The sequence below is a fragment of the Oncorhynchus kisutch genome, linkage group LG26 (assembly GCF_002021735.2).
Source record: "Oncorhynchus kisutch isolate 150728-3 linkage group LG26, Okis_V2, whole genome shotgun sequence".
In the NCBI taxonomy this organism is placed as follows: domain Eukaryota; kingdom Metazoa; phylum Chordata; class Actinopteri; order Salmoniformes; family Salmonidae; genus Oncorhynchus; species Oncorhynchus kisutch.
The window spans coordinates 28,741,065-28,803,263 of NC_034199.2; the positions used below are offsets into that span (position 1 = coordinate 28,741,065).

A 62,199-nucleotide genomic window follows, 5' to 3' on the forward strand; every position below is an offset into this window, starting at 1 on the left:
GGAATGGCACAAAATTGCACGTCATGCAATGCACGTCTCACCATCCAACTCTGCACTCACGCACTGTACAAAATATATGAACACCCCCACCAGACACAGTAAGTTGCTAGCTAGTACTGGCGGGAATTCTTTACAACAAAATGCACAACAAATATTCTCCAAAAACCGCTGCATCTTATGTGTGATGTTCGAATAACATTTACAAACAATTTGATATAAATTGTACATTTAAATCATCACTTGAGAGTATAAAAATCACTTTTGATGTACAGTGCTTTGCAACCAACAACTTACCGCTGGTTTGGTGCTTGTTCACTGGGACGATTCTAACTGGAACATCCCCCCTCATAAGCAAGCTACGCAAACCAGCCAATAAGATGCCATGTTGAGTAGGTGAAGGCAAGACAAACTCAAACCAAAAACCCAATGGCTTAACAATAAAGTGGCAAGGGGAATCACCAATATAACCCTGTTACACCAAACAAGAAAATGGAAACCAAGTTGAGATACAGATGAAGTCGGAAGTTTACATACACCTTGGCCAAATACATTTAAAGTCAGTTTTTCACAATTCCTGATATATTAATCGTAGTAAAAATTCCCTGTCTTAGGTCAGTTAGGATCACCACTTTATTTTAAGAATGTGAAATGTCAGAATAATAGTAGAGAAAATTATTAATTTCTTTATCACATTCTTATTATCACATTCCCAGTGGGTCAGAAGTTTACATACACTCAATTAGTATTTGGTAGCATTGCCTTTAAATTGTTTAATTTGGGTCAAACGTTTCAGGTAACCTTCCACAAGCGTCCCACAATAAGTTGGGTGAATTTTGGCCCATTCCTCCTGACAGAGCTGGTGTAACTGAGTCAGGTTTGTAGGCCTCCTTGCTCACACACACTTTTTCAGTTCTGCCCACACATTTTCTATGGGATTGAGATCAGGGCTTTGTCATGGCCACTCCAATAACTTGACTTTGTTGTCCTTAAGCCATTTTGCCACAACTTTGGAAGTATGCTTGGGGTCATTGTCAATTTGGAAGACCCATTTGCGACCAAGCTTTAACTTCCTGACTGATGTCCTGAGATGTTGCTTCAATATATCCACATCATTTTCCTGCCTCATGATGTCATCTATTTTGTGAAGTACAAGTGTTCCCTCCAGCATCTTCACATGGTCCTCTGCTGTTGTTCTGGGATTGATTGTACTTTTTGCATCAAGGTACGTTCATCTCTAGGAGACAGACTGTGTCTCCTTCCTGAGCGTTATGATGGCTGCGTGGTCCCATGGTGTTTATACTTGTGTACTATTGTTTGTAGAGAGGAACGTGGTACCCTCAGGCATTTGGAAATTGCTCCCAAGGATGAAGCAGACTTGCGGAGGTCTACAATTGGCTGATTTCGCTTGATTTTCCCATGATGTCAAGCAATGAGGCACTGAGTTTGAAGGTAGGCCTTGAAATACATCCACAGGTACACCTCCAATTGACTCAAATTATGTCAATTAGCCTATCAGAAGCTTCTAAGGCCATGACATCATTTTCTGGAATTTCCCAAGCTGTTTAAAGGCACAGTCAATTTAGTGTATGTAAACTTCTGACCCACTGGAATTGTGATACAGTGAATTATCAGTGAAATAATCTGTCTGTAAACAATAGTTGGACAAATTACTTGTGCTATGCTCAAAGTAGATGTCCTAACTGACTTTCCAAAACTATAGTTTGTTAACAAGAAATTTGTGGAGTGGTTGAAAAACGAGTTTTAATGACTCCAAAGTGTATGTAAACTTCCGACTTCAACTGGAAGTGCAAGGCAAAATGATAATGGTGGCTAAATGCCCAAGGGGATGAATCATTAACATAAAGAGGAATGACTATATGTGTGACGTAAGGAGGAAAACTGCATAATAAGTATGTGCCGAGGCTGGAAAGGCAGTTGATCCATGGACCAGCTAGGCTTGTTACTTTGTAATAAAATATATTTGACAAGTTCATAAGTTCCGGTATCTGAGAAATATTATTGAGCGAATATTTCTACGACAGTACATTCATATTTTATTGTTTATTTAGCTAGCTAATATTTAGTAAAGTAGTTGTAGCCTGCCAGGATATTGAGCAAGATGGCCAGCTAGCCAGCTAGCAACAGTCATGAGCTCCATCTTTGAATCTAGCCTGTTGACAGAGATGGTGAGTCAAAAATGTACTTCAATAGCAGTGAGTCATTGGTGATACATTATATATTGTAATGTGTGTGTTTGTACTCAAAAAAGGGTGTGCTTTTGTTGGTTTGAGAATAACACCAGCTAGCTAACTAGCTTGCTAGCTCAGTGAGCGGGAGACTGACAACTCCTGAGTGCCCCCCTCCCCCACTGCACTGGGTCCCCAGGAATAAAATTTCAGACCTTCAGAGAATGCTACACAAAGAGCCTGCTTGTACAAGTTTGGCTACAGATGTTTGTTTCAGTGTATATAGGTAACTTTAATTACATTCATGTTTCTTTGGTTGACATTAAGGTAAAATGCCAGGCGACTGAGTTGTAATTGGATGAGAATATGATAGTGGATGTAGCTGAATATTGTAGCTATGAAGACTACTACCTAATATGAATGCCATTTTGAGTTCGGAATGATAGCTAGACCTCATAATTTTTAAAGTTGCCCCCTCCACATGCACTAAATCGATATATTACTACTGTAGGCTATACAAAGTATCGCTACTGCCTGTGTGTACATTTAGCAACAGATTCATTGTTAGAATAGCATGTGTTGTAAACAAAGTTGTGGCCATAATTGTCTAACATTGCGAGGTTCCGCTGCTGCTTCTAAAGCACTCAACCGGAATTTGCGTTTTTTTCTTTTGCACACATCCACTCAAGTCGCTACATCTAGATAGGCTCGAAGTGTTTTCAGTAGACTGCAGTGAATCATCCATATACTGTAAACATCTGATAACTTGTGTGCTTGCAAGGTTTTGACTGCAGAACTCAGTCCACCTAACTACTGGTCGCTTTGCTGTTTTAGACAAAACAGCTGAGTACAGTAATGTAACCATTATTAAAGTGACTGGTGTTCCATTATTAAAGTGGCCAGTAATTCCATGTCTATGTATATAGGGCAGCAGCCTCTAAATTGCAGGGTTAAGTAACCAGGTGGTAGCCCACTAGTGATTGCTATTTAACCTTCTGATGGCATTGAGATAGAAGCTGTTTTTGAGTCTCTCGGTCCCGGATTTGATGCACCTGTACTGACCTTCTGGATGGTAGCGGGGTGAACAGGCTGTGGCTCAGGTGGTTGATGTCCTTGAAGATCTTTTTGGCCTTCCTGTGACATTGGGTGCTGTAGGTGTCCTGGAGGACAGGCAGTGTGCCCCCGGTGATGCGTTGGGCAGACCGCACCACCATTTGGAGAGCCTTGCAGTTGTGGGCATTGCAGTTGCCGTACCAGGCGGTGATAGAGCCTGACAGGATGCTCGAACGGCAACGAGTAAAGAGTGTGATGCTTTATCGCTGACTAACTTGGTCCTGTCAGAGCTAACAAATGTTGGCCTTAGCACAGAGAAGATTCTTAGTCAATGTTATGATAGGGCCAGTGTGATGTGTGGTAAGCATGGGGGCATGCAAAAGGTAGTGGAGGAAAGGTAGTGCTGAATCAGGAAGTGCCTTATGTGCATTGCTTTAACCACCAGCTGCATTTAGTCATAGTGCACGCTATATTCTCTGAGCATTGATTGGATTACTTTTTTAATTTGTGTAATTCCCTTTACAAGTTCATCAGGAAACCAACTGTGGTTGCGCAATATATGGGAGAGAAACTGAAACGGCTGCTTGAGCAGTGATGGACTGGTCATCTGGCCATGGTGAGTGTCGTTATAAAATTATGGTACAGAGTTGTGACTTGAGGCTGTGGACCTATTGAAAGCTATTTGCGAGCAGAGCTTCAGATTCATTGCCTTCATGGTCCACAAAGTCCTCAGCCTGCTTGACCCCTCTAACAAGTTACTTCAGGTTGAAGCAACTGATCTGTACACTGGCATCTGAGTCGTGACAGTGAGTTTGATGAGTTATGGGAGAAATACAATCACACAGATACCCCACTCCAAGCAAACGGCAAAGAGCAGTAAGTAGTAATCTAAAAGAATATGTGGTCGAAACAACAACAATGGGTGAAACAATGAATCAACAATGAAACCTTTATGGAATGTGGAAAATGTGAAACCACTGCTGGACTTAATCTCATGAGACTTTGTGGAAGCTGAGTTTACTGTCACATGCTAGGTTCTACAGAATGAAATCGCCCGATCTGGAGAAGAAAAATGGAGTACACAGAGCATTTTGGACGGAACACCCATGGCAACATGCGAGAACTCTTTGTCAACATTGAAAAACGTATTCAGTGAGCACAGACCGAGCATGTTGTACAGGAGGAAAGCGGAGCTGATTCAACTGGTATTTGAGAGGGATCTTACAAGCAAATTCTGTGGGGAGTGGAAAGAGAGACTGCTGAGCAGGTTCAACACAGCATCAAGGTGCCTGCAACTCTTTTGAATCTGGGTAAGAACAGGTTGGCTGGACTGTGAAGGTGAACGGAAAGGCATTAGAGCCACAAACCGCCCTTGCTGTTTCTGGGTTGAGTCACTGGCGTGATCTTTCTGTCCGGGTTGGCGCTCCCCTTGGGTTGTACAGTTGGGGAGATCTTCGTGGTCGTACTCGGCCTTGTCTCAGGATGGTAAGTTGGTGGTTGGAGATATCCCTCTAGTGGAGTGGGGGCTGTGCTTTGGCAAAGTGGGTGGGGTTATATCCTGCCTGTTTGGCCCTTTCCTGGGGCATCGTAAGACGGGGCCACAGTGTCTCCTGACCCCTCCTGTCTCAGCCTCCAGTATTTATGCTGCAATAGTTTGGTCCGGGGGGCTAGGGTCAGTCTGTTATATCTGGAGAATGTATCCTGTCTTATCTGGTGTCCTGTGTGAATTTAAGTATGCTCTCTCTAATTCTCTCTCTCTCTGTCTCTCTCTCTCTCTCTCAGGGCCTGAGCCCTAGGACCATGCCTCAGGACTACCTGACATGATGTCTCCTTGCTGTCCACCTGGCCGTGCTGCTGCACCCTGACCTGTTCACCGGACGTGCTACCTGTCCCAGACCTGCTGTTTTCAACTCTCTAGAGACAGCAGGAGCGGTAGAGATACTCTCAATGATCATCTATGAAAAGCCAACTGACATTTACTCCTGAGGTGCTGTTGCACCCTCTACAACCACTGTGATTATTATTATTTTACCCTGCTGGTCATCTATGAATATTTGAACATCGTGGCCATGTTCTGTTATAATTTCCACCCGGCACAACCAGAAGAGGACTGGCCACCCCTCATAGCCTGGTTCCTCTCTAGGTTTCTTCCTAGGTTTTGGCCTTTCTAGGGAGTTTTTCTACACCTGTATTCCTTGCTGTTTGGGGTTTTAGGCTGGTGGCATCAGCTGATGTAAGAAGGGCTATATAAATACATTTGATTGTATTATTTTGTTATTTGCTTCTGGAAATGCATGGCAAGAAATAGAAATAGGCGTAGAAGTGATTCTTTATTGGCGTTGCTGCCAAGTATACTGCTTGATTTCTGTGATGTGATTGGAAATGTTTGGTTTATAATATAATCAGATTGTTTTGAATATTGTTTTATATGGTAGAAGAGGTGTTTTGAATTACATTGAGGGTGGGCAGACCTTGACCAATGGTTCAGTAACGATGTAGCTATAGTGTTTCCATAAACATATCGTTGCTATGGAATATAAATTTCTCTGTTATCATACCGCACTCTTGTGGGATGACAGCTTGGTAGCTGCATTGTACAGTTAAATCGTGATATTGCATTGTACATTATTATTTGCGTTCCGCGAATGGAAATGCATTGTATTGTCATGGGAACGTGTTATTACGGTAATTAGCAAATGTTTTGCATTCCATTGATGGGTATTGTGCATGTAGCTGTTTAGCATTGTCATAATTTGTCATTTCTCGAGCCAGTTATGAATTGTCCATGTCTGTAAAGCGGTGCAGTAGCCTGTATTCTTGCGGCAAGACAGCCGTGCGTGGCTGCAAATACATTGTATGTAATTGTACTAACGATTATTATCGATCATGTGTTATCAGCAAGCAAAAAATAGTTGTGCCCTCTTGCGGAGTTAATCCTGCCACAGGGCCTGGCTAGTATCGCATCTAACGGTGTGCTGTTGTGCCCATAGCATCATGTGCCATATGCTTGTGTGTTTTGTTTTATGTGGCCCATATTCACAAATATTATCCATAACTATTGGTGCTGAAAACAACTGAGGTTACCGATGAGAGTAACTATTTTCACAAGACTCAAATATATGCTCTGGAATGTAAAGATGGGTTGTACTAGGGTTGCACTCCATCTGCCTTTGTATTCCCATTTTTTTGGGGAGCGATTCACTTTATAACGTGTACTAAGTGTTATTCCTATTTACGGCCATACCAACTTGACTACGCCTGATCTCGGACGATCTTGAAAATTCTTCTGTCGATTCTTGTTTTTTTTTAATGTCACAATTCCAACCCTCCTCCTTTTTCCGGGCTTGGGACCGGCAAAAGTGACCCAAACGAGACACTGGCAGAGTTACTTCGTTTTTAAAAATGTTTATTTTTTAAATTTTATTTTCTTAATTTGTTTTTAACCTTATGGTCCACTTAGGAGCCGACAACAAGTCACAGTAAAACATTAACATTTTTAACCATAACATTTTTACATTTTGTTTGTATACAATGTACATTAACAATCTAAATGGACCAAAAAGAGACAATAGAAAAAAACTGTCAATGGCAATGTGAGAATTATGGTAATTAGTCTGGCCCTAATTCAGGTTAATTGTTTAAAAAGAAAAGTAAGCCAGGGCCGGATCAGCCAGGAGCGGCTTTCCGCATGCGCGATTCATTTGCAGTCTGGACACGGAGGGCTGAACATCTGCTCTGACTGCAGCGCGAGGACTGGGCCGCATGTGAGTGCTTTGGGACCGGGGTGGGGTCCCCGGCAGCACCCGTAAGAACTATATGTGCTTTCACGTCCGTCTCCAATAACACCAGAAAAAGTCGCTAGTCGCTTTTTTTGAAAATGTGTCACTAGAGGAGTCTGAATACTCGCTAAATATAGGGACGAAGTCGCTAAATTGGCAACACTGTCTGAGAATACTAGGTGCTGTAAGCATTTTGCTCCAGTAGAGAGCACTGTTCGTTGCATTAAGCAAATTAAAAATCTTTGAACTCGCAGCAAAAGGAAATCGGGCATAAAATGAACACCTGCCGCTTGCCAAATGCAGGTAGATTTAGGTATTGGCTTGTAATAATGTGTATTTCAGCAGCCACGTTGATGGGTGGTCAATTTGCAGGGCTCTACAGTGCGAGAATTACATTAGCATTTGCGAATAAAAATAGTCAAAAGTCGATCGTGAGCACATGTGGGATTTATAGCAGAAAAATGTGGCAGTAGCTGTTTTAAACGTTTTTCTGACATTTTGTTTCATAGCTGCAAATTGCACAAAGAAATACGAAACCTATATACCACCTTCTGGTTGGGGAGCTGAAAGCAAATGCAAAAGGTTTATGAGGCCTTGCACAGGGCCACACGTAACCTCAGCTGTGTATGTGTTTACTATAAACTGTTTTACTATTACACACTCCGGGGATTTTAATCAAGAAAAAATGAATGTTTGGTAATGTAACCAAAGGAGAATATTTACTCATCGCGATGCAAAACAGGTTCAGTTTACGGTAATGGGATATGTAGACCTTGTTACTTAGTCAGCCTGCAGCTGCTTGTGTTCCATGCGCGCGCTGACAGATTTGACAGCTGACAAAAGACTGTCAACTAACAGCAAACGCTATCAATCACTCAATGGTTTGCATTTGCATGCATACTATATTAGCTTAAATCTGTGCTTCTAATCCAGTTATATTAGCTTTGTAAACATAGCAGTGCTTGCTAGCATGTCTGTCAGCCGTCTAACAAATAGGATTAGTGGGCAAGCTCAGCTATGTTAGCCGGCAGCAGCAGGACCTGGCCTGGGGAAGTCTGTAGAAGGCCCAAGGCAAACTACCTGACAACAATGTAACCTTGTGACTGAGCTATTAATGTGGTTTCTATTCATTCTGTTTTATTGCAGGGGATGAAATGTTCTCTGACATTTACAAGATCAAAGAATCACCAAATGGGATGTTATTGGAAGTTGAGGGAAAGGTGCGTCTCCACTGCAGGTATAAGCTCTCTGAGTTGTGGTGGTGAGAGGTGAGGTGTATTAGGATTTGGAACCACTTATTGACTTGGGTATCATCTCAACTCATAGTTTTGCATTATGCCTGACTTTACATAGACAAGTCCTATCAGATGGTCCTGAAATAGAATAAGGTGTTTGACTAAGCTGGAGGAGAACAACCCAGACAGAGTGAAGCCCTTCATGGCTGGAGCTCAGGAGGAGATCAAGAAGATCATGGGCAACATGAAGAACTACCAGGTAACCACTAGTTACAGCTATACATCTACTACTGCCTACAGCAAATTCAGCTACACATACATTCCTCACATCACAACTATTTCTGCTCAGTCAAGCTGTGATGACACCTTTGGAGGAATGGAGTTCCAGGCCTACGAAATTCAACAGTTATGAGCTTGCTTTAAAAAAAAAAGTGTTAAAGGATTATAACAATTCCTATGTGTTCATTAACCAATTTAAATCACTGTCTGTTTCTAAGAATTTGTAAGATCCTTATTTGCATAAAATGGACAGAGACCAATCTACCAAAATTAGCCAATAGCATTTATTCTCGAGAGAGCTGATCATAGTACCATGTACATCAGTTTATATATTACATATTACGTCATAGGTTTTAAAATGTCCCTCCTCTCCAACCAGGACAAAGCAGCGTCAAAAGTTCATTCCAACTCCCTAGCGCACATACATGACACACAATATATCTAGATTATCTCCTGAAGTCTCACCACAGTTTATTACCACTTAGCAGACAGCTCCGGTCCCCCCCCCCCCAGATACGGAAAACCTGGAGGGGCTCTCGCTGTCTTATTCTCCACAGAGTTATAGCCGGGTCGGTTCAAACATAGGTTAAGGACCCTCTTTGCTTACTTTAGACACACACACATGCATTCCTCTCTTCCCCACTCCAACCTAGTTGGAGCAGTGTTTATTATTTTGAATTTCTCCTTGTTCATGCTACATAACCTCTAATCCCTAATGGTTAAGTTTCTGAGTAGAATTATTCAATCATTTATCTTAAACCTTGATAAAATATCTTAACAAGAAGTAACGTGTGGAGTTACAATGACCAAATGTCTTCATCCACTTACACCTAGTTCTTTACAGGTGTATGAACCCAGATGGTATGGTTGGTCTGCTGGACTTCCGTGAGGACGGCCAACCGAATTGTTTCTAGTCCAGCTTTGTGGAGTGTACGGCTTAAAGTGGTCCTACGGACAGATACTCCAATCTCCGCTGTGGACCTTTGCAGCTCCTTCAGGGTTGTCTTTGGTCTCTTTTTTTGCCTCTCTGATTAATGCCCCCTTTGCCTGGTCTGTGAGTTTTGGTGGGCGGCCCTCTCTTGGCAGGTTTGTTGTGGTGCCATATTCTTTCCATTTTTAAATAATGGATTTAATGGTGCTCTGTGGGATGTTCAAAGTTTTGGATATTTTTTTATAACCCAACCCTGATCTGTACTTCTCCACAACTTTGTCCCTGACCTGTTTGGAGAGCTCCATGGTGCCGCTTGCTTGGTGGTGCTGCAGACTCTGGGGCCTTTCAGAACAGGTGTATATATACTTAGATCATGTTACACTTAGATTGCACACAGGTGGACTTTATTTAACTAATTATGTGACTTCTGAAGGTAATTGGTTGCGCCAGATCTTATTTAGGGGCTTTGTGGCAAAGCGGGTGAATACATATGTGTAACAGTATAACTTTAGACCGTCCCCTCGCCCATACCCGGGCGCGAAGCAGGAACTCTCTGCACACATCAACAACAGTCACCCACGAAGCATCGTTAACCATCGCTCCACAAAAGCCGCGGCCCTTGCAGAGCAAGGGGAACTACTACTTCAAGGTCTCAGAGCAAGTGATGTCACCGATTGAAACGCTATTTAGTGCGCACCACCGCTAACTAGCTAGCTATTTCACATCCGTTACATATGCATGCACCACTTTTCCTGTAGTTCTTTAACAAGTTATTGTTTTTCACTTCACCAATTTGGACTATTTTGTGTATGTCCATTACATGAAATCCAAATAAAATTAATTTAATTTACAGGTTGTAATGCAACAAAATAGGAAAAATACCAAGGGGGGTGAATACTTTTGCAAGGCACTGTATGATGCCCAAACCATGTCATGTATATGGGGTTGACTGAAGGGGTGCTGTGACAGTATTTTGGTATTGATCCTGTAAATATATATATATATACACTACCTTTTTATTTTTATTGGTCAGACTGAGATGTGGCTCTTTCTTTGCAACTGCGTAGAAGGCCAGCATCCTGGAGTCACCTCTTCACTGTTGATATTCCGTTAAAAATCATCAGTTTCCAGCTACAATAGTCATTTACAACATTAAATGTCAACACTGTATTTCTGATCAATTCAATGTTATTTTAAATGGACAAATTGCTTTTCTTTCAAAAACAGCAATCACTGTTTCTAAGTGACCCCAAACGTTTGTACGGTAGTGTATATAGTAGAGCAGATATGCCTCTGTCATGCAGAATAAGGAATTGTGTCAGGTCTAATATGTTACATTTCTACCTGGGACATTCAATATGTCACAGTTTGCTGGGATGCTTTGTTAATCTCTGCAAAGACAATGCTTCAGTCCAGTGATTAATTAATGAATTGGTTATTTATTGTTGATTGATTAAATCTCAGACCTCCAGTAAGAACCTATGCTGGAGATGAGAAACAGGTACCTGGAGTTGAACATTTCATGAATGGCCAATGACCAGGACAGGACCAGCGTCAGAACAGGGGGAACAAAACGACATGACAATAAATGCTGAAGTGGGGAACAGCTGGTGACGGACAGATATAGGGGACGTAATGAGAGCAGGTGATTGAGTCCAGGTGAGTCCAATGAATCGCTGATGCACGTGAGGAGGGAAACAGGTGTGCTTAATGATGGTGGCAGGAGTGTGTAGTGCTGGGCAGCGAAGGAGAGCGGGAGCAGGTGTGACTCCTCCATTTGCTTGGTTTACAGTTACATTAGATGTGACACCCTTACTAAAAGTAGTGGGATAGCTTAGGACTTCCTGATTTGAGTTGTGAAAAATAAAACTAACACTGGGTAAAACATTTCCAGTTGTGGTGTTGATTTGTTTAAAAATGTAGATGATAGAATCATTGGATCCATGAAAGATATTTTATGTTAATACCAATGGCCTTTTTGTTGAAATGTTTTGTAAGTAGGCCTACATATTCAGTGAAAGAAAATGTCAAAAATGCAAATACCAATAGTTCCATTATTTTATAGGAGTTCTTTATAAATTATTTATTGCACAGTTGCAGCTTCTCTAAGTAAGGTAAAAAAATAAAATCAGAATAGCACATAAAAAATACCCAGTGTAGCTTTAAGGCAAATGGTTCATAGTTCAAGATCCCCACACCATCCTACCAACAGGTTGACAACAAGCAGACACTCTGGTCATGTAACTTTGGGTACCAGTCAAAGAACAGAAAGACTCTCCACCATGATGGGAGCATTTATATCCCAGGCAGGATGTTCCTTTCTGGGCTCGTCCCTCTTCATCTCCTCCCCGCTTCCCTGGTAGTGGTGGTACTTTGGCTTCAGTTCCCAGGTGCTCTTGTGGGTTCCTTTAGTATTGTACACGCCTATCTCCCTCAGGATCTCCTTCAAGTAGGTCTACAGGAAACACCTTTCTCTGGATCTCCTTTACATATGTCTATAGGAGAGAGGCAGTTCAGGGCTGGACTCTTTACAGTATCCATGTTCACACAGCTACTGCCTGCACCCTTATTCTGAAAACTAGAAGAAGCATTTGTCTACTTCTAGTGTCAAAAGCCATGTTCTCGTTGGCTGGCCCTCGCTTCATACTTGTCGCCAAACCCATTGGCTCCAGGTCATCTACAAGTCTTTGCTAGGTAAAACCCCTCCTTATCTTAGTTCACTGGACACCATATCAGCATTCACCCACAGCACGCGCTCCAGCAGGTGTATTTCACTGGTCACCCCCAAAGCCAATTCCTCCTTTGGCCGCCTTTCCTTCCAGTTCTCTGCTGCCAATGACTGGAACGAACTGCAAGAATCGCTGAAGCTGGAGATTCTTATCTCCATCACTAACTTCAAGCACCAGCTGTCAGAGCAGCTCACAGATCACTGCACCTGTACATAGCCCATCTGTAAATAGCCCATCCAACTACCTCATCCCCATACTGTATTTATTTTGCACCCCAGTATCTCTACTTGCACATTCAACTCCAGTGTTTAATTGCTATGTCGTAATTACCTCGCCACTACGGCCTATTTTTTTCCTTACCTCCTTAATCTTACCTAATTTGCACACACTGTATATATAGACTTTTCTTTCTACTGTATTATTGACTGTATGTTTGTTTATTCCATGTGTAACTCTGTGTTGTTGTATGTATCAAACTGCTTTGCTTTTATCTTGGCCAGGTCACAGTTGTAAATGAGAACTTGTTCTCAACTAGCCTCCCTAGTTAAATAAAGGTGAACAAAATAATAATAATGTTGTAGTTGATCATGTCCACTAGATGTCAGTAGTGGGTAACAGTTGACGCTTCTCCAAATATAATAGATCTGTGTTCGGATTCTGCCTTACTTATGTGTGACTAATCAGGCCTCAGGTAACTATAGTCCACTCGGACATGCTGGTCTCTTTGTGAAGCACCCTGGAGAATGAGGGTTACAGTGGTGGAGTGTAATCTATCCTTGAGAGCTGAGCAGAATAGCTCGCAGCTTACACTCACCTATGGTAATGCAATCATGCAGGAGAGCGGACAGGTTTCTGAATGTGTGTGTGTGTGACACTAACCGCAGGTTGCTTGGCGACCTCCAGCAGGTCTTTGATGTTGTAGTACTGGTGTTCCTCGAAGGCGGAGAAGAGCATGTCCATCACCTGCTGTCTGTATGCTCTCACCATCCTACCCTCAGCCTTCTTCCTCTTCTCATACTCCACCTACACACACAACACACAGCCCACAGAAAACCCACACGGGCAAGGAGGGAGCATGGTAGAAGTGCACATAACAGTTCCAGGTGTATGTTGATCCAACACTATAAAGATATGAATGTAACCTTCAGGAGCATGCAAGCAGGCAGTTACACATACACACTGAGAAATGAATGAAAATATAGGGTCTCATTGAGAGAAGCGCCCCAGTGGGCAGAGCAGTGGTACACACTATTTTGTACAATGGTTGAATAGTGAATATAGCCTACTAGTATAATGCACAGTATTGTCACTACTGTACATATACAGACAGCGGCAAGCTGTTGTTCTCAAGTACATTCATTTTCTTTGTTCCTTTTATAGATGAACGTGCGCAATACTGCCTTATCAAGACACAGAATGATAAAATAGTCAGGCTTAACATTGGTTTTTCCCCCATGGCGGAGATCTTTGTGGGCTATACTCGGCCTTGTCTCAGGGTGGTAGGTTGGTGGTTGGAGATATCCCTCTAGTGGTGTGGGGGCTGTGCTTTGGCAAAGTGGGTGGGGTTATATCCTGCCTGTTTGGCCCTGTCCGGGGGTATCATCGGATGGGGCCACAGTGTCTCCTGACCCCTCCTGTCTCAGCCTCCAGTATTTAGGCTGCAGTAGTTTATGTGTCGGGGGGCTGGGGTCAGTCTCTTATATTTGGAGTATTTATCCTACCTATCTCTCTGATTTGGTCCTGCCGTACATACCTACACGTACGCTGCGGTCACAAGACGCAGGCCTCCTAATTGTCACTAGAATTTCTAAGCAAACAGCTGGAGGCAGGGCTTTCTCCTATAGAGCTCCATTTTTATGGAACGGTCTGCCTACCCATGTCAGAGACGCAAACTCGGTCTCAACCTTTAAGTCTTTACTGAAGACTCATCTCTTCAGTGGGTCATATGATTGAGTGTAGTCTGGCCCAGGAGTGGGAAGGTGAACGGAAAGGCTCTGGAGAAACGAACCGCCCTTGCTGTCTCTGCCTGGCCGGTTTCCCTCTTTCCACTGGGATTCTCTGCCTCTAACCCTATTACAGGGGCTGAGTCACTGGCTTACTGGGGCCCTCTCATGCCGTCCCTGGAAGGGGTGCGTCACCTGAGTGGGTTGATTCACTGATGTGGTCATCCTGTCTGGGTTGGCGCCCCCCCTTGGGTTGTGCCATGGCGGAGATCTTTGTGGGCTATACTCGGCCCTGTCTCAGGGTGGTAAGTTGGTGGTTGAAGATATCCCTCTAGTGGTGTGGGGGCTGTGCTTTGGCAAAGTGGGTCCTGTTTGGCCCTGTCCGGGGGTGTCCTCGGATGGGTCCACAGTGTCTCCTGACCCCTCCTGTCTCAGCCTCCAGTATTTATGCTGCAGTAGTTTATGTGTCAGGGGGCTAGGGTCAGTTTGTTATATCTGGAGTACTTCTCCTGTCCTATTCGGTGTCCTATGTGAATCTAAGTGTGCGTTCTCTAATTCTCTCCTTCTCTCTCTCGGAGGACCTGAGACCTAGGACCATGCCCCAGGATTACCTGACATGATGACTCCTTGCTGTCCCCAGTCCACCTGGCCGTGCTGCTGCTCCAGTTTCAACTGTTCTGCCTTATTATTATACGACCATGCTGGTCATTTATGAACATTTGAACATCTTGGCCATGTTCTGTTTTAATCTCCACCCGGCACAGCCAGAAGAGGACTGGCCACCCCACATATGCTCTCTCTAATTCTCTCTTTTTTTTCTCTCTCTCTGAGGACCTGAGCCCTAGGACCATGCCCCAGGACTACCTGACATGATGACTCCTTGCTGTCCCCAGTCCATCTGACTGTGCTGCTGCTCCAGTTTCAACTGTTCTGCCTTATTATTATACGACCATGCTGGTCATTTATGAACATTTGAACATCTTGGCCATGTTCTGTTATCATCTCCACCCGGCACAGCCAGAAGATGACTGGCCACCCCACATAGCCTGGTTCCTCTCTAGGTTTCTTCCTAGGTTTTGGCCTTTCTAGGGAGTTTTTCCTAGCCACCGTGCTTCTACACCTGCATTGCTTGCTGTTTGGGGTTTTAGGCTGGGTTTCTGTACAGCACTTTGAGATATCAGCTGATGTACGAAGGGCTATATAAATAAATTTGATTTGATTTGATCTGGTGTCCTGTGTGAATTTAAGTATGCTCTCTCTAATTCTCTCTTTCTTTCTCTCTCTCGGAGGACCTGAGCCCTAGGACTATGCCTCAGGACTACCTGGCATGATGACTCCTTGCTGTCCCCAGTCCACCTGGCCGTGCTGCTGCTCCAGTTTAAACTGTTCTGCCTGCGGCTATGGAACCCTGACCTGTTCACCGGATGTGCTACCTGTCCCAGACCTGCTGTTTTCAAGTTTCTAGAGACACTAGGAGAGGTAGAGATACTCTCAATGATCGGCTATGAAAAGCCAACTGACTTTTACTCCTGAGGTGCTGACCTGTTGCACCCTCGACAACTACTGTGATTATTATTATTTGACCATGCTGGTCAATTATGAACATTTGAACACCTTGGCCATGTTCTGTTATAATTTCCACCTGGCACAGCCAGAAGAGGCCTGGTTCCTCTCTAGGTTTCTTCCTAGGTTTTGGCCTTTCTAGGGAGTTTTTCCTCGCCACCGTGCTTCTACACCTGCATTGCTTCCTTTTTGGGGTTTTAGGCTGGGTTTCTGTACAGCACTTTGAGATATCAGCTGATGTAAGAAGGGCTATATAAATACATTTGATTTGATTTAACATAGCAGTTAGACCAAACATTTTGTTGGATGAAAGCTGAATTGAGAATGTCATGATGTATTGGTTATGTTAACATGTATTTGTGGATCAACAGAACTGCTGTATTAGTGTGGGGAATCTGTAAGTATCCTGTCAAATCTCATGTTGGTGAAGCAAGGCAGGTTTATGGAGTCGGGTATACAATGGATTTAAACATGTCAGGCTCACAGGCATTTCTTTAGTGTTGTTGTTTTTCTGGGTGAATAAGGTTCTTAAAATTTCCTTGTGGTTGGGCGGTAATGCCTAAAGTATGGTAAGCATACGTGGTCTCATCTCATTAGGAACAATAGCAAGGTAAGTTTATCACAGTTGCAGAATGCAGTGTCCAGTGGACTAACTGGCATAGCCTGCACAGATGAGCAGCGACAATGGAATGCAGGGACTCGGAGGAACCTTGAGAATTGACTTCACACACCATAAGGCTAGTGACCAATATGCAGAAAAGCATCCAGAATGTTCACCCCTGCCTCCCACGCCTGCATTCCACTCACAGGAGGAATTGAATAGGATCCTGAAACACATGAATCTGCCTGTGGGGAATCTTCTCTATAAGTGTGTTAATGCTGAACCGACAATAATATCACAGCCAGTATCATCACAACGCAGGTTACACAGGGCAGCACAGATTCAAAGTATTTTGTAAAATGTGAATATTTATTTGTGGTTATACCATTTTAATATATTTGAACTGATGTGTGTCTCTTCTGTTCAATGCTTTCTAACTCCATATAATAATTCAAGGAAGCTTCATTTTACTGCAAGCTCAGCCAAGAAGATCCTTGTCATGGAATCCAACAACCCTGGTAAGTTTCTCCAGAAGCATCTGTATCCCAGGTTCCAATGGAATGCAGCCACACGCTATGGGAAAGATAATGAGCCAATGGCCTCCCAGTGGCTAGCAGACTGTGGATACTCTGTGGACCACAGAGGCACTGTTGTCAGTGTTGAAGAGCCATGGCTATCAGCAAGCCCCGACGGCTGAAGATCTGGAGATCAAGTGTCCTGTCATGGGGAAGGCCTGTGATTCTCTGGGTGAAGTCTTTAATGGGAAAGCCTGTGATGTGTAGGTAGTGGAGGGCACAGCCCAACTGCAACCACATGGGCCACATGGCTACTACATGCAGCTGCAAATTGGTATGTTTTGCACAGGATTGAAAGAAAGTAAGGTACTCATCTGGACTCTGTCCAAGCAAGTTGTCATCCCTGTTCCCTATGATAACAGTTCTGTGCAGAGGCTGTCCTGAGGTTGAAGGCATTCTACTTTACACTTTTTTTTGCTGACATTTATTGTTGAGGAGCATCAGGCAGGCAGACTGTCATTGAGTGATAAATAAACTCAGCAAAAAAATAAATGTCCTCTCACTGTCAACTGCGTTTATTTTCAGCAAACTTAACATGTGTAAATATTGGTATGAACATAAGATTCAACAACTGAGACATAAACTGAACAAGTTCCTCAGACATGTGACTGACAGAAATGGAATAATGTGTCCCTGAAAAATCAAAAGTAACAGTCAGTATCTGGTGTGGCCACCAGCTGCATTAAGTACTACAGTGCATCTCCTCCTCATGAACTGCACTAGATTTGCCAGTTCTTGCTGTGAGATGTTACCCCACTTTTCCACCAAGGCACCTGCAAGTTCCTGGACATTTCTGGGGGGAATGGCCCTTGCCCTAACCCTCCGATCCAACAGGTCCCAGATGTGCTCAATGGGATTGAGATCCGGGCTCTTTGCTGGCCATAGCAGAACACTGACATTCCTGTGACAATCACGCACAGAAAGAGCAGTATGGCTGGTGGCATTGTCATGCTGGAGGGTCATGTCAGGATGAGCCTACAGGAAGGGTACCACATGAGGGAGGAGGATGTCTTCCCTGTAATGCACAGCATTGAGATTGCCTGCAATGACAACAAGCTCAGTCACTGCCCCAGGCCATAACGGACCCTCCATCTCCAAATCGATCCCGCTCCAGAGTACAGGCCTCGGTGTAACGCTAATTTCTTCGACGATAAACGCGAATCCTACCATCACCCCTGATGAGACAAAACCGCAACTCGTCAGTGATGAGCACTTTTTGCCAGCCCTGTCTGGTCCAGCGACGGTGGGTTTGTGCCCATAGGCGACGTTGTTGCCGGTGATGTCTGGTGAGGACCTGCCTTACAACAGGCCTACAAGCCCTCAGTCTAGCCTCTCTCCGCCTATCGCGGACAGACTGAGCACTGATGGAGGGATTGTGCATTCCTGGTGTAACTCGGGCAGTTGTTGTTGCCATCCTGTACCTGTCCCGCAGGTGTGATGTTCAGATGTACCGATCCTGTACAGGTGTTGTTACATGTGGTCTGCCACTGCGAGGACGCTCAGCTGTCCGTCCTGTCTCCCTGTAGAGCTGTCTTAGGCGTCTCACTTGCAGTCCTCATGCATCCTTGCAGCATGCCTAAGGCACATTCACGCAGATGAGCAGGGTCCCTGGGCATCTTTCTTTTGGTGTATTTCAGAGTTAGTAGAAAGGCCTCTTTAGTGTCCTACGTTTTCAGAACTGTGACCTTAATTGCCTACCGTCTGTAAGCTGTTAGTGCCTTAACGACCGTTCCATGGGTGCATGTTCATTAATTGCTTATGGTTCATTGAACAAGCATGGGAAACAGTGTTTAAACCCTTTACAATGAAGATCTGTGAAGTTATTTGGATTTTTACTAATTATCTTTGACAGACAGGGTCCTGAAAAAGGGACGTTTCTTTTATTGCTGAGTTTATATGCAGCTCTTTAGTATGTAGTCTGATGCCTCGACAGAATCCTGTCTAGGAGCTCTACGGACAATCCCTTCGACAATCCCATGACTTGGTTTTTGCTCTGACATGCACTGTCAGCTGTGGGACCTTATATAAACAGGTGTGTGCCTTTCCAAATCATGTCCAATCAATTGAATTTACCACAGGTGGACTCCAATCAAGTTGTAGAAACATCTCAAGGATGATCAATGGAAACAGGATGCACCTGAGCTCAATTTCAAGTCTCATAGCAAATACTTTTGTAAATAATGTATTGTTTTTTTATTTGTAATACATTTGCAGAAATGTATAAAAACCTGTTTTTGCTTTGTCATTATAGAGTGGTGTGTGTAGATTAATGAGGAAAACATAATTTAATACATTTTAGAATAAGGCTGTAACGTAACAACATGTGGAAAAAGTCAAAGGGTCTGAATACTTTCCAAATGCTGCCAAAATTATAATATTTGGTTATTCTGTCTGTGCCACTTGACTAAATCAACACAGAAAGAGGTGAAATAGGTGTCACCACCCGAGCTGAGTACTCCACAGCCAACACTCCAAAACTCCACTCATCAACTGCCATTGGAATGCTCATCAACAGCTTGACATTTCAAACTGTAGTGATTCCTCTGTTTGGGTTTTTCTTTGTCATGAAGTGTGTGAGTGTGTGTGTGTGTGTGTGTGTGTGTGTGTGTGTGTGTGTAACAAGGGGGCGGGGATAGGTTCACAAGATGGTATGACACACTTTCATACAGAGATAAGGGGATGGATACACTCTGTCGAGACTTCGCCCAACAAACGTTCAAGAACAGCCAACAGCTACTGAAGTCCAGTTGGTGTCCGTTGGCGTTAGTTGGCTAAACTCATGTTTTGTTCTACTGAAACAAAATGTCCAGTTTTCGTTTGCTGGTGCAGTTAAAAATCTGCTACTTTTACCAGGTGGCTCCGGATAAATCACTTTACAGTCAAATGTCACAGATCTCACTCACTCACTAATATCTATTACTCACTGTTTTCACAAATGGACACAATTATGTGCAATTATTGCATGATAAGTGCTGGAACACTTGTCGGTGCATCTCTATAAACACGCCTACACACAAACGCATTTTTCAACTTCAGAGCAGCCTGCCTCCAACTATTTTGCTAGTTACCCACAGTGGCTAGTGTCACCTGGATCAGGGTCATATAGAAGAGAATAGTATAGATCTCTTCCCTCAAAGGTTTATGCTTATTTTCACTCTCTTCCCATCTTCTCCCTCTCTCAAGGCTCACCCTCTCCTTTTCCATCCTCTCTCTTTGTGTCTTTTGTCTCTAAATCTATCCCCTACACTATCCCCCCTCTCACTAGACTGCTCATGCCTCTTCTCCTGTAGGATTGTTCAAGACTGAGAGTGTTGCGGATTTATGTCCGTTTAACGTGGAAGGATATTGGTATGTAGGAGAGCAAAGCTGCACATGCATAGATGGAGAGAGGGATGAAGTGGAGCAGAAAGAAAGGAGATCAGAATGAGAGGAGGAGTAGGAGTAGGAAAACTCAGTGAGGTGGAATGGCCACAGCACTTGTTGCTACAGGCTGCCGAGCAAAGAGGGAGAGGAATGGGAGGAGAGAGAAAAGAGGGAGAGGAATGGGAGGAGAGAGAAAAGAGGGAGAGGAACGGGAGGAGAGAGAAAAGAGGGAGAGGAACGGGAGGAGAGAGAAAAGAGGGCGAGGGACGGGAGGAGAGAAAAGAGGGCGAGTGGAACGGGAGGAGAGAGAAAAGAGGGAGAGGAACGGGAGGAGAGAGAAAAGAGGGAGAGGAACGGGAGGAGAGAGAAAAGAGGGAGAGGAACGGGAGGAGAGAAAAGAGGGCGAGTGGAACGGGAGGAGAGAGAAAAGAACGAGAGGAACGGGAGGAGAGAGAAAAGAGGGAGAGGAACGGGAGGAGAGAGAAAAGAGGGAGAGGCACGGGAGGAGAGAGAAAAGAGGGAGAGGAACTGGAGGAGAAAAAAAGAGGGAGAGGAACTGGAGGAGAGAGAAAAGAGGGAGAGGAACGGGAGGAGAGAGAAAAGAGGGAGAGGAACGGGAGGAGAGAAAAGAGGGCGAGTGGAACGGGAGGAGAGAGAAAAGAGGGAGAGGAACGGGAGGAGAGAGAAAAGAGGGAGAGGAACGGGAGGAGAGAGAAAAGAGGGAGAGGAACGGGAGGAGAGAGAAAAGAGGGCGAGGAACGGGAGGAGAGAAAAGAGGGCGAGTGGAACGGGAGGAGAGAGAAAAGAGGGAGAGGAACAGGAGGAGAGAGAAAAGAGGGAGAGGAACAGGAGGAGAGAGAAAAGAGGGAGAGGAACAGGAGGAGAGAGAAAAGAGGGAGAGGAACAGGAGGAGAGAGAAGAGAGGGAGAGGAACAGGAGGAGAGAGAAGAGAGGGAGAGGAACAGGAGGAGAGAGAAAAGAGGGAGAGGAACAGGAGGAGAGAGAAAAGAGGGAGAGGAACAGGAGGAGAGAGAAGAGAGGGAAAGAGAAGAAGCTTCCGCTCCCTCCCTCATCTTCTCCCACAATGTCTAACCTCTCCGCTCCAAGGACCTTCCTTAAAGCACACACACACACACACACACACACACACACACACACACACACACACACACACACACACACACACACACACACACACACACACACACACACACACTGCCCCCACAACCTAATACTTATCCCCAGACACCTCCCTCTCTGTATCTGAATATTCCAGAAGAGAATGACATTGTGAGCCTTCAGATTTCTCAAGCAGATTTCTGAATCTCAGATAGACTACCAAAAACCATCAGATAGAAAAGTGTCTCAAAGGAATGTATTGAAAACTGGCAAAGGTGATAGTCAGATGATTGCGGTATTTATCCTTGAGGTGACAAGAAAAGAGAGAGAGAAAAAGAGGAAACCTGTTGACTAGATCGCCTACTACTATAAGCCTGGGTACAGGAATAAGAGACAGCCTTATGATCTCTCAGATTACACAGAAGTGTCTAACCTGAACACTATCTCATGCACCTGATCATAATTCATTTTAAATGTTGTTTTACTTAAACAGGGAATCCCATTGAGACCGAGTCTGCACACAATCATTCAAATTCCAAATATTTACAATTCCAACACAATAAAAACATTTCAAAAACAACTTAAGAAAAGTAACAAAACACCATCTTGAAGAGAAAAAAACATAAAAAATCGTCACCAAAACATCTGTGTTCTGGAGATCATTACACAAGGTGCAACCCCTCCCCCTCCCCGTAGATCAAGCTAACTCAGTGGAGATCATTACACAAGGTGCAACCCCCCCCCTCCCCGTAGATCAAGCTAACTCAGTGGAGATCATTACACAAGGTGCAACCCCCCCCCTCCCCGTAGATCAAGCTAACTCAGTGGAGATCATTACACAAGGTGCAACCCCCCCCCCCTCCCCGTAGATCAAGCTAACTCAGTGGAGATCATTACACAAGGTGCAACCCCCCCCCTCCCCGTAGATCAAGCTAACTCAGTGGAGATCATTACACAAGGTGCAACCCCCCCCCCTCCCCGTAGATCAAGCTAACTCAGTAGAGATCATTACACAAGGTGCAACCCCCCCCCCCTCCCCGTAGATCAAGCTAACTCAGTGGAGATCATTACACAAGGTGCAACCCCCCCCCCCTCCCCGTAGATCAAGCTAACTCAGTGGAGATCATTACACAAGGTGCAACCCCCCCCCCCCCCCTCCCCGTAGATCAAGCTAACTCAGTGGAGATCATTACACAAGGTGCAACCCCCCCCCCTCCCCGTAGATCAAGCTAACTCAGTGGAGATCATTACACAAGGTGCAACCCCCCCCCCCCCCCTCCCCGTAGATCAAGCTAACTCAGTGGAGATCATTACACAAGGTGCAACCCCCCCCCCCCTCCCCGTAGATCAAGCTAACTCAGTGGAGATCATTACACAAGGTGCAACCCCCCCCCCTCCCCGTAGATCAAGCTAACTCAGTGGAGATCATTACACAAGGTGCAACCCCCACCCCCCTCCCCGTAGATCAAGCTAACTCAGTGGGGATCATTACACAAGGTGCAACCCCCACCCCCCCCCGTAGATCTAGCTAACTCAGTGGGGATCATTACACAAGGTGCAACCCCCCCCCCCTCCCCGTAGATCAAGCTAACTCAGTGGAGATCATTACACAAGGTGCAACCCCCACCCCCCCGCAGATCTAGCTAACTCAGTGGGGATCATTACACAAGGTGCAACCCCCCCCCCCCCCCGTAGATCTAGCTAACTCAGTGGGGATCATTACACAAGGTGCAACCCCCCCCCCCCCCGTAGATCTAGCTAACTGGAGAGCAAAGGGAGTTAGCCATCCCTGTGATCTGGTCTTGTCTGGTGACTCGTCTGTAATTTAACAATGAAGTAAAGTATGGCAGAAGTTTGCACAAGAGGGATTTATAAACTAAAAGAGATAAGTGCACTGATCTATGACACTTAAGAGAGGGTCAGCCTACTTCCTGATAAAGAACGTAGTGATATGTACTGAGCCTATTGCCCATAATAAAGCAGAGTGTGCTCTTATAAACTGTGTCCAATTGCTTCAAAAGTGGCAGCTGCATTCATGCAGACAATGTCGCCATAGTCTAAAGCCGGAATGAATGTCGACTGAATTATTGGTTTTCTGCTATTTAACGAAAGGCATGTCCTATTTCTAAAGGAAACCCATCTTAATTCTTCATTTCTCAACTAACTCATCAATATGCTTTTTGAAAGATGGCTTTTCGTCAATTCGGATATTCATGAGCGGGGACATGATCAATGTGGGCACCATCCAATATACAGTACATATGCTTTTTGGAAAAGAACAGTTTTACCTGCATTAAGTACCAATTTCAGTTCAACAAAGATGTTAGCCATATTGCATTTTCTTGTTCTATTGACAACCCACACAACACTATCTTACTATCCTACACAACATTATCTTACTATCCTACACAACACTATCTTACTATCCTACACAACACTATCTTACTGTCCTACACAACACTATCTTACTATCCTACACAACACTATCTTACTGTCCTACACAACACTATCTTACTATCCTACACAACACTATCTTACTGTCCTACACAACACTATCTTACTGTCCTACACAACACTATCTTACTATCCTACACAACACTATCTTACTGTCCTACACAACACTATCTTACTATCCTACACAACACTATCTTACTGTCCTACACAACACTATCTTACTGTCCTACACAACACTATCTTACTGTCCTACACAACACTATCTTACTATCCTACACAACACTATCTTACTGTCCTTACACAACACTATCTTACTATCCTACACAACACTATCTTACTGTCCTACACAACACTATCTTACTATCCTACACAACACTATCTTACTGTCCTACACAACACTATCTTACTATCCTACACAACACTATCTTACTATCCTACACAACACTATCTTACTATCCTACACAACGCGATCTTACTATCCTACACAACACTATCTTACTGTCCTACACAACACTATCTTACTATCCTACACAACGCGATCTTACTATCCTACACAACACTATCTTACTATCCTACACAACACTATCTTACTATCCTACACAACACTATCTTACTATCCTACACAACACTATCTTACTATCCTACACAACACTATCTTACTATCCTACACAACGCGATCTTACTATCCTACACAACACTATCTTACTATCCTACACTTTCAAGAGCAGCACTATTCTTAAGGCTGTAATGTCTCTCAATAGTGAAAGAGATGTAAGGTGACTGCATGCCCAAAGCGATCTCTCTGTAAATACGCTATCTATAAATTATTTCACATGAAGGGGTTTAGCAAACATCAGAGCGTGTTTGAAATAGAGAGAACCCATGTGACTGAGAGTTTGAACCCAGGTTGTCTGTACATTACTAAACAGTGTTAGCCTGCTGAACTAAAGCCTAGTAGGCATTAGCTTGGGGAGATTAATGCAAGGCTACAGGTCTCAGGCAAGGCTACCTTACCACCTCTGCCTCACACACACACACCACATCTATGTTCCTCAAGTCTACAGGTCTCAGGCAAGGCTACCTTACCACCTCCGCTACACACACACACACACCTCATACACCACATCTATGTTCCTCAAGGCTACTGTTGCTATGCGAGCTTCACTGCAGTTTGTGTTACAGCTCTGTCTTGGCCAGTAACATTATGAATAATTCAATATCTTTAATGAAAAGAGACAAAGTGATTTTACTGATGGGAATAGACAATACCGTTCTCAGTACTTTCTGAGGGAAAAAAAGACAAATAAATGAAATAGATTCCGACATGAAGTTGAACAATTATCCAGAGTAACAATGGTGTGGAAGGGCTGGGAAGGAAAGCAGTTCATCCACCCACCCACCATCTCTTCTCTGCTGTTCTTTCATTCGCTGTTCCACTGTCTCATTTGCAATTCTAATACAAGGATGATTCCACTAATCATATTATGATTAAAAAGCACCACGGTACGGTAGCGCCGCCTCGTTGATCGCCGACGTGCCACTCAGACGTCACCATGGTGAGCTGTCGCACCGGAAATGAATTGAACGGAAAGGGTTGTCAGACTGTCACACTGATTGTCCACAGGTACGTTCATTGAAGGGGATGGGTGAATGGAAGTCGGGCCTCCACTTCTGGAGATAAGACATAGGGGATATTCTATTTGATAGGTTGTGTCACTGTCAAGGCTGTGTGGGAATGTTCTACACCTGGATTCTGGGGTGATTGCTTGGTTTAATTACAATTTTAACACCAGCATACACACACCAAAGCTTTCTGTATAACTGTGGACAACACCAGGCCAGCTCCATCAAACAGACTTCACACTGAGAGAAAAAACAACTTAATTACACATCTCACTGTTTACTATAATGACACTTCTGTATGCTAAATGTATGCTAAATGTATGCTAAAGGGAGAGAAGGGGGGGGGGGGGTTGAGAAACATCACTGTCTGTCTGTGACAGCCCATCACCTGCAGGACACTCTCTCACCTCTGGGAGCAAAACTGTCAAACACACACGTCACTATTTGTTACAATAAGTGTCAGGCGAAGACATCGTCCAGACAGTCTACATGGTCAGCCCATGTAGAAAGAAATATTGTGCTGTATTATACAGTATTGATTTAAGCTCCTTGCGCCATGTTCTGGAGGCTAACAATATGAGTCTATGACTCACCATAATAATACACAAGGCCTTTATACACATCACAAGCCTCTCTTCCTTATAGAGCAGTAAGAGACATTACCCTCAGTTTAGACCTAATTACCTTCCAGTCAACTCCCGAGGCTGTGGGTGGATACAGGAAGATGTGGACTAATCAAAGACCCTGCAGGCTCAGACCCTGCCTGCATTCACCAGTAGTTAGGCGCATACACACACACACGTCTCGGAGGGGTTTACTCTTAGGGAGATCTTAACCAACTGCATGCAATCTTTGAGAGAAATCAGGCATTTGTGTAAATACACTCTCATTTACATAAATACCCACAATCTGCCCACTTATCCCTATCTCTCTATCACACTGCCAGTGAATGTGCCTACCATGCTGCCAGTGAATGCCCACCAAGCTGCCAGTAAATGCCACCCTGGACAAAGCTGTAAACATGGTTTGAAGCACACTGCAGAAAGTCTCTACAGCAGAGATACTTACACAACTACAGTCTATCTACACCAACAGGTTCCTAGGATGGGGTTGGGGAGAGAGGTTCCCTGCCACGACAACCTCCTGTGTCTGTGTGTGTGCATATAGGGTGTGTGTGTGTGTGTGTGTGTGTGTGTGTGTGTGTGTGTGTGTGTGTGTGTGTGTGTGTGTTCAGGGTCCTCCTGTTGTCTCACGTGGGGAAGCACAGCTGGGGAGCTTTTTCATCAGCGAGAAAAGAGGGCTAATTACTAAGATTGGGAGAGAGAGAGAGATGGGTAGAGAGAGAAATAGAAGAAAGAGGGAGGCTGGAGGAGAATGAGAAAGGGGGAACGAGAGAAGATGACGAGAGAAAGGGGACAAGACAAAGGGGAAAGAAAAGAGGGGGTGTAGAAAGTAAGGAGAGAGCGGTAAAGGAGAGCACCTGCCACCCTTTCTACTCATCGCTTTCTCTCCCTCTCCAATGCACACACACTCCCTCTCCTCCCACCCTGTGACAGAGGGTGGCCCCCCTCTTCCTCCAGCAGAGATGCAGAGAGAGAGAGAAATAGAGAGAGGTAAAAGGGAGGGAGGGATGTAAGAGGGAGGAGAGAAAGGGAGAGGCAGACTCATTCTGCTACCAGTGCGCTCTGCGCTCCTCTCTATGCCAGTACCTCTCCGAGTGGCTCCCACACACACACTCACTTTTTACTGCACGCTACACACACTTATCCTGAGGACCGCAGACACAGACACAGACACTGTGAGGTTGTTGAGCGGGAGCGGCATGGAATGGAACCTCAGAAGGATGGACAGTGAACTGAGACAGATCAACTCGGACCTGCTGCAGCCCAGTAAGAGCATCAAGAAGCCCTCGTCAGGCACCATCACCCTCAACGTGGGGGGCTTTCTGTATGCCGCGCACCGCACCACCCTCAGCCGCCACCAGGGGTCGGTGTTGGAGGAGCTGGCCAGCGGCAAAAAGACCGTCCAGCACACTGACTCCATGGGCAACCCCTTCATCGACCGTGACGGCCCTGTGTTCCGACACATCCTCAACTTCTTGCGGACCGGAGACCTGCAGCTACCCGACGATTTCCGAGAGGCAGGCCTTCTGAGACGGGAAGCAGAGTTCTACCGCCTCAGTGGATTGGTGGAGGCAATTTTGGAGTGGGAGGAGCTGCGGGCGGTACAGCGGGAGCCCGCCTTCCTGGAGGTGACTGACGAGAGGTCACAGGGCTTCAAGGTGTACTGTAGTGACCCCAGTTTCATTGACAAGGTCAAAGGTCGCCTGGTTCAGATCTCAAAGAGCCGTCTGGACGGCTTCCCGGAGGAGTTTGAAGTGTCGTCCAACGTGATCCAGTTCCGCCACTTCATCAAGTCAGAACCGGGCTCCAGGCTGGTGCTGAAGCAGGACAGTACCTTCGTGTGTACTCTGGAGTGTCTGAAGCTAGAGACGGTGATGCTGGCTCTGAAGGCTGGCTTCTCTATCATCACCTCTCTGGACAGCAGCAAGGGATCTGTGGTGGCCGCAGAGGCACTGCACTTTGTCAAGTAAGAGAGGGAAGAGAGAGGGGAAGAGGGAAAGATGGGGGAGAGGGATCTGGGAGAGAATGGACAGGGAGGTGGAAAGAGAAGGGAAGAGAATGGGGCAGGTAACAGGCAGGTAGAGAGGGGAACTAGAGGGAGGAGAAAGGTGTCTGATTCCAGATTGACCCCTAGCCCCTGGGCTGGAACTGCTGCAGGACAGAACACACACTCTCAGAGGAAGAGTCTCCTACTGGATTGCATCAAGCTGCTTTTTCCATCCTGTCTGCTCCACCTTCAAACCAGCCTTTGTGTGCACAGTGAGGTATTACAGTGTGTGTGTTCAGTTGCTGTGGTCTAATATTTAGTTGTGTGACCAAGCCTTTTTCTGGATCCTGGGGGGAGTGGTAGAGTGGAAGAATGTACTGACTGACCTACTGACGGTTGCTGATTATTGGACGAAAACAATTGTTTAATTCCAGAAACTTCTCACACATAGCCTGACTGGATGAGAGGTGTGCTTTGCAGAAAATATACACGTAGGGTTTAGACCCAAGGGTTCAAATCTAGCATGATGCATGTGCAGTGAAGATTTTCAAATCAGAAACCAACTTTGTGATTGTTTGATCACCTGTGCTGTGAGTGAGTAAGTGACAATGTGTTCATTTGGATATGTGAATGTTTTGTTTTACACACAATAAAAGTAATGAATATTGTCAGTCATTACATGATTATCTTGTTAAATATTACAGACATATAGCATCTGGAAATTGGTTTGGAATATTTCTTCCACAACACATGGAATTTGTGTTTATTCTATTATATAGTACAAGGGACTTGGAAATCCAGTGCATTCAAAAAGTATTCAGACCCCTTCCTCTTTCCACATTGTGTTACGCTGCAGCCTTAATCTAAAATTGCTTAAATGAATTGTTTTCCTCATCAATCTACACATAACACACCATAATGACAAAGCGAAAACAGGCTTTTAGAAATGTTGTACAACTGAAATACCTTATTTACAAAAGTATTCAGATACTTTGCTATGATACTCAAAATTGAGCTCAGGTGCATCCTATTTCCATTGATCATCCTTGAGATGTTTCTACAACTGGTTGGAGTCCACCTGTGGTAAATTCAATTGATTGGATATGATTTGGAAAGGCACACACCTGTTTCTATAAGGTCTCACAGTTGACAGTGCATGTCAGAGCAAAAACCAAGCAATCGAAGGAATTGTCCGTAGAGCTCAGAGACAGGATTGTGTCGAGGCACAGATCTGGGGAAGGGTACCAAACAATGTTTGCAGCATTAAAGGTCCCCAGGAACACAGTGGCCTCCATCATTCTTAAATAAAGTAAGTTTGGAACCACCCTGACTCTTCCTAGAGCTGGCCCCCCTGTCACGTTCACTGTCTTCAAACTCCCTGTCATAAATGAGCCAAGGTGCAGCGTGAATATAGTTCCACATCTTTAATAAAGTGAAACCTTCACAAAAAACAGGTAAACAGAAACCGAACGTGACGCAACAGTGGCGCACACACAGAAAATAAATAATTACCCACAAACACAGGCGGGAAAAAGGCTGCCTAAGTATGATTCCCAATCAGAGACAACGATAGACAGCTGCCTCTGATTGGGTACCATATCCGGCCAACAAAGAAACAGACAAACTAGAATGCCCACTGAAATCACACCCTGACCTAACCAAATAGAGAAATAAAAAGGATCTAAGGTCAGGGCGTGACACCCCCTGCCAAACTGAGCAATCGGGGGAGAAGGGCCTTGGTCAGGGAGGTGACCAAGAACCCGATGGTCACTCTAATAGATCTCCAAAGTTCCTCTGTGGAGATGGGAGAACCTTCCAGAAGGACAACCATGTCTGCAGCACTCAGGCCTTTCTGGAGAGACCTAGTAATAGCTGTGCAGCGACTCTCCCCATCCAACCTGACAGAGTTTGAGAGGATCTGCAGAGAAGAATGGGAGAAACTCCTCAAATACAGGTGTACCAAGCTTGTAGCGTGATACCCCAGAAGACTCTAGGCTGTCATCGCTGCCACAGGCGCCACAGGCACATACTTACTGAATGTGAAATTTCCGTTTTTTTTAAATTAAATTTGCAAAAAATTCTAAAAACCTGTTTTTGCTTTGTCATTATGGGGCATTTTATGTAGATTGGTGAGGGAAAAAAACTATTTAAAATCAGTTTTAGAATAAGGCTGTAATGTAACAAAACGTGAAAAAAGTCAAGAGGTCTGAATACTTTCCGAATGGACTGTGTTTATTTGCATCAATATTATGACAGCTCATTAAGGCAGAAAGATTTTACCATATGGATTTAATAGAACAGACATATAACTAATGCTGTAGACTTAGAACTATAATAGAGTGAACTACTAACTGTAATGTAAGCTTACTGTATTGGAAAATGCATCAGCGCCCAACAACCCAGCGCAGTTACTTCCAGCCAAACCCTCAACAGACAGGTTATTACGTCATGTCAAAAACAATGCATTTTTGTAAGAATCTGAATTTAATCAGAATTCCTATATTAATCTCAGACTCTCGTATCCCATTTCATGATTTTTATAATCTAACATTTCTTATTGGAAGTGATCACTGGTGAGAAAGATCAGTGACTGACAGTTGTGCTGGTGTGTCTTCTACTCCCCAGAGTTTGGAGACTGGTGATATTTAAAGAAGTGGGTCAGAAAGGCAATTCAATAAATGCTGCTCTCTTCCCTCAAGGTGGACCTCTTTTTAAATTCATGTCTCAATGTTTTACATTTGTAGTACTATCAATTACTTCACTTTCAATTTGGGCCATGTCTACATTTGACAACAAGACTAAACATATTGAATATTTAATTGTATAATTTTCCAAAACTCTGCAAAAGGGGTTGTTGTTGATCAGTATGTACACACAGTATTCTATTACATTGTTGTACAGAGCACAAGTGGTAGAGTATAATATGGTGTGTCTCTGCCTAACCAGACACATTCCCTTTAGTTTGGACTTAGAGTTAGGCTACTTGGTATTCCCCTGCCTCCCAGTGCTAATTGCTTTACCATCTTGTAATTAATCTCTGCCAGAACCCTTCTGACACAAGGAAACAGATGGTGCGAGACTAGAACATTAGGAACTAAAATAAGTTAACTCAGTCTGTGCTTGAAAAACAGTAGCTGTAGTGTTTAACACATATGGAGTCGCCCACCTCGATTCAGCCTGTGTCTCAAACACCCCAAAAACCATCTGTTGCAGCCAGGGCTCGAAATTAACATGAGTCATTGGTAGCATTGGTGCTCCCAATTCTTTTAAAGTTAGAAGCACAAGAAAGTCTAGGAGCGCCAGATATATTATAGGATTCTAGCTTCTTTTGAAGCACATGTTGTGCTCTAGAATCTAATATTTAACCCTGTAAAAACATTTGTTTATTATAAAAAGCTAAAATATTGATACAAAAACAGTGGTTTCCACTAATGCAATGCTGCTGATTGTTGGGAACCACCAAGACTCTTCCTAGAGCTGGCCGCCCGGCCAAACTGAGCAATCAGGGGGGAAAGGGCCTTGGTCAGGGAGGTGACCAACAACCTGATGGTCACCCTGACAGAGCTCCAGACTTTCTCTGTGGAGTTGGGAGAACCTTCCAGAAGGACAACCATCTCTGCAGCACTCCACCAATCAGGCCTTTATGGTTGAGTGGCAAGACGGAAGCCACTCCTCAGTAAAAATGACAAATGATAGTCCGCTTGGAGTTTGCCAAAAGGCACCTAAAGGACTCTCAGACCAAACTCTGGTCTGATGAAATCAAGATCGAACTCTTTGGCCTGAATGCCAAGCATCACGTCTGGAGGAAACCTGGCACCAACCCTACGGTGAAGCATGGTGGTGGTAGAATCATGCTGTGGGGATGTTTGTCAGCGGCAGGGACTGGGAAACTAGTCAGGATTGAAAGAAAATGAACGGAGCAAAATACAGAGACATCCTTAAGGAAAACCTGCTCCAGAGCGCTCAGGACCTCAGACTGGGGTGAAGGTTCACCTTCCAACAGGACAACAACCATAAGCACACAGCCAAGACAATGCCGAATTGGCTTCGGGACAAGTCTCAATGTTGTTGATTGTCCCAGGCAGAGCTCGGACTTGAACCCGATCTAACATCTCTAGAGAGACCTGAAAATAGCTTTGCAGTGAAACTCCCCATCCAACCTGACAGAGCTTGAGAGGATCTGCAGAGAAGAATGGGAGAAACTCCCCAAATACAGGTTTGCCAAGCTTTCAGCGTCATACCCAAGAAGACTCAAGGATGTAATCAATGTCAAAGGTGCTCTAACAAAGTACTGAGTAAAAGGGTCTGAATACTTATGTGAATGTGAAATTGTTTAATCTTTAATACATTTGCAAAAATGTAATACATTTTAGAATAAGGCTGTAAAGTAACAGAATTAAGAAATAGTCAAGGGGTCTGAATACTTTCTGAATGCACTGTAGATCCACAAAATGACAGATCAGTCTATGAACTCTGTTTGTGGCCTCACTCTCCCTCCTCCTGTCTGTCCATGGATAGCAACATGGCTGCCTCTCTCTTGTATGAAGGTAATACATGCAATACATCATCTAGACCAGGGATGGGCGCTGAACACGGAACGAGAGAGTGATCAGAAACAAAAAAAAATATATATAAAAATATTAGCCTACCTGTTTAATTTGGATCCCGCGATGCAGTTGGCCTCAGTTGCTGGGACCACTACCATCTGTCCCGGGATACTGCCGAACCGCAAAGTCTGAAGAGCTGCTGCTTGGCAAAGCAGCTACCCTAGCTGCTCACTATCACACTAGCCAGGCTTCCATGATAGTTTGAACACTACATGTGAAGCAGTTAGCCCTTGTGACTGGCACTACATATAGTTCCAGGCTTCTGGCTGTTTAAAATCTTGCTGTTTATATCCCTGCAGTTTCAATCGACCCTTCGATTTGTGCTGGCTGGAACTGCATGGAGTACCAGCATTAGCCTATGTTGCTACCATCATGCTGCCCAAAGTTAAAGAAGGTTGGAGTAATGGGGATCACAGGTGCGTGATCTTTTAAATCAACAACAAGATGTCTACAAGCAATTGCTACAGCAATTGGAAAATAGCTTCAAGAGCTTTGTCCAAATACTTGTGGACTCAACTAACAAAATAATGGACGATCTGACCAGAGAGGTCCAGGACCTTAAGAACAGATTGCAGTTATCCCAGGGAGAGGTGGATGTCATGAAAGAGACTTCCAGCAAGATGACAACCAACTGTAAGTCCACGCGAGATGACATGAGCACTGTCTGTGAATTATTATTACAGATGACTGGAAAAACAGAATATCTAGGAGGGACAATCCAGGAGGAATAACATTGTTGTGGATGGCATACCAGAGAGTTTACATGAGACCTGGACGGAATCTGAGGAGAAAGTGAGAAAAATGTTCAAGGAAAAGCTCAAGGTCAGGGAAACCTGTAATGAGCCCAAGTGACAGACCCAGGGCAATAGTGGTCAAGTTCCTAAGGTTCAAGGACAAGATTGCTGTTCTGGAGAGAGCCATCTTCCTAAATGAGGACTTCTCTGAAGCTGTGCGCCTGAGGCGGAAAGAACTTAGCCCAGCAATGAAAACCTCCAGAGAGCGTGGGGACATTGCTTACATCCTCAACGACAAGCTCATTGCCCGCCTTCCCTCTCAAAACCCTAGGAGGAGTGAGAGAGCCGAGCTTTTGGGTCAGTATCTTCAGACCAACATCACACACACACACACACACACACACGCCAACCGACATTCACAAGCACCTGATTGATTGACTATAAGCTAAACATTTTTTTTTTTTTTTGTAATAGCCATATGTCTGTCCATCTCCAGTAAGCTACCCAGGAAAGGGCTAAGAATAGCCCATATTATAATACTGTATATAACCTTAGAAATAAGGTTAATGAAATCAATAACTTGCTAACATCGGATAACATTCATATACTGGCTATCTCTGTAACAATAGCATTACAAGGATATAACATTTACAGAAAAGACAGGAATGCCTATGGGGGAGGTGTTACGGTACTGTATATGTTCAGATATATAGTCATAGTCCTGTAAAGCTTAGAGAGGATCTTATGTCAAATGTTGTTGAAGTGTTGCAGTTTCAAGTTCACCTGCCTCATCTAAAGCCTCTTCTTCTGGGTTGCTGCTATAGGCCACCAAGTGCGAACGGTCAGCATTTGGATAATATGAGTGCAATGCTTGATAGTGTGTGTGTGTGATGTTAACCGAGGTCTATTCTCTGGGTGAACAAAACATTTATTGACTGCATAGCAACTAGCTGTCATCTCAAGAGGAAGTGTCTAACTGTGCCGAATACCTGTAATATGAACCAAATTATTACTCAACCAACTAGAGTGCATAGCAACAGTGTTGGATCTGTGACATTCACTTGTTTTGATTATATTGTGGCAAAGGGGGCTGAGTGATAAATGGCAGATATGTGAGGGCAGAACTAATAAACGGCTCCGTCCTCCCACTAAAATGTCCACCCTGACAAGAACTTACAGATCACAAAATGGTCGATCGCCGATCAACCGGGGGTTGAGCCCCCCCCCCAAACCCTATTATCTGTTACAATTGTAATAGACCAGGACATATTGCGGCATGCTGCCCTATTAAAGAAGAGCCAATGCAATGTAACCTCTGTGAAAAAGAAGAATGCGCATTCATGGGGATACCCGCCCATACCCCACAGCCTTAGTGAGCATACAAACGGAGGACGGGTTGCTGGATTATGATGTCGGCGTGGTCCCGAAGATGCCGTATGATGTAATACTGGGTAGATACTTTCATAACTTTGCGAGGTTAGGCAAGAAGAACGGTATGTTTGAAGAGTCAACACCCCTTACCAAGCAGGAAGTAGCATGTAGCCTTCAACCAAAGCGAAAAGAGGAGAAAAGAGGATTCCCAGGGGCCAACCTCACAGGTGCAAGTCAGGGAGGATGAGAAAGAAGGGGCAGACCACATCAATAACTAGCAGCCCGGTACTAGTGGGGACGGGGTCGATCGGGATCCAGAAGCCTCAGAGTGCGACTATCTAGAACCAACAGACTTGGCATGGTCCCTGACACATTTTGGGATGGCCCAGACCCAGGATCAAACCTTGCAGCAAGCCAGAGCAGATGTGCAGGTCATAGATGGTACCCCCATAATGATAGGACGATGCTTAATAGTTCCCTCCACTTAATCATGAAAAAAAGGTTTGGTGTACAGAGCCTCAAAAATAGGGGTTGACGTGGTGGAACAGTTGTTTGTCCCCACCCGGTATCGGAGAACAGTACTGGACCTAGCTCATGGGCATATTCTGGGGGGACACCTTGGTATCGATAAAACCTGACACTGGAGTGTGAGGAGGGTTTACTGGCCAGAAATTCAGAGTGAGGTGGCTTGACATTGTGGAGAGTGCCCCGACATTTTGGAGAGTGCCCCGAGTGCCAGTTAACGGCTCCCAGACCAGCTGTTAGAAACCTGTTAGTGCCACTTCCCATAATCAAAATGCCATTTGAGTGGATAGCAATGGATATAGTGGGCCCACTACCTAAATCCGCCAGAGGGCACCAATACATTCTGGTCATCCTAGATTATGCCACTCGCTACCCAGAAGCCATTCCCCTTTGGACGATGGCTTCCAAAAATATCGCCAAGGAATTAGTGCTCATGTTCACCAGGGTAGGGATTCCAAAGGAGATCCTTACTGACCAGGGGACCCCCTTCATGTCCCGCCTTAAGGCAGACCTTTGTAAGTTGTGGCAGGTGAAGCAGTTGATGACATCGGTTTAGCATCCTCAGACGGACGGCCTGGGTCAGAGATTCAATCACACCCTGAAGTCAATGCTCAGGAAGGTAATCGATAAGGATGGGAAAAACTGGGATTGCATGTTACCGTATCTGATGTCTGCCATTAGAGAGAGGTTCCCCAAGCCCCAAGGTTTTCACCCTTTGAGCTGGTATATGGGAGGCACCCCCGGGAAATCTTAGACGTCGCCCGGGAAACCTTGGAGAACCAATCCACCCCTTTAGTGTTATAGAGCATGTCATTGCAATGCAAGACAGGATAGCCACAGTCACGCCCATCGTCAGAGAGCACGAGGCAAGCACAAGAGCACCAGTTGCACACTTATAATCTGCAGGCTACCCTGAGGGAATTTCAACTGGGAGATAAGGTGTTAATTTACACTCTACCGTGGGGACCAGCACTACTAGCCACATGAAAAGGACGTATGAAGTACTGGAGAGAATAGGAGAGGTTAATTATCGAATCCGACAGCCAGGTCGTCAGCCCCCGGAACAGATCTATCACATTAACCTGTTAAAAGCATGGAGAGAGAACGAGAGAGACACTAATTGTCAAGTGCTCCACGCCCACTCAGGAGGCAGCCGAAGTGCATGTTTCACCTACTCTGTCCCCAGCACCAGTACAGGAAGTAAAGATGCAGAAAAACAGAGATGTGTTTTCAGGGATACCAGGCCAAATTGAGGTTACGGCTCATGATATTGTTTCCCTACCAGGGAGAAAAGTGAGCATGAGGCCATATTGAGTACCCGAGGCTCGACGAGCCGCGATTACAGCAGAGTCTGAGAAAATGTTGGCAGATGGAGTAGTCGAAGAGTCACATAGTGAGTGGTTCAGCCCAATTGTGATGGTCTCCAAACCCGATCGGTCTTTGCGGTTTTGTAAAGATTTTCGGAAAGGTAAATGAAATCTCCAAGTTTGATGCCTATCCCATGCCCCGAGTATATGAATAGTTGTAGAAAATTGGTAAAGCTCGGTACATTATGACCCTGGACCCAGCCAAACGTTACTGGCAAATTCCTCTGAGCCCCAGAGCCAACGAAAAGACAGCATTTGCAACCCCTGACGGTTTGCTTCAATACACTGTCATGCCATTGAGCTTACACGGGGGACCCAGCCACCTTTCAACGGCTAATGGACCAGGTCCTAAAACCGCAGCGAGCTTACTCCACAGACTATTTAAATGACGTGTGGTTCTACAGCCCAAATTGGGAATCCCACTTACCCCTGGTACAGGCAGTGCTAGACACCCTTAGGAAGGCAAGGCTCATGGCGAACCCTGCCAAGTGTTACGTGGGGTTAGAGGAAACCGATTATCTGGGATACACCGTGGGAAGAGGGTTAATCAAACCCCAATTTAAGAAGGTGGAGGCAATTAGAGGATGGCCGAAACCAGTAAATAAGAAGCAGGTTCGAGACTTCCTAGGGTTGACCGGTTACTACCGGAAGGTCATCCCAAGTTATAGCACAGTGGTCGCCTCACTCACCGACATGACTAGAGTCAGAGGGCCAAACATGGAAAAATGGGATGAAAAGGCCACCAAAACATTTAGAACATTACAGGAGGCTCTCTGCTGTAATCCAGTGCTGGTGGTACCAGATTTGAACGCAAGTCATTGTTCAGACGGATGCTTCAAAGGTTGGCTTGGGAGCCGAGATGTAGAAGGGGTGGAACACCCCATCCTGTTTTTTAAGCAGGTACCGAACAAGACCCACTACTCAGTCGTTGAGAAAGAGGCGTTGGCAGTAAAGTGGGCTCTAGAAAGCATGAAATACTCATCAGTGAGATGTGTGGCAAAGAAGGGGACCGAGTGATAAATGGAAGATATGTGAGGGCAAAACTAACAAATGGGCTCTGTCCTCTCACTAAAATGGCCACCCCGACAAGAACTACAGATCACAAAATGTCAGACTGCCAAACTACAATCCCCAGAGGCAAGGGGAACACTCGGAATGTGACCCACAGATAAGGGGCCAGGACAAACCAGGAAGAGAGAGAGAAAGGGGCTGGGGTCTGTGAACCATAGCGAAAGAGACAATATATATCGGCTGGATTTACAGTGTTACCTGTTGGTGTTTGGACCCGGACCTACCGAGAACCTGAGTCGTGTACCGAACCCTGCTATCCTTGATCATGACAGAGAAACCACCATACAGGTCCTGTTTGAAATAACTCTCATTCTGGGGTGATTTTGGTGACAGTCTCCAGATTAATTTGTGACAAACTCTCCTAACCTTGAAGAGGTCACAATATCTTCACTAATGCTGCAGAGAATCACTCCATTGTAGCAATAACAAGGAAAGCCAAAGTGCCAAAGGTTGGGCCTAAAGCAATTTAGAAGAGATCGTACAAAATGTTGTTTTCTCATGACTCTTTTGTTGAAGAATATGTGTGTTGATCTGATGTGTATGAGGATGTTAATCCAGATGCAGCATTGGTAGTATTTGTGAAATTATTAATGCCAATTGTTGAAAACTATGCACCTGTTTTGAAATTAACTGATAACTGTTCGGATTGATGATAAATTAACAAATGGTATGGTTCAAAGAAATTATGCAAAAGAGGTGCCAACAAGTCAGGCTGTTCAGCTGATTGGTTGACATACTGTACATTGAGAAATGTTGTGACTAAACTTAACAAAAAGAAGAAACGATTACCAAACCAAGAAAATACATATACTTAACAAAAATATAAATGCAACTTGTAAAGTGTTTGTCCCATGTTTCATGAGCTGAAATAAAAGATCCCATAAATCTTCCACATGCACAAAAAGCTTATTTCTCTCAAATTCTGTGTAAAAATTTGTTAACAACCCTGTTACTGAGCATTTCTCCTTTGCCAAGATAATCCCTCCACCTAACAGGTGTGGCATATTAAGAAGATTAAACAAGCATGATCTTTACACAGGTGCACCGTGTGCTGGGGACAATAAAAAGGTAACGGTAAAATGTGCAGTTTTGTCACACAATGCCACGGATGTCTCAAGTTGAGGGAGCTGTTGCCAGAGAATTGAATGTTAATTTCTCTACCATAAGCCGCCTCATGTCGTTTTAGAGAATTTAGCAGTACTTCCAAACGGCCTCACAACCGCAGACCATGTGGAACCACGACAGCCCAGGACCTCCACATCTGTTCTTCACCTGCGGTATGGTCTGAAACGAGCCACCCAGACAGCTGATGAAACTGTGGGTTTGCACAACTGATGAATTTCTGCACAAACTGTCTCAGGGAAACTCATCTGCATGCTCGTCATCCTCACCAGCGTCTTAACCGACTTCAGTGGGAAAATGCTCACCTTTGATGGCCACTGGCATGCTGGAGAATTGTGCTCTTCCCGGATGAATCCCGGTTTCAACTATACCAGGCAGATGGCAGAGAGCGTATGGCGTTATGTGGGCGAGCCATTTCTGATGTCAACGTTGTGAACAGTGCCATGTGGCGGTGGGGTTATGGTATGGGCAGGCATAAGCTACGGACAACAAACACAATTGCATTTTAGCGATCGCAATTTGAGATACCGTGACGAGATCCTGAGGCCCATTGTCGTGTCATTCATCCGCCGCCATCACCTCACATTTCTGCATGATTATGCACGGCCCCATGTACACAATTTCTGAAGCTGAAAATGTCCCAGTTCATCCATGCTCTGGATTGACGTGTATGATAGTGTGTTCCAGTTCCCGCCAATGTCCAGCAACTTCGCACAGCCATTAAAGAGTGGGACACCATTCCAGAGGCCAGATTCAACAGCCTGATCAACTATGTGATGGAGATGTGTCACGCTGCATGTGGCAAATGTTGGTCACACCAGATACTGACTAGTTTTCTGATCCACGCCCCCATTTTTTTTAAGGTATCTTTGAAATTGTTGCATGTTGCGTTTTATATTTTTGTACAGTGTAAAACAATGGAAAGACTTGAGTAGCTTAAATTATATCATTAATTCACTGCCAGCTTTCATTGAAGTTGATGGATCATTTATAACAAAACCTTTTTTGCCAAAAGGCACCTAAAGGACTCTCACAAGTGGGCTGCCATGTTCCTTTTACTGAGGAGTGGCTTCCATCTGGCCACTTTACCATAAAAGGCCTGATTGGTGGAGTGCAGCAGAGATGATTGTCCTTCTGGAAGGTTCTCCCAACTCTAGAGCTCTGTCAGAGTGACCATCGGGTTCTTGGTCACCTCCCTGACCAAGGCCTTTCTCCCCCGATTGCTCAGTTTGGCCGGGCAGCCAGCTCTAGGAGGAGTCTTTGTGGTTCCAAACTCAAGAATGATTGAGGCCACCGTGTTCTTGGGGACCTTCAATGCTGCAGACATTTTTGGGTACCCTTCTCCAGATGTGTGCCTCGAAACAATACTGTCTCGGAGCTCTACGGACAATTCCTTCGACCTCATGTCTTGCACTGTCAACTGTGGGACTTTATATAGACAACTGTGTCCCTTTCCAAATCATGTCCAATCAATTGAATTTACCACAGGTGGACTACAATCAAGGATGATCAATGGAAATAGGATGCACTTGAGCTCAATTTTGAGTCTCATAGCAAAAGGTCTGAATACTTATGTAAAATATATATATTTTTATCATACATTTGCAAGAATTTCAACAACTTTTTTTGCTTTGTCATTATGGGGTACTGTGTATAGATTTGAGAAAATCATTTTAATCCATTTTAGAATAATGCTGAAATGTAACAAAATGTGGAAAAAGTCAAGGGCTCTGAATACTTTCCGAATGCACGTTAGGTTCAAATCTACCAGCCACTCAGAATTCTTACAAGCCAATACACTGTCATAATAACACCCCCCAAAAAAGACCACTTGATTGATACAAATCATGATATCATATTCTGCCATGTAAGCCTACTTTGCAGGTACCATTTAAATTGGAAACTTTTATGGGAAAGCCTTTAGAAATGACTGTTTGGGCATCGCTAACGGGTACAAAGGCATCCCCATGCCGCTACGTCTTCAGAAAGTTGCAAGAAATATAAATAACTGAATTCTTTAATATTCTTTACATGTAGGCTTTGGATTGAGCCAATCTGTGCTCGCTTTCTTTCTCTACAGCCCCCTACTCATGACTCACACACACACACAATCCCTCATGCACACACACACACATTCTTCTGGCGCAGGGCAAACATGAAGGTCCCGAAGCCAGCAGTGTGCTGCGGGAGACATCAAACCTGAGAGCTTTTTAATTGCAGATCAGACCCATCCATATTTGATGATACCACTGTGCCTATTAGCTTTTGGCTCAGACTGATGAATATCTAACCCACAGGTGGCAGGGAGAGAGAGATTAAGGGAGATGGATGGAGAGAGGGAGAGGAAAAAGTGGTGGGAGGAGAGCGAGAGAGAGAGGTGGGGGGTTAATCCAGAAAGAGAGAAGAACAGAGACAGAACACACTTAGCTTATTCAAAACAGAGGCTACTAGGGCTGTGGCGTTCATGACATTTTGTCAGCCGGTGATTGTCAAGCAAATAACTGCCGGTCTCACGGTAATTGACCGTTAATTAACAAAAACGTTTAGCATTTCCTGGCTTCCACGCATAGCCTACAAGTCACTGATGCAGACCTTTGGAACATCTACATTTTAAAAAGTATAATAAATCCATATTAATAGATCAGTTATTTATTTCAGGTCTAAATAAACATGATATGAAGAAAATGTACTCTATTTCAAAATAACAGAATAGGCTACTCTGAGTTGTCCTTGTTAGGCCCTGATCTGGCTATGCCATATGGCTGTGGGCTACAATAGTTAATTTAGCAGACAAGATTTGCTTAGAATTCTGTGGCAGTATTTACATTATTTCATAATATGACGAATACAATTGAGCTGAATAAAATGAAGGATATTTTCTCCAAACGATTTCAGAGGGAGTGCGTTCATGCAGCTATTCTGTGTTGAGCGGGTAACAAAGAAAGAGGCCCTCCTATATGCTTAATTTAGAGTTATTTATGCAACTTTAGTTGTGATAGCCCAACGTTTGTATGTTTTGATTTTTAATACATTCTAAGGCTGCATTTTGCGACACTAATGATGAGCTCTGCCTTGTTTCAGCCTGCACACACTTCATCAGTCCCTGCTTCACAATTTGACAAGCACTTGATAATATTCTCACAAGGCTTCGAATTTCATGGCGGCATCCTCCTTGTGTGGCTGTAATACCCCTAAAAAATCAGTGCCTTTTGCGGCCAAGTGGCCATTGTTCTGAATGTAATAATTGTAAATTCCCTTCTCTCGGCTGCCAATTGCCTTGCTCTGAAGCACCTCTCACTCACATTGCTTTCTCAGATATCTCAATTCTTATTAGCCACCAATACCCAGGGTCCTTCTCACAAGCATCTCAGCTCCGAAGTAGGCTACAAGTGAAGACAGACACGTTGGGGACTCAGCTGCTCGGCCCTTTTAAACTAATTCTGAGGCGCATATTGAAGAAGCTAGAACTGTCCACGCTTACTTTTCATCAGCCAACAAGATGAGTATGACTAACGAACCGCAATGCACTAGTCTGTCAATCTATCCCCCCATAGTACACTAGTTAACCTATTCTATTGGTCAGCTTGTCATTCTGTGAGAGAGAGAAATATTCCAAACATAGTCTGGGACAGTTGTGGGATGTGATAGATCCCAAATCAATACCACCACTCGCATCAAAAATCTTTTAAAAGCAATGAGGCTGACGCAATAGATCGAAACGTTTTGGCAATTTCTACACATTAAAAGCGTAGCAATGCGCACACGCCTAAGTAGGCTACAAGCACAAATGTTTCAAAAAACAATGAATCAGTGAGAAAACAAGGTTCTCAAAAGTGACTGCAATTGAGATTATGCATGTAATGCTTTTATTACAAAGGTGCATTTTTATGGTGAAAATTATTTCCCAAACTTGAAACTCATGTGTTGCCTATGTAGGCCAGTTAGGTTCTACACCCGTTGTAAAGCGGAATAATGTGCTTAATGTTAAGAAGTTATTTGACCACTTTAGTTGTGATACAACCCTTATAGGCCTATGGGCTAGGCTACATGAGGTGTGATACTAACCTTATCAAAACATATAGGCCTATGGGCTAGGCTACATGAGGTGTGATACTAACCTTATTAAAACATATAGGGCTATGGGCTAGGCTACATGAGGTGTGATACTAACCTTATCAAAACATATAGGCCTATGGGCTAGGCTACATGAGGTGTGATACTAACCTTATTAAAACATATAGGCCTATGGGCTAGGCTACATGAGGTGTGATACTAACCTTATTAAAACATATAGGCCTATGGGCTAGGCTACATGAGGTGTGATACTAACCTTATCAAAACATATAGTGCTATGTGCTATGCTACATGAGGTGTGATACTAACCTTATTAAAACATATAGGCCTATGGGCTAGGCTACATGAGGTGTGCGACTATGATTTTGAAAAAGTTGCAAAAAAAGGCATGCACTGTTTCTTGCCTTACTGCACGCTCTGGGGAAACAATTTGGCTGTGTGCTCATTCCACTTCCTCAACAAGCAACCCACCATGAAACACCCCTATCTGGAATTGTACCTCGGGTACGACCGATCTGTTGTGCAGAAGAGGAGGAAACTTGATAGTCTGTCCAGCGGAATCGGGATCAACAGGCAATTATAGTTACAGTATATGGGCATCATTCACAAGTGATTGCCTAATACATCATGCACAAGTGATAGGCTAATGTCACCCATCAGACTATGCTAATAATCTGATCTTAATCTGATCTTTACATCTACTAGATAAGATACACTATGCGTGAAATTAGTTTTGATTTAGAATGGACCACTGTCATGCACCTGTCTCGGAACAGGCAGGGGAAAAATACATGTAATCTACGCACTTAAATAGAAAATGGAGGACGCTTTTCCCATGGTTAATTTTCATGCCAGCCAGGTAGGCTATATTCAGACTGTAAATTGAAGCAATGTGCTTAATATTAGGAAAGTTGATATATACAGTGCCTTGCGAAAGTATTCGGCCCCCTTGAACTTTGCGACCTTTTGCCACATTTCAGGCTTCAAACATAAATATATAAAACTGTATTTTTTTGTGAAGAATCAAAAACAAGTGGGATACAATCATAAAGTGGAACGACATTTATTGGATATTTCAAACTTTTTTAATAAATCAAAAACTGAAAAATTGGGCGTGCAAAATTATTCAGCCCCTTTACTTTCAGTGCAGCAAACTCTCTCCAGAAGTTCAGTGAGGATCTCTGAATGATCCAATGTTGACCTAAATGACTAATGATAATAAATACAATCCACCTGTGTGTAATCAAGTCTCCGTATAAATGCACCTGCACTGTGATAGTCTCAGAGGTCCGTTAAAAGCGCAGAGAGCATCATGAAGAACAAGGAACACACCAGGCAGGTCCAAGATACTGTTGTGAAGAAGTTTAAAGCCGGATTTGGATACAAAAAGATTTCCCAAGCTTTAAACATCCCAAGGAGCACTGTGCAAGCGATAATATTGAAATGGAAGGAGTATCAGACCACTGCAAATCTACCAAGACCTGGCCGTCCCTCTAAACTTTCAGCTCATACAAGGAGAAGACTGATCAGAGATGTAGCCAAGAGGCCCATGATCACTCTGGATGAACTGCAGAGATCTACAGCTGAGGTGGGAGACTCTGTCCATAGGACAACAATCAGTCGTATATTGCACAAATCTGGCCTTTATGGAAGAGTGGCAAGAAGAAAGCCATTTCTTAAAGATATCCATAAAAAGTGTCGTTTAAAGTTTGCCACAAGCCACCTGGGAGACACACCAAACATGTGGAAGAAGGTGCTCTGGTCAGATGAAACCAAAATTGAACTTTTTGGCAACAATGCAAAACGTTATGTTTGGCGTAAAAGCAACACAGCTCACTACCCTGAACACACCATCCCCACTGTCAAATATGGTGGTGGCAGCATCATGGTTTGGGCCTGCTTTTCTTCAGCAGGGACAGGGAAGATGGTTAAAATTGATGGGAAGATGGATGAAGAAAACCTGATGGAGTCTGCAAAAGACCTGAGACTGGGACGGAGATTTGTCTTCCAACAAGACAATGATCCAAAACATAAAGCAAAATCTACAATGGAATGGTTCAAAAATAAACATATCCAGGTGTTAGAATGGCCAAGTCAAAGTCCAGACCTGAATCCAATCGAGAATCTGTGGAAAGAACTGAAAACTGCTGTTCACAAATGCTCTCCATCCAACCTCACTGAGCTCGAGCTGTTTTGCAAGGAGGAATGGGAAAAAATGTCAGTCTCTCAATGTGCAAAACTGATAGAGACATACCCCAAGCGACTTACAGCTGTAATCGCAGCAAAAGGTGGCGCTACAAAGTATTAACTTAATGGGGCTGAATAATTTTGCACGCCCAATTTTTCAGTTTTTGATTTGTTAAAAAAGTTTGAAATATCCAATAAATGTCATCCACTTCATGATTGTGTCCCACTTGTTGTTGATTCTTCACAAAAAAATACAGTTTTATATCTTTATGTTTGAAGCCTGAAATGTGGCAAAAGGTCGCAAAGTTCAAGGGGGCCGAATACTTTCGCAAGGCACTGTAAATATAGTAGGCCTAGCCTATAGAAAGCTGATGGGATCCACTCTTTTTAAGAGGCCACCAAAACTCTGTTTTCTCACGCAATAACATAGCCTATAGAAATGTTGAGCAACATGAGCTCATGGATTTTCTATTATATTTTCATTGATGAGTGATTAGGCAGTTAGCAAGTTAGGTAGGCTACTAACGACCAGCAGCATCAAAGCTCCGAAAAGCCTAGTTAATGTGACTAAACGGTCACGTGGAAATTGACCGTGGTCATGACTCGTTTTCGCCGGGGGAGCGGTAATAATGTCACTAACAGCCCTAGAGGCAACCCATTAACAGATTCATGTTTATTTTTATTTTTTTGCTCTCACCTGTTGCCAGGCAAATGAAACTCCTACATCACACTCCACGCTGACTTTAATACACACACACTCCTAGCCTGTTCCCTGTGGCAGTAGGTGTTCCCATGGTTATATGTAATTAAGGGAAACCACTAAGATTCCTAACTATCAATACATTCCTCATCCCTGGAATGACTCTTTAATGGACGGGTCAACTACAGCTGACCTAGACTGAAGAGTAGCCAAGGCTAGGCAAGGCTAGGCAAGGCTAGGCAAGGGTAGAAGGGAAATAGAGAGGATAAAGGGAGAAGAGGCAGAGAAAGAGGAGAGGCAGAGAGGAGAGAAAGAAGGAAGAGAACGAGAAATGCAAGGAGATAGGAATGGCAGAGATGACAGACAGAAAGAAAATAACAAGAGAAGAAAAGCGGGGCAGGGGAAAAGAGAAAGATGACAGGCAGAGAGAGGCAGAGAAAAAGAAAGCCAGCTGAATCAATCAATCCACTCCTCTCCCCCGACAGCATGGCTGAGAGGAGTGAGTGCCACATCTCAACAAGCTGAACTAATAATATCAGCTATTATTCTGACGCTATAACAGATGACTGTTCACACACACGACCTAAAGACCAACCGAGTGTTTTGACTTAAGAAATATAGCAAATTAGACTTTCTCTTCCTTTGTAGCCAATGACAACCAAAGAATAGGAATGGACTGACATAGCCCTTACTTTCCCTCCCTGGAGAACACTGCAATACAGAATCTCACCATGGTCCAGATTGTGGCGATTCCGCCTGCAATAATTGAGGTACGAGTGTTGAGTAGGAGTGACGCCATCTGACGTAAGACAATGGCATCTTACATTATATTTTGCTATTGTAGTTGGAACACAAATCTAATGACAGTTGACACACTGAAGGCTTGACAACAGTTCTCTTAGCAGGTTGAATGAGAGATGTGACATTGTAGTTATACTGAGCCACATGCTGTGGTCTCTCAAATAAATCATCAGCCTTCAGTCAGCACTCTAAAGAACATCTGTACATTCTAAAGAATCTCTACATTCCAATGAATATCTCTGTACATTCTAAATAATATTATGTTCTAAACATACCCACTATTTACTTGTGCATTTTCTGCATTATCCACAGATAATGCACCTGTACATAGCCCATCTGTAAATAGCCCATCCAACTACCTCATCCCCATACTGTTATTTACTTATTTTATTTATTTTGCTCCTTTGCACCCCAGTATCTCTACTTGTACACTCATCTTCTGCACATCTATCACTCCGGTGTTTAATTGCTATATTGTAATTATTTCGGCACTATGGCCTATTTATTGCTACCTCCCTTATCCTACCTCATTACCACACACTGTATATATTGTATTATTGACCATATGTATCTCTGTGTTGTTTGTGTCGCACTGCTTTGCTTTATCTTGGCTAGGCCGCAGTTGTAAATGAGAACTTGTTCTCAACTAGCCTGCCTGGGTAAATAAAGGTAAAATAAAAAAAACAGAATACACATTTTTCTTTATATTTTAAAGAGTATGTGTACTGTACATTCCATCTTGGGCTTAATGGAACTGCCTTATTCTACAATGTAGAAAATAAAGAAAAACCCTTGAATGAGTAGGTGTCCAAACGTTTGACTTGTACTGTATATCCATCTGTTCCAGCCGTTTCAGAAGGTACGGTAAACAACAGAAAAGCCAGAACAGAGCAGAGAGATTGCACTACAGATAATCTTTAATAACACCTCTCACTGTACTCTGCTACTACTGCAGACACGAAGTCAGACTGTCTGGAAGAAACCAGACTGCATTACATACATCAGAAAGAGAAGTGTTCTGGAAATAACTCCAGCCCACCTGTTGTGGAGTGAATGAGTGATGCTGATATGCAATCACAAATATGGAACGCCGTTTGGGTCTTTACGTGTCGAAAAAGATACATGTCAAATAACACTATTTATAGCTGTCTTGTGAGTGTGTCTCTAAATGTTTTAAGTAAAGTTTATATGTTTATAATCCATTAGATATTGACTGAATTGTAGAACATTAAACATTTTACTGGCACGGACAAATAATGAGTTCAGGGATTTTGGTGGAAATTCAGGTATTCAATTTATTGAAAAATTTCACCTTAGAATGCGCTGGTACATACAGTTGAAGTCGGAAGTTTACATACACCTTAGCAAAATAAACATAAACTCAGTTAACAGTTCCTGAATATTAATCCTAGTAAAAATTCCCTGTCTTAGGTCAGTTAGGATCACCACATTATTTTAAGAATGTGAAATGTCAGAATAATAGTAGAGAGAATGATTTATTTCAGCTTTTATTTATTTCATCACATTCCCAGTGGGTCAGAAGTTTACATACACTCAATTAGAATTTGGTAGCATTGCCTTTAAATTGTTTAACTTGGGTCAAACATTTCGGATAGCCTTCCACAAGCTTCCCACAGTAAGTTGGGCGAATTTTGGCCCATTCCTCCTGACAGCTGGTGTAACTGAGTCAGGTTTGTAGGCCTTGCTCGCACACGCTTTTTCAGTAATGCCCACAAATTTTCTATAGGATTGAGGTTAGGGCTTTGTGATGGCCACTCCAATACCTTGACTTTGTTGTCCTTAAGCCATTTTGACACAACTTTGGAAGTATGTTTGGGGTCATTGTCCATTTGGAAGACCCATTTGCGACCAAGCTTTAACTTCCTGACTGATGTCTTGAGATATTGCTTCAATATATACACGCAATTTTCCTTCCTCATGACGCCATATACAGTGGGGCAAAAAAGTATTTAGTCAGCCACCAATTGTGCAAGTTCTCCCACTTAAAAGATGAGAGAGGCCTGTAATGTTCATCATATGTACACTTCAACTATGACAGACAAATTAGAAGAAAAAAATCCAGAAAATCACATTGTAGGATTTTTTATGAATTTCTTTTCAAATTATGGTGAAAAGTAAGTATTTGGTCACCTAGAAACAAGCAAGATTTCTGGCTCTCACAAACCTGTAACTTCTTCTTTAAGAGTCTCCTCTGTCCTCCACTCGTTACCTGTATCAATGGAACCTGTTTGAACTTGTTATCAGTATAAAAGACACCTGTCCACAATCTCAAACAGTCACACTCCAAACTCCACTATGGCCAAGACCAAAGAGCTGTCAAAGGACACCAGAAACAAAATTGTAGACCTGCACCAGGCTGGGAAGACTGAATCTGCAATAGGTAAGCAGCTTGGTTTGAAGAAATCAACTGTGGGAGCAATTATTAGGAAATGGAAGACATACAAGATCACTGATAATCTCCCTCGATCTGGGGCTCCACGCAAGATCTCACCCCGTGGGGTCAAAATGATCACAAGAACGGTGAGCAAAAATCCCAGAACCATACGAGGGGACCTAGTGAATGACCTGCAGAGAGCTGGGACCAAAGTAACAAAGCCTACCATCAGTAACTCAAATCCTGCAGTGCCAGACGTGTCCCCCTGCTTAAGCCAGTACATGTCCAGGCCCGTCTGAAGTTTGCTAGAGAGCATTTGGATGATCCAGAAGAAGATTGGGAGAATGTCTTATGGTGAGATGAAACCAAAATATAACTTTTTGGTAAAAACTCAACTTGTCGTGTTTGGAGGACAAAGAATGCTGAGTTGCATCCAAAGAACACCATACCTACTGTGAAGCATGGGGGTTGAAACATCATGCTTTGGGGCTGTTTTTCTGCAAAGGGACCAGGACAACTGATTCGTGTAAAGGAAAGAATGAATGGGGACATGTATCACGAGATTTTGAGTGAAAACCTCCTTCCATCAGCAAGGGCATTGAAGATGAAACGTGGTTGGGTCTTTCAGCATGGCAATGATTCCAAACACACCGCCCAGGAAACGGAGGAGTGGCTTCGTAAGAAGCATTTCAAGGTCCTGGAGTGGCCTAGCCAGTCTCCAGATCTCAACCCCATAGAAAATCTTTGGAGGGAGTTGAAAGTCCGTGTTGCCCAGCCACAGCCCCAAAACATCACTGCTCTAGAGGAGATCTGCATGGAGGAATGGGCCAAAATACCAGCAACAGTGTGTGAAAACCTTGTGAAGACTTACAGAAAACGTTTGACCTCTGTCCGTGTCAACAAAGGGTAAATAACAAAGTATTGAGATAAAATTTTGTTATTGACCAAATACTTATTTTCCACCATAATTTGCAAATAAATTCATAAAAAATCCTACAATGTGATTTTCTGGATTTTTTTTCTCATTTTATCTGTCATAGTTGAAGTGTACCTATAATGAAAATTACAGGCCTCTGGGAGAACTTGCACAATTGGTGGCTGACTAAATACATTTTTGCCCCACTGTATTTCGTGAAGTTCACCAGTCCCTCCTGCAGCAAAGTACCCCCACAACATGATGCTGCCACCCCTGTGCTTCACAGTTGGGATGGTGTTCTTCGGCTTGCAAGTCTGGCTTAGGAAGACCACCAAAACCCCTGAAATGTACATTTTCCACCAAGATAGAACTGCTAAAGGGGATGGAGTGGCAATCTACTGCAGAGAGAGCCTGCAGAGTTCTGTCTTACTATCCAGGTCTGTGCCCAAACAATTTGAGCTTCTACTTTTAAAAATCCACCTTTCCAGAAATAAGTCTCTCACCGTTTCCACTTGCTATAGACCACCTTCTTCCCCCAGCTGTGCCCTGGACAACATATGTGAATTGACTGTCAGAGCTCGTGCTGTTAGATGACCTAAACTGGGACATGCTTAACACCTCGGGCCATCCTACAATCTAAGCTTGATGCCCTCAATCTCACCCAAATTATCAATGAACCTACCAGGTACAACCCCAAATCCGTAAACACGGGCACCCTCATAAATATCATCTTAAATACCTGCCCTCCAAATACACCTCTGTTGTCTTCAACCAGGATCTCAGCGATCACTGCCTCGTTGCCTGCGTCCGTAATGGGTCTGCGGTCAAACGACCACCCCTCATCACTGTCAAACGCTCCCTAAAAGACTTCAGCAAGCAGGCCTTTCTAATCGACCTGGCCCGGTATCCTGGAAGGATATTGACCTCATTCCGTCAGTAGAGAATGCCTGATTATTCTTTAAAAGTGCTTTTTTATTCTTTCCTCACCATCTTAAATAAGCATGCCCCATTCAAAAAATGTAGAACCAGGAACAGATATAGCCCTTGGTTCACTTCAGACCTGATTGCCCTTGACCAGCCCAAAAGCATCCTGTGGCGTACTGCATTAGCATCAAATTTCCCACGAGATATGCAACTTTTCAGGGAAGTTAGGAACCAATATACACAGGCAGTTAGGAAAGCAAACTAAAATTTGCATCCTGTAGCACAAACTCCAAAAAGCTCTGGGACACTGTAAAGTCCATGGAGAATAAGAGCACCTCCTCCCAGCTGCCCACTGCTCCGAGGCTAGGAAACACTGTCACCACCAATACATTTCAAAAAGCATTTTCCTACGGCTATACAGGCTTCCACCTGGCTACCCCTACCCCAGTCAACAGCCCTGCACCCCCCACAGCAACTTACCCCACAGCCTTTCCCATTTCTCCTTCACCCAAATCCAAATAGCTGATGTTCTGAAAGAGCTGCAAAATCGGGACCCCTACAAATCAGCCGGGCTAGACAATCTGGACCCTCTCTTCCTAAAATGATCAGACGAAATTGTTGCAAGCCCTATTACTAACCTGTTCAACCTCTTTCGTATCGTCTGAAATCCCAAAAGATTGGAAAGCTGCCTCTTCAAAGGGGGAGACACTCTAAACCCAAACTGCTACAGACCTATATCTATCCTACCCTCCCTTTCTAAGGTCTTCGAAAGCCAAGTTAACAAACAGATCACCGACTAATTTCAAATCCCACCGTACCTTCTCCGCTATGCAATCTGGTTTCCGAGCTGGTCATGGGTGCACCTCAGCCACGCTCAAGGTCCTAAACGATGTTATAACCGCCATTGACAAGAGACAATACTGTGCAGCTGTATTCATCGACCTGGCCAAGGCATTCGACTCTGTCAATCACTGCATTCTTATCGGCAGACTCAACAGCCTTGGTTTCTCAAATGAGTGCCTCGCCTGGTTCACCAACTACTTCTCAGAGAGAGTTCAGTGTGTCAAATTGGAGGGCCTGTTGTCCGGACCTCTGGCAGGCAGTCTCTATGGGGGTGCCACAGGGTTCAAACCTCGGTCCGACTCTTTTCTCTGTATACATCAATGATGTCGCTCTTGCTGCTGGTGATTCTCTGATCCACCTCTAGGCAGACGACACCATTTTGTATACTTCTGTCGCTTTTTTTTGGACACTGTGTTAACTAACCTCGAGACGAGCTTCAATGCAATTACAACTCTCCTTCCGTGGCCTCCAACTGCTCTTAAATGCAAGTAAAACTAAATGCATGCTCTTCAACCGATCCCTGCCCGCCATCACTACTCTGGAAGGTTCTGACTTAGAATATGTGGACAATTACAAATACCTAGGTGTCTGGTTAGACTGTAAACTCTCCTTCCAGGTTCACATTAAGCATCTCCAATCCAAAATTAAATCTAGAATCGGCTTCCTATTTCGCAACAAAGCATCCTTCACTCATGCCGCCAAACATACCCTCGTAAAACGGACTATCCTACCGATCCTTGACTTCGGCGACGTCATTTACAAAATAGCCTCCAACACTCTACTCAGCAAATTGGATGCAGTCTATCACAGTGCCATCTGTTTTGTCACCAAAGCCCCATATTCTACCCACCACTGCGACCTGTATGCTCTCGTTGGCTGGCCCTCGCTTCATATTCGTTGCCAAACCCACCGGCTCCAAACCCACTGGCTCCATCTATAAGCATTTGCTAGTAAAGACCCGCCTTATCTCAGCTCACTGGTCACCATAGCAGCACCCATTCCATAGCACGTGCTCCAGCAGGTATATTTCACTGGTCACCCCCAAAGCCAATTCCTACTTTGGCTGCCTTTCCTTCCAGTTCTCTGCTGCCAATGACTGGAACAAACTGCAACAATCACTGAAGCTGGAGACTCATATATCCCTCACTAACTTTAAGCACCAGCTGTCAGAGCAGCTCACAGGTCACTGCACCTGTAGATAGCCTATCTGTAAATAGCCCATCCAACTACCCCATACTGTTATTTATTTTGCTCTTTTGCACCCCAGTACCTCTACTTGCACTCATCTTCTGCACATCTATCACTCCAGTGTTTAATTTCTATATTGTAATTATTTCGCCATTATGGCCTATTTATTGCCTTACCTCCCTTATCCTACCTCATTTGCACACACTGTATATAGACCTTTTCTATTGTATTATTGACTGTATGTTTGTTTATTTCCATGTGTAACTCTGTGTTGTTTGTGTCACACTGCTTTGCTTTATCTTGGCCAGGTCGCAGCTGTAGCCTAGTGGTTAGAGCATTGGACTAGTAACCGAAAGGTTGCAAGTTCAAATCCCTGAGCTTGTCATGTGGTGACAAGGTACAAAATCTGTTGTTCTGCCCTTGAACAGGCAGTTAACCCATGTTCCTAGGCTGTCATTGAAAATAAGAATTTGTTCTTAACTGACTTGCCTGGTAAAAATAAAATAAAAAAGAGAACTTGTTCTCAACTAGCCGATATGGTAAAGTTACTCTACCAGAAGTCATAACATCATTTTCTGGAATTTTCCAAGCTGTTTAAAGGCACAGTCAACTTAGTGTATGTAAACTTCTGACCCACTGGAATTGTGGTGCAGTGAAATAATCTGTCTGTTAACAATTGTTGGAAAATGTACTTGTCATGCACAAAGTAGATGTCCTAACTGACTTGCCAAAACTATAGTTTGTTAACAAGACATCTGTGGAGTGATTGAAACATGAGTTTTAATCACTCCAACCTAAGTGTATGTAAACTTCCGACTTCAACTGTATATATTTTCTTATTGTATCAGGTATTTTTTCATGTTAAAATAAGGGTAATATATGTATCTAATTTGCATAAACACACCAGGCGTATTCGCATATATGAATATATTAGCATAAAGGGGTGGACCAGGGCTGCAACCACCAAACACTTGTCTCGGTCTGCCCTAAATGTGTTGTGCAAACGGCCTCATTAATTACTGTTGTCACATTCTCTTGCTTAATTCAAAAAGTGTCAATAGCAGGATACCCTCAGATTTTAAAAAATCAACACGCTTAACTCTAAATTACATCTATCTAAACATACCTGATATTCGGCTACTGTATACCGGGGTATTTCGAAACATACATTTGTTACATCCCTCTTGGTGAGCATTTCTCCTTTGCCAAGATAATCCATCCACCTGACAGGTGTGGCATATCAAGAAGCTGATTAAACAGCATGATCATTAAAGGTGCATCTTGTGATGGGTACAATTAAAGGCCACTCTAAAATGTTCAGTTTTGTCACACAACACAATGCCACAGATGTATCAAGTTTTGAGAGAGTGCAATTGGCATGATGACTGCAGGGATGTCCACCAGAGCTGTTGACAGAGAATTTAATGTTAATTTCTCTACCATAAGCCGTTGTTTTAGAGAATTTGGTAGTACGTCCAACCGGCCTCACGACTGCAGACTACGTGTAACCACGCCAGCCCAGGACCTCCACATCTGGCTTCTTCACCTGCGGGATTGTCTGAGACAAGCCACCCGGACAGCTGATGAAACTGTGGGTTTGCCAACCAAATAATTTCTGCAAAAACGGTCAGAAACCGCCTCAGGGAAGCTCATCTGTGTGCTCATTATCCTCACCAAGGTCTTGACTTCACTGTAGTATGGCATCGTAATCGAATTCAGTGGGCCAATGCTCACCTTCGATGGCCACTGGCACGCTGGAGAAGTGTGCTCTTCACTGATGAATCCCGGTTTCAACTGTACCTGGCAGATGGCGGGTATGGTGTCATGTGGGCGAGGCGTTTGCTGATATCAATGTTGTGAACAGAGTGCCCCATGTGGTGGTGGGGTTGAGCAGGCATAAGGTATGGACAACGAACACAATTGCATTTTATCGATGGCAATTTGAATGTACAGAGATACCGTGACGAGATCCTGAGGCCCATTGTCGTGCCATTCATCAGCTGCCATCGCCTGGTGTTACAGCATGATAATGCACAGCAAGGGTCTGTACACAATTCCTGAAAGCTGAAAATATCCCAGTTCTTCCATTGGCCTGCATACTCACCAGACATGTCACCCATTGAGCATGTTTGGGATGCTCTGGAGCGACGTGTACAACACCGTGTTCCAGTTCCTGCCAATATCAGCATCTTCACACTGCCATTGAAGATGAGTGTGACAACATTCCACAGGCCACAATCAAGACTGATCAACTCTATGTGAAGGAGATATGTCGCACTGCATGAGGCAAATGGTGGTCACACCAGATACTGACTGGTTATCTGATCCTCGCCCCTAGCTTCTTTTTAAGGTATCTGTAACCAACAGATGCATATCTGTATTCCCAGTCATGTGAAATCCATAGGTGACGGCCTAATAAATGTGTTTCAATTTACTGATTTCCTTATTTGAACTGTAACTCAGTAAAATGTTTGAAATTGTTGCATGTGTGCTATAATTTTGTTCAGGGAAGTATTCTAGTTCCTAATTCTATGAATTCAATCCCCTCCTGGATCAAGGTCCCTGTTGCGTAAATTGTTTTGTGCATCGTAAAAAAAAATGTCATTACAAAATTAAATAACGACGTTATACATTCTGTAATAACGTATACCTAGATATGGTACAGAAACGATATGAAAATCTGCATACCGCCGAACCCTACTTTACATTGTTTGCGAGATTAGACAATATCACTATAATCTGCGTATTCATTTTCGGACGTTGCTTTTAACTCATTTAATTAGTAAACATTTCAACTGCACTAAATTATTACTTTTTTCAATTGCCTAAACAATTAACACCCATCAAAAAAAGTGATATTTCTTGTGATGTAAGTGTCGAGACGGTGCGTTTAAATCCCAGTTCTTTATAGATACAACGGAAAGACAATGTATTCTATTTAGCCCATTTCAGCCATTACAGGGGTATGTTTGACAGGGTGTTACAAACATTTCTGTGGACACAAATTGAACGGGAAAAAATGACGGGCACAAGCTAGGGAATGAAATAGTCGCAGCAATAAAATGAAAGCAATCAATCCGTGAGATTTAACTGACAAATGGATTTTGCATCCCTCAAACACAGAAAATAGATGCCTGCAGGTGGGTCATGCGCATTGCTACTGTTGCTAATGTTCTTCAGGGTTGGAGTGTGTCTTTGCCGAGCCTCTAGCTCTGTGAGGCAGGATCTGAGGCAGCTTGTAGGAAATGTAGCCGTCTGGGTCGGCTGTGTCTCTTCAGTCCAAATCCCTGTGTGAATCACTGAGCATTCCACCCGAACACCTCTCAGCACTGGGACTGAGTCATGGGATTTTTGCCATTGATTCATCCCCCTCAGACCTGCTCTCTTATCTGTCTCTACTGGAGCGATCATGTGATGGTTGTCAGGCCGAGAGCTGTGCTCCTGTCGGTTCTGTCCATGTCTGTAATGAGAGGAGAAGCCAAGGTCAGGGCATACAGGAGGTGGGTGGGATGGCAGGCGGCTTGTTACCTGCCCTCTCCTACTGACCCTGTCTCTACTCTATTTATCTACAACAGTCTAACAGTGTTTCTCCTGCCCAGCTCTAGATAAGAGCACTTCATTCAGCTCAACCCAAGGTTTGGTGATTAGTTGTCTAGTTAAATCATGTCCTGCTGGTGCTGGAATAGAAGATGTATGTAGCGTCTGATCAGCTGAGAGGCTGGGTGGATTTGCTGTGGTTGGAACCAAAAATCTCAAATTTGGACTCATCAGAGCAAAGGACCGATTTCGACCAGTCTAATGTCCATTTCTCGTGTTTCTTGACCCAAGCAAGTCTCTTCTTATTATTGGGGTTCTTTTAGTAGTGGTTTCTTTTCAGCAATTTGACCACGAAGGCCTGATTCACGCAGTCGCCTCTGAACAGTTGATGTTGAGATGTGTCTGTTACTTGAACTCTCTGAAGCATTTATTTGGCCTGCAATTTCTTAGGCTGGTAACTCTAATGAACTTATGCCCTGCAGCAGAGGTAACTCTGGGTCTTCCTTTCTAGTGGCGGTTCTCATGAGAGCCAGTTTCATCATAGCGCTTGATGGTTTCTGCGACTGCACTTGATGAAACTTCTACATTTCTCGAAATTTTCCAAATTGACTGTCATTCATGTCTTAAAGTAATGATGGGCTGTCGATTCTCTTTGCTTATTTGAACTGTTCCTGCTATAATATGGACTTGGTCTTTTACCAAATAGGGCTATCTTCTGTATACCACCACTACCTTGTCACAACACAACTGATTTGGCTCAAGCGCATTAACACCTGTTAATTGAAATGCATTCCAGGTGACTACCTCATGAGGCTGGTTGAGAGAATGCCAAGAGTGTACAAAGCTGTCATCAAGGAAATAGGTGGCTACTAAGAATCTCAAATATAAAATATATATTTAATTGTTTAACACTTTCTTTTGGTTACTACATGATTCCATATGTGTTATTTTATAGTTTTGATGTCTTTAATGTTATTCTACAATGTAAAAAAAAAAACTTGAATGAGTAGGTGTGTCCAAACTTTTGACTGGTACTGTAGTTTCACTCCTGACCAATTTCCTTTCAGGAGGGTTAAGAGAGGGAGAGAGAGAGAGCAGGAGGGCTGACAGCGAAAAAGAGAGAGAGCATGGGGGTTGGCAGAGAATTAGAGGGAGAAGGAGAGAGCAGGAGGGATGAGGGAGAGAAATTAATGGCTTTCTAACAGTACAGTACAGCTGAGCCTATTCACTGCTTCTGTAGCGAAGCTTGTTGCTAAGCAACCACTTAATCAATACCTTCTGCCTGCCAGAGTTGGTCACTACGCACATTTTTTTTTAACCACTTACACATGATATTACATGAACCAACTACTACTGATATTCCGTGCATGGTTTCTGTAGGAATGACATCATTAACAGACACAATTAGTGCTCTGTGTGTGTGTGCGTCGATATATATACGCCTATGGATGTTCCTATTCTTTCTAAGAATCATTCAACAGATCATTAAAATACATGTACAGTATGTGGGTGCGTGTAGTTGTACATGTGGGTGCATGTGCTGACACTATGTACGCACATGAGAAGGCGTTAAGTGTTACAGTAGGCTGTTTTAAAGTTGGGATGAAATGTTTAAATACAATTAAAAAATGGTGATAAAATAAAATATGTGTGTTAGAGTAATCGTAATAACAAGGCAAAATCAGGAGAGTTTAAAATAGGCTTTTTTAAAAAACATTTCAGCTACAGTTTTTCAAGACAAGTAAAATGAAATAAGCCAAATGAGTCTTGGTTATAAACCTCTCCACTTCTCCATGATATGTCAAAGAGACTGCTTGAGCAGGACACCCAAATCTAATCTGATTAATCTCAAGGAGTTTCATTTCTTGATTATTTATGAATCACCAACTCATGCACCATATTGCGTTAACTCAAATGAACCATACCGCCATGTTGTTTTACCAGTATTAGAGCAGGGCAGTTGACTGTTACCTGCAGAGCTTTCAGTGAACACAGTCTTTCCCCATACACTGTGCATGGTCATTGGATGGTCCCGTGGGGCTCGTACCGACGCTGCCTTCTCCCCAAATGTAGACAGGCTGGTCAGGTCCTCATTCAGTGTGAATGACACCTGGGGATACACCACAGACCCATGAATCAGCTAACATCCCAGCATAGGTGCAGGCTGTTGTTCCAACCAAGCAGTAACACGTCTGATTCAACTAATAATATTCTATGAATATATAAACATGACATCCAATAATTCAACTTATATCCAATAATACAGCTACTGTTTTCTAGAATACTTCCAAAAGTTGGAGGTATTAGAGGATGAGGAACAGTGTATGGTTTTACAGTGACACCATGTGGCGACAAGTACCAGACTTACATCTGCTTTTCCTTGATTCCTGTAGGACAAAATACAAAAAGGAAACTACAACATACACTACACACATTTTCTCATTAGATAACTGACTCCTGAAAAAAACATGTTACAGCATTTAGGACAATGATAACTGACTAAACACCATGGTGATGGAAGTTCTGATGAACTCCACCAGAAACGTCCTTCACCATGGAGTTGAGATTCGTCAGCTAAGACATTAAGGCCTATTTACATGCAACATCAGCAACTACCCAATTGAGCATGATGTCCACTGCAGAATTCAACATTTCTCTTTTTGGCATTGTTGGAGCCCTCTGAAAAGACATAATCTTTTCTGTAAAGAACAAATGTGGAGTTGTAGCCAAAAGCCAGTTCTTACTTTCCAAACTCTCCTTTTCCTGACGCGTTGGCGCACTGATGGGCTCGGTACTGGAAACCTGATCAGGTAAAACAAAAGTGAAAAAGAGACCGGGGCAGAGGTGGTACTGTAGTTTAGCTTGCTAAATGCTAGGCTAGGTCTTCAAGAAAACTGACAAGTGTGACCAATATGTTTATGGATATGACTTATCGTTCAAATACATTTTAGGCAACGAACCTTTACTAGCCATACGCCATCGTTTTGCTTAGCTCCGGTTAAATCAACTTCAGTTTTTTCCGACATAGCAGCAAATCCTTTGATTTATGTTCTTCACGTGCAGTTGATAACAGTTGGGTCACAAACAGTTGACGACCTTAAGGGAAAAAAACAGAAATTTGATCAATGACTCTACTGCAGCGACATTAAGTTACCACCCATCGGTGGTCGACAGTAAAAAAAAAATATATATATGTTTTATTATTATACTTCAAATTGTTCAAACATATACGACACTTGAATAATACATTCAAAATGCATATTTTGTAAAGAACATAACCAAGCACACACACGTGTGTGTGTGTGTGTGTGTGTATGTATGTATATATATATATATATATATAAACGTCAGAGGTCTTATACTGTACATTCAATTATACATATCATATCAGCTTGTATGGAACAAAGGCAGCACTGCGTTTCAGGACTTGTTTGTTTTTAACAAATCTTAATGATTGCACAAAAATATCAAGCTAACTTTAAAAAAATCTATAACAAGGGGGTAGTCTTCAAAAATCAATAATAAGGGGGTAGTCTTCAAAAATCAATAATAAGGGGGTAGTCTTCAAAAATCAATAATAAGGGGGTAGTCTTCAAAAATCAATAATAAGGGGGTAGTCTTCAAAAATCAATAATAAGGGGGTAGTCTTCAAAAATCAATAATAAGGGGGTAGTCTTCAAAAATCAATAATAGGGGGTAGTCTTCAAAAATCAATAATAAGGGGGTAGTCTTCAAAAATCAATAATAAGGGGGTAGTCTTCAAAAATCAATAATAGGGGGTAGTCTTCAAAAATCTACATTTGTGTACAAATAAGTTGTCTAAAACAATTATATTATTGACCAGGAAATTGAAATCGTTATCATCTTGGAATAAACCAAATGTTATGTCATTGTATGTGAACTTGGCAATTTTAATATTCTTTGATGTTAATTAGTCATGTAACTCCACCCAGAATGTGGTAATATGATTGCAATAAAATATGTTAAGTAGTTTCAATGTCATTCTCACAAAATGTACAGTCATTACGCTTTACATCTTAAATGATTCACTTTGGCCTTGGTTGGTATCGGGAAAGATAAGTATTTTGTTCTTATTTTCTTCATTACAGATACATTAAAAATGGACAGATATAAAAATAAATGATAACTGTTTTTGGAAATAACTTGTCAACCATGTTTATTGTTACACTTCTTATCCCACAAACAACAGCCATCTATGTACAAAGAGAGTAGGCAAGGAGACACATCTGAACATAACATCACCTTTCACCAGCAGTACAAGACTAGAAGAAATAACATTCATGACTGTACAGTATTGCTTAGGGCAACAAGGAAAGTCATGTTTTATCATAAAATCATTGTAGCGGAGGTTATTACCACTTTCATCTGAAAGAGCTGTAACAGACCAAATATTTTTGTAAATCCATTCTTCAAAGTAATTGGTCTTGTTATGGTACAGAATACACCTGTTATTCCATATGCCAATTTCTAATATACTAACACTTATTGGTGAAATGCAGAACGTTTCACAGGTCATTTGTTAATATTGAAGATACATCTAAGCAAGACATCTATTCCTCCAATATTTTTTTAAAAGAACGTGGGGACACTGAACCACAGGCCATCCATATCACAGAGAAAAGACTGTAACCACATTAGTTTAACATACCATTCATACATTCAAAATCAATAACATTCAAGCTCCAATCCTTGTATGGTCTTAAAACATCACCCTTTCCTATGCAATGAAATGAATGGATGGTCATGTATGGCCATAAGCTCAAATGTATACAAATGGTGAAATTGGGCAGCTTTGTCGAATTACACGATTAATGTTGAATCGTGGAGAGGTATAAAAACAAAAAGAGTTACACACTCCACATGTATAACCTCCCAGTAATGTATTGGGTAAATAAACACCAATGTTTCAGCATCACTGTGCTGCCTTCGGGGTGATGTCATGCTTGAACCAGGTTATGTAGAAAAACAGTGCAATTACTGCAACCAATGACAATAGTGAGGGGTGTGTCTTAATTGCTAGGTTGATCAGAATTAATTGAGCAACACTGTTAAAAGACAATAGCCCACAGCATATTGAATATATTATGCCATTGCTATCATTGAGGTAATATGGACATGTAGGTAGAGTTATTAAAGTGACTATGCATAGATGATAACAGAGAGTAGCAGCGGTGTAAAAGAGGGGAGCAATGCAAATAGTCTGGGTAGCCATTTGATTAGATGTTCAGGAGTCTTATGGCCTGGGGGTAGAAGCTGTTTAGAAGCCTCTTGGACCTAGACTTGGTGCTCCGGTACCGCTTGCCGTAGGGTAGCAGAGAGAACAGTCTATGACTAGGGTGGCTGGAGTCTTTGATAATTTAGGGCCTTCCTTTGACACCGCCTGGTATAGAGGTCCTGGATAGCAGGAAGCTTGGCCCCAGTGACGTACAGGGCCATCTGCACTACCCTCTGTAGTGCCTTGCGGTCAGAGGCCAAGCAGTTGCCATACCAGAAAGTGATGCTCTCGATGGTGCAACTGTAGAACCTTTTGAGGATCTGAGGACCCATGCCAAATCTATTCAGTCTCCTGAGGGGGAATACGTTTTGTCATGCCCGACTGTCTTGGTGTGCTTGGACCATGATAGTTTGTTGGTGATGTGGACACCAAGGATCTGAAGCTCTGCCTCGCAATACTCTTTAAATTCTATTGAAGGAATATGGCTTTTAATTTTCAAAAAAAATCATTGCAGTTATTGGGGGAGTAGGATGAGGAATATAAATGTACAGTTGAAGT

At 43.4% G+C, this 62,199-nt stretch overlaps 1 protein-coding gene and 2 long non-coding RNA genes across 3 annotated transcripts; 2 read left to right on the top strand and 1 right to left on the bottom strand.

Annotated features, from left to right (window-relative positions):
• Positions 1-6,913: 6,913 nt before the first annotated feature.
• On the top strand, positions 6,914-11,352 carry LOC116357726 (uncharacterized). Its single transcript, XR_004205665.1, has 4 exons — positions 6,914-7,003; positions 8,165-8,255; positions 8,372-8,512; positions 9,377-11,352. It is a non-coding gene; the product is annotated as an uncharacterized LOC116357726 (long non-coding RNA).
• Positions 11,353-27,100: 15,748 nt separating this feature from the next.
• LOC109877795 (BTB/POZ domain-containing protein KCTD4) lies at positions 27,101-28,718 on the top strand. The gene has a single exon (XM_020470004.2). It carries the CDS (start codon positions 27,133-27,135, stop codon positions 28,024-28,026), a length of 894 nt encoding a protein of 297 aa, XP_020325593.1. The 5' UTR covers positions 27,101-27,132; the 3' UTR covers positions 28,027-28,718.
• A 27,050-nt stretch (positions 28,719-55,768) lies between these two features.
• On the bottom strand, positions 55,769-59,497 carry LOC109877796 (uncharacterized). Its single transcript, XR_002253290.2, has 4 exons — positions 59,366-59,497; positions 59,150-59,207; positions 58,377-58,515; positions 55,769-56,328 (listed from the first exon to the last, which is right to left on the bottom strand). It is a non-coding gene; the product is annotated as an uncharacterized LOC109877796 (long non-coding RNA).
• Positions 59,498-62,199: the final 2,702 nt, after the last annotated feature.

Bases quoted from the DNA above. Each gene is read 5' to 3' on its own strand.
- LOC109877795 (XM_020470004.2), top strand. From the start codon at position 27,133: ATGCCAGTACCTCTCCGAGTGGCTCCCACACACACACTCACTTTTTAC.